The sequence below is a fragment of the Erythrolamprus reginae genome, chromosome 3 (assembly GCF_031021105.1).
Source record: "Erythrolamprus reginae isolate rEryReg1 chromosome 3, rEryReg1.hap1, whole genome shotgun sequence".
NCBI lineage: Eukaryota > Metazoa > Chordata > Lepidosauria > Squamata > Dipsadidae > Erythrolamprus > Erythrolamprus reginae.
In genome coordinates this window covers 100,899,788-100,971,876 of record NC_091952.1, presented here as the reverse complement: position 1 = coordinate 100,971,876, position 72,089 = coordinate 100,899,788, and the positions used below count along the sequence as shown (strand labels likewise).

Below are 72,089 nucleotides of genomic sequence, written 5' to 3'. Positions count from 1 at the left end.
TTCTCTCAACATACTTTCAAACAATACAGTGTGTCATCTAATTTTCCATGAATAAAATGCGGTATTTTGTTAGTAACTAATATCAATCATCAAAAGAGTTGCAAAAGTTTTTTTTCTAATTTTGTCATCTAGTTACATTTTCTTTTAATTAAATTCCCTCCTTAATGTTCCTTCAAAAAAGTACGACACCAATTATATTTCTAACTTATTAACCATTATGCCAAAGTGCTTCCTTCTTTCTTTATACATTTTCTATAAAGCAATAAAACCTTGTATAGCCAATCAGATGTTAACAAAAGAAAATTAAAAACAAAACATAAACATATATGAATTTCAGACTTCTTCCCCCCTCTAAATAGCAACTTTACCTAATCCCAAATTTAAAAATTATTTCAACCCATCTAACATTTAGCCAATTAATACTTATCTGCATTTCTTACTTAATTATTAATCTTAAATTTCAGTCAATTTGAAAAAAGGAAAAAAAAGGAAAAAATTCTAAATATTCTCTATTTTCAATCAATTAAAAATCATTAACATCATTAATCTCCCCAACCATTCAAAATTCAATTCCATTTATGCATTAATCCAAATCAGTATCACCTACTACGTTATGCCGGGCTTCACGTTACAAGCCCCCAATTAAGTCCAAAGTAGAAATTCAAACACACACGTTTGTAAAGTAAACAAAGTTGGTTTATCAAGATACTGTCCAAAACACACTTTTAATCAGCCAAAGTGCTCTCCCACACACCACAAGCCTTGAATGCTGTGAAAAATATAAAACAAAAGCAAAGCAGATAAAAAGCAGCTGTGAAGACATCACAACCACCCCTCTTCAAGAGTCCTCATGCTTAACTGTGAATTGTTCCACAAAGTCCTTGTAAATCCTGAAGCCGTTCACAAGTCTTTGTAAATTTCTGAAGTAAACCACAAGTCTCTTTCTCTCAAAACGGATAAACTCCCACGCAGAGAGGCAACAACACTGGCAATTTATCAGCAGCCCCATTAGCCTAATTGCCCCAGCCACAGGTGTTCTCCCTTATTTCCTATAATACTTGCGCATTTGTTCCTTCCTTGACATCAACCTGCATCTGCGAACATCTATGAATGCCTCCCCTTCTGAATCTAACAATGATAATGATGATGATGATGATAGTTCACTAATGGGGTAATTAGCTAATGGGCTGCCTATAACTACCTCCTCCGTTGATCCTACTTCACTTCCAGAATCGTCCCATGACACAGACGCTTCACCGTCGGAAGCTGTTGGCAGTAAAACCGGCCTCTGATAATGTGAGGATTCTCCCACGTCAACCCCCACAGTCCTTGGAGTAGGAGCTGGCCCAGAGCCAGCCACAACACTACATATCTTATTATAATCAATACTTCTAACTTTATTAAAACAGATCAGCAATTCCTAAATTCATATATCTAAATATAAAAAATAATTAAAGTCCGGCCTTCTAAAACCATCCCAATTTCTCATGCGGCCCCATGGCAAAATTAATTGCCCACCCCTGGCCTTGACTATAAATTTAGCAGTTCTAGAAACTACATATATATATTTGCACCCTGAAGAAAGTAAGCTAATTGTTTATTACAGTCCCAATGTGTAATTTTGTCAAGTAGGGACTGTAAATACTGAGGTCTTACTGAGGAGTATAATTTACAGTTGAGTAGGACGTGCGCAATATCTTCTATTTCTGGTGCGCTGCAGATGCGTGTTCTCTCAAAATATGGTACTTAGTGGAATCATCCGTAATTAACCATAGAATCTATCTGCTCAAATCTTGCTCTAGTGAGAGCTGTTCTATGGTATTGGGTCAAACCCATTGTCAGTTTATTAGATATGTAGGATTATGGCTTTCTAGATTTTTTATTGTAATATGAAGATTTATATGTTATATTTTACATATAACTTACTCCACTACTAGATATTATATGAAAATTGTTTTTGGGAACAATTAGCTAAATAGATTTGTAAGATTAAAATAAGGCGTGAATTTAAATGAACAACGATTAATGTATAGGTTATCGTAATGTTTTAATATTGGATGGAGAAAAGCTATATTTTAAGAGGTTTATAAATATATAAGATATTAGTGTACAGTATATGTTTGAAGAGTTCTTTTGTGAAAGAAAGAGATATAAGAGCTTCCACTGAATGACTACAAAGTAGAAAAAAATTGTATATATCTGATAATAAGCTTGATTTTGTGTTGCAAATTATTTTTATTTTATGCTGGTCTTTATTAGTGCCCAATTCAGCAGATACATAACAATTTCCTAATACAGGTAGGTCTCATTGAGGTTAATGAGTTCCATGAAGTGGTGAATGTTATTCAAATTCACACTGTTCATAGTAGTATTTCTATGGAAAATAGGGAAATTGGTTTCAGATTGAGAAAAATAAAAAATGAAAACTTTTTAAACATAATACAAATCTAATAAATAAATAATAATTTTATATGAATATTAACAAAATGCTAAAATAATATATAAATAATATACTTAAAATTTAAAATTCTGGTTAACAAAATCACAGAATAGTTATAGAAAACAAAGTAAACAAAATCTACTATAGATTCAGGTATTCCAACATATTTTATTTTAATCTTTCTATACCATATTCATGTCGTTCATGTGCATTTAGACATACTGTAGTAAAGAAGACATGCCACCTCTTAGATTATATCTTTTAACATGATCATTTGTTCTCCTTTTGAGGTTCTTTTTCAGATTCAATGCAGAATTTGGAAGAATTAAAGCACAGAAAACAAGGTATTTATTAATGTTGGGCTCTGTCATATGTATGTTATTTGGTTTAATATTTAATATTTATATTAATTATGTGTTTAGGTTTATGATCTGCCATTATAAATGATAGCAGATATATAGTTCTGATTGAGAATACTATGTCTGTCATTAGGTTAGAAATACAGTGGTACCTCATTTTACGAACGCCTCTTCATGCGAACTTTTCAGGATACGAACCCGGTGTTTAAGATTTGTTTGCCTCTTCTTAAGAACCATCTTCACCTTACGAACCCAAGCCCGGGCTCTCTTACTGCGTGTGCACTCTCTTACTGCCGCAGGGATTCCCCTACCTTGTGACTGCCACCGCCAGGATTTCCCATTTGCTTTCCAGCAGCTGGGCGAGATGCCTCCTCCTCCTCCTCCTCCAGAGCTCGCGGGAAAGAAAGTGGGGAAAGAAAGAGTCCCGTTTTCAAGAGGGGAGAAAGAGAGAAATGAGTCCCGTTTTCCAAAGAGAAAGAGAGGCAAATGGGTAGGAGAGGGGAAAGAAGAGTCCCATTTTCAAGAGGGGAGAAAGAGAGAAAGGAGTCCCATTTTCCAAAGAGAGAAAGAAAGGCAAATGGAGAGGAAGAAGGACAGAGAGAGTCCCCTTTTCAAGAGGGGAGAAATGAGTCCCGTTTTCCAAAGAAAGAAAGAGAGGCAAGTGGGTAGGAGAGGGGAAAGAGTTCCTATCTATCTATCCATCCATCCATCCATCCATCCATCCATCCATCCATCCATCCATCCATCCATCCATCCATCCATCCTCTTGAAAATGGGACTCTCTCTGTCCTCCTTCCTCTCCATTTGCCTTTCTTTCTCTCTTGGAAAATGGGACTCGATTCTCTCTTTCTCCCCTCTTGAAAACGGGACTCTTTCCTTCCTCTCTCCTACCAGTTGCCTCTCTTTCTCTCTTTGGAAAACGGGACTCATTTCTCTCTTTCTCCCCTCTTGAAAATGGGACTCTCTCTGTCCTCCTTCTTCTCTATTTGCCTTTCTTTCTCTCTCAGAAAGCCTAGGTAGCCGAGTGTGGCTCCATCTCTCCAGTTGTTCTTTGTATTCCCTCCCGCTGCCGCCTTTTGCTGGTCCATGCTGAGAAACTGGAATTTACCTCACGAGCCTCGCTTGGTTGCCTTTCAGTCCTTCCCTCCCCACCTCCACCTCGGCCGTTAAATTTTTCATCCTCCCTCAGGTGCTAGACCCTATTTAGCAAGGTGAAGCTGGTGCACAGGTGGGGAGGGGAGAACTGTGGTTTTGTCTCTCTTTCTCTCTCTCACACACACACACACCCCTCTCTCTTTCCCTTCCTCTCTTTCTCCCCATTTCTTTTTCCCCCCTCTCACCCTCTCTCTTGCCCTCATAGGATCCTTCCAGGGGCTTAGTTCTGCTTTACACCTGAGTACGAATAGAGCCGCCAAACAAGCCAACGCAGTGGTAGAGCAGCATTTGAGATGCTATGTCTAATGGGGCAGATCTCCTGCCCTTTGGTGAGGTTGCATAAAGTAGCCATGGGGAAGGGGGGATTTGTCCCCGTGCCAGAATACCCTCAGGAACCCTTTTCCTCAATGAGTTTAACAGAATGGGTGCGTTATTGCAGAGTATGTGAAGAAATGTAAACTGAGTGCTAGCCAAAGCAAAGGAGACTCAGAAAGTGCAGGCAGACAAGAGACAGTCACCCCAGAGACAGTTTCACATTGTAGACAAAGTATATCTCTCCACAAAGGACCTGAAGTCGAAGCGGCCCTGCCGAAATCTGGGTTCAAAAATTATAGGGCCTTTTCCCATAGTAGTGACAATCTTAAAGCCAATGACAATGGAATTAAAGCTGCCACACCTACTGGGAAAAGTGCACCTGGTGTTCCACTGCAGTTTGCTTAATCCGCTGGTGGGGTCAGAACTGTGGCCAGTTGCCGTGATAGTGCCAGGTCCAATCATATTGGAAGGGGAAACACATTACCAGGTTAAAAAGATCCTAGATTCCAGGTTATACAAAGGCAAGCACCAATAACTAGTTCAATGGAAGGGATATCCAAGGTCAGATGCTAGATGGGTGAAACAGCAGAATATGAAGACAGACTGATGGATCAATATGTTTTGTGAGAAATACCCACAGAAACCAAAGGACCTTTAATGGCTTTCATTAATGTATGTGTGTGTTTGTTGTTTTCCAGGTGCTTCTCACTTTCTAGGAGGATCCAACTGTCAACAGATCAGGCCTGCCACAGCCATTTCGCAGTTTACCCCACTGTGTGGGGAGGAGGAGGTCTGGAATATCAGACCAGAGAACAGCAGATCATCCCGTGAGAACCGAGGTCATCTCAACAGGTGCTGACCAGAGATTGAGGGGTTGCCAAAGAGGGAGGGCATTATTTATTCCTTAATTATACTGAAACCACAGGAAATAATTAGAGCTGGTTTTGTTTTCATTCATGCCAAAATGATGTACTCAATAAAACAGTTCTTTGAGAAAGTTGCAAATTTTGGAGTATTGAATTGGTTTAGTTCCTTAGTTGGAACCGTTTCGGCCGACCAGGAAGGACGTCTTCGTGACGTCAAAGCTCTGCCCATGGAATTCCCTATTGGGATTCCCCACCTCCATTTCAGCCTCCAGATCGGCCGAAAACACCGCTGCCGATTGCAAAACCGGCGCTCCGCCAGGCACCGCCGCCCGGCTGTAATCTTCTGAAACAGCCAGGTGCTTCTCCGCGGCCTCCGGAACCTGAACCCAAACCCGAACTTTTGCTGAACTTCCGGATTCGACGTTCGAGAGAACGCCGAGAAGCCCCCTGGCTGTTTCAGAAGGTGACAGCCGGGCGGCAGCGCTTCTCGGCGGCCTCCCGAACCCAAACCTGAAAAGTTCGGGTTCGGGAGAACGCCGAGAAGCCCCCTGGCTGTTTCAGAAGGTGACAGCTGGGCGGCAGCGCTTCTCGGTGGCCTCCCGAACCCAAACCCGAAAAGTTCGGGTTCGGGAGAACGCCGAGAAGCCCCCCGGCTGTTTTAAAAGGTGACAGCCGGGCGGCAGCGCCCAGCAGAACGCCTTTTTGTGACCTGCAGTGGGTTCGTAAGTCGAAAAAAGTTCGTATGAAGAGGCAAAAAATTTCCGAACCCCCGGTTCGTATCTCAAAATGTTCATATCACAGGGGGTTTGTATCACGAGGTACCACTGTATTTTGAAAAATTCTGCTTAGCAAAATGTATTAAAAGGAAAAGGGGGCAAGAGACTAATCCTTACTTTTAATCTACTTCTAACCTTCCCCTTAAAAATCCAATCCTGTCATTGTTAAGGTTTGATGATGTTTTTGAATGCCAGATCAGTATTTGTTAAGATCTTCCATAGGAATGACTTAATTGCAGATGAGGTGGTCTGGTGTCAATAACTAAGATCTGAGTGAAAGTTCCCCTTTTAGGAATTGTGATCTGGGGTGAAGAGAACTGGTTGCTGTGGGATGTGTGGCCAGGGGTAGGTGGGATGGCAGCTATCATTTCGGTATCCTTGGGGGATTTCAGAGGCTTTCACAGGTAACTGGATGTCAGATTATCTGATTGAAGATGGGTTTTAAAAAGCAGTTGGGTTTATTGCTGCTGTACCTGCCTCCATACTATATAGCCATGATGGTGAACCTATGGCATGCATAAGGGGCGTACATAAGTGCACTGGTGTACCTTTCGTCCCCTGTCCAATTGTCTTTCCTTTCTCTCACATATCATATAGTATATTCTCTTTCTTTCATATATCCTCTCCTCTGAGTTCACTTTTACCCTTATATATATTACTATGTGTCTATTTTTCTTCCTATGTATTTGTGTATTGGATAAATGAATAAATAAATAAAAATAAATAAATGTCACAGATGACCCAGAGAGCCATATCTGAGGACACACGTGTTGCCGTATGTCCGTCATTATGCACAGCAGGCTTTCCTGAAACCTTGGGTCCATTTTTTGCCATCCACAGGTTCCGGAAGCTTTCCTGAAGCCTGGAGTAAGAGAAAACAATCTCTCCCCACCCTCTGGAAGGCCAAAAATCAGTTGGAATCTGTTTTTTGCTATCCACAGGTTCTGGAGGCTTCAGTAAGCACTATGCGCATAAGGAAAGCACAGTGGGGGTTGTGCGCACCTGCACAGAGGAGTACATTGCATTATGGGAGAAAACAACCTCTCCCCACCTTCTGGAACAGACCTGGGCAAGATACGGCCTGGGGGCTGGATGTGGCCCGCCCGCTGTCTGTGACCGGCCCGTGGAGGTCAGTCCAACCTGTGCGCGCGCATATGCGTGCAGGCAAAAACCAAAAGCCACATGGTGGAGTCGGACGGCTTCGCCACCTGCACGAAGAAGCAAAAGGCGAAAAAATGGCAATCGCATCATGCCTATTGCTTGGCTGACGGCGCTGCCTACACTGGAACTCTCACCTCACCCTCTCCACCTTTCCCTTAAGTTGACATAACCTTCTTTGGGAATTCGCGGCGGAGCCTCTCCCACCCCCAGTGGGGGTAAATTAGGTTGGGGAGCAGGGAGACAATTGGAAGACTGTGAATAGAGGGAAGGAAGGAGGAAGGGAAGTAAGGAATGAAGGAAGGAGAGAAGGGAAGGAGGGAAGGAAGGGAGAAAAGAAGGAAGGAAGGAGAAATGGAGGAAGGGAGGGAAGGAGGAAGGAAAGAAGGAGAAATGGAGGAAGGAAGGAAGGAAGGAAGGAAGGAAGGAAGGAAGGAAGGAAGGAGAAATTGTATTACTCTGGAAATATAAAATATAAAACTGTTAAATTTGAATATCTCCCTTCTTCATCAAAGAAAATCTAGGATCTGAAGGAGTATGATATGAAATATGTCCAGGCCAATCCGCTAAAGCGAATTGAAGATCCTCTGAAACTTTAAAAAGTGCATCCCAGGTATTCAAAGGACAAGGAACTATAAATGAAAGTGGTTCAATACCTGCTAAAAGCTTGCACCTGCGATGGCCTTTGAAAATGAGATTTGCAAAAAGAGTATACTTTTGGGTAATACTTGTCCTTGGGGTGTGGGACAAGTGAAGCCATTCTAAAAATCGCAATGGAGGGCCGATTTGAGACAAAACAGCAGTTGGTAGGGTAGCAGTGTTCAAAATAATTAAGACAGTTGGCTCATTCTCTTGCATACAATCTACCCATACTTGCTGAAGAGCTGTATCAACAATTTCAAGGGTGTCCTTTTGCTGCTGGTTCAAAGGGATCCTGTCTCCCGGAGCCTTGCCGCCGGAAAAAGCAGAAAAAAGAGGAGTTAATTGAGCTGATGTTAAACCCAAATACGTGTGCGCCCAGTTGAGGGCGCCCAAGTACTGTTGTAACTTAACTAGGGTGGTTGTGTCCGGTAAAAAAAGGTGTGGCAAGTAAGGAGCAGCTCTGGCTGCCAAGAGCCTATGACCCAAATATAAATAGGGCTCCTTGATCTGAATTTTTTCAGGGGAGACATGAAGTCCTGCAATTCCTAGGAGAGAAGAGAATCTAAGAACTGCTGGACGGTACCCAGTGGACCTGGTGTGGCCACAAGGATATCGTCCATATAATGGTAAATTAAGAGCTGTTTATGTTGCAATCTGAAAGGTCGTAAAACGGCATTGACATAATACTGGCACATGGTGGGACTATTAATCATGCCTTGTGGCAAAACTTTCCACTAATATCGAGAAGAAAGTTTGGAATTGTTTAATGGTAAGACTGTAAAAGCAAATAATTGTCAGTCCTTCTTCTGTAATGGGATGGGAAAAAAGGCATCCTTTGAATCAATTAACATAAGATCCCAGTCTCGGGGAATAAGATTGGGGTTTGGCAGGTTGCATTGAAGCACACCCATAGGCTGTAAAATTCTATTAATGGCCCGTAGATCGTGCAAGAATCTCCATTTTCCTGACTTCTTTTTAATTACAAAAACAGGAGTATTATAAGGACTCACAGAGGGTTCGATATGACCCATTTGCAATTGTTCTTCCACTAGTGCAGTAAGGGCAGTTAACTTTTCCATGGGAAGAGGCCATTGATCCACCCACACCAGGGAGGAGTCAAGCAGGGTGAGTGAGAGAGGGGGAGGCATTATTGCAAAACCAAGCGTCCGCCCAATTGTGAAATCAGATATCTCCCCCACAAGTTAACGTGAAGGGGTAGGACTAAAGGCTTGATGTGCGCAGTAACAGAGCACTCAGAGGAAGTGACAGTAAGCCAATCCTTACTAACCTGAGCATTCTGAACACCCCCCACACCTCGGACAGCGGGCGAGAAAATGACGGGCCACTGGGATGGCCATTCAGACTGTTGAATTATGGAGACATTCGCCCCAGTGTCCAGAATTCCTGAAAAAGAATGTGGGAATTTGAAATGTGAGTGTCAACAGTAAGGCAATCCATTTGAGCAGCACCAATGCGAGTGATTCTATGGAAGTCCTGAGGTTCCCTTTCTAAAGGGACTGGGATTGCTTGTGCAACAAGTTCACCCTTTTCCACTGTTAAAGGCGTGTCCAGAAGACAAATAAGGGCAACAGAGGCAAAGTCTGTCAGAATGAGGGAAATTAAAGTCCGTTTGAACCTTAAATCATTCTGGAGGTGATGGATTGAGAGAGCAGACATTTGTTGTCAAAGCAAGATTTCTTTTTATTATAAAAGTAGAAAATTAAATATGTCATGAGAGACAAATAAAAAATACATCTTCACATTATGGCTGCTAACACCCTGCCTTCTTTCTACAATTCCATTAAGAGCCGGGGAGTAAGGTGCTGGCGCTTGATGATGGATTCCATTTTTCCTCATACATCCTTGGAATTGCTGGGACATGATCACTTTGTATTCTTCTGATGCGGACACCATGTTGTTAGTACCTCTGTAGCAAAGTCTTTAAAGATCTGAAAACTCTCAGATTTTTGTTCCATTAGGAATACATACCCATATCTAGAATAACTATCAACAATAGTCAAGAAATACTTACAGTTCCTTTTAGTAAGCCGAAATGGACCGACAATGTCAGTATCAACCAAATCAAAAATGCGTGTAGACAAATGTGTGGCATGCTTAGCAATAGGTGCAGCTTTAGATTTAGAAGAGTTGCAAACAGAACAGTCTAAATGAATTTTGCAATTACTATCAACCTTAAAACCATTTACAAGTTCAGGCATCTTGGATAAGACTGGATAAGATGCATGGCCCAAACGACGGTGCCATTGGTGAACACACCTGGAATGAAAAGATTTGTTTGTTAATACAGGTTTAACATTTGCAACATCATGTGGAACCTCTTGAACCTCATTGGCTTTAGGAGCCTTTGTTTCTATAGTGACAACAGGTTTTCTCTCTGGACCTGTGCTTTTGCCCTTTGGAACTTTTATACTTACATCACGTTTTACATGAGGATTTGGCTTTAAGTAGTAAACACCTCTGATTGGAAAAGCAGTAGCAATGACTCTTCTGTTCTTGACAATGTAGCCTTCACTTAGTTTAAAAGTCACTTCGGAACCTATATCTTCATTTAGGCCAGTGATTTTCAACCTTTTTTTAGCTGCGGCACATTTTTTACATTTACAAAACCCTGGGGCACATTGAGTAGGGGGGGGGCTAAAAAAATTATCTCTCTTCCTCCCTTTCACTCTATTTCTCTCTCCCACTTTATCTCCCTTCCTTCCTCTTTTTTCCTCTCTCTCCATCCCTCTTTCTTTCTCTTCCTTCCTTCCTCTCTTTTTTGCTCTCTTTCTCTCTCCCTCCCTACCTCTCTCTCTTTCTTTCTCTCCCTTTCTCTCTCTTGCTTTCTTTCTCTTGTTCTCTTTCTCTCTCTCTCTTGCTTTCTTTCTCTCTCTCTTGTTCTCTTTCTCTCTCGCTCTTTCTCTCTTTTTTTCTTTCTCTTTCTTTCTATCTCACTTGCTTGCTTTCTCTCTCTGAGCTTCGCGGCACACCTGACCATGTCTCACGGCACACTAGTGTGCCACGGCACACTGGTTGAAAAACACTGATTTAGGCGATATGTGCTGAGTATATTGCTTGTAGCTTGTGGAATATATAGAACATGTGGAATCATCTGGTCTAATTCTTTTATGTAGACAGTTCCTTCTCCTTCAACTTTGCATAAGTGATTTGACACTGCATGTAATTCTTTAATATCAGTCTTATAAAATTTTATGAACAGTTCTTTTTGGTAGGTGATGTGAAAAGCTGCTCCGCTGTCTAATGTCCATAAATGTTGAATGTCGTACTGTGGACTCTTTTGTCAAACATTGTTCAGGATGAAAGAATTGATGTAAGGACATGGCTCACCTCTAGAACCTCGTTGAGATGATCTGTAGTTGCTGGAGCTTCTGCTTCTGGAACCCCTAGGATCTGTTCCTCTGAGCTGAGCAGGATATTGGGAGCTTTGAGAATCACCAGATTGAGAGCGTTGAAAATCACCAGATTGAGAGCGATGAAAATCTGTTCTTCTAGGCTGATTGTGCCGTGAATATCTTGGAGTGTAGCCCCTTTGTTGGTAGCTGTGACTCATTGTAGGTTTGTAACCAGGTGCTGTAGTTTTGAGTCTACTTTGCATAATCACTTCTTCTTCTGTTAACAGCTTACATACTCTGGACGTAGTTCTTTGAGCTAAAGGTATGTTATTATACTTTGTAATAGCATCTTTCCATTCATAATTTAAAGACGTGATTATTGCGGTTGTCATCTGTATGTCGTCTATTTGATAGCCTCTCTCTATCAGATCCTTTTGCATTGCTAGAAGTTTAGATAAGTGTGGAGCAATTTAGATTTAAAAGAGATTACTAACCGACCTCTGCTGCCATGTCAGAATGAGGGGAATTAAAGTCCGTCTGAACCTTAAATCATTCTGGAGGTGATGGATTGAGAGAGCAGACATTTGTTGTCAGAGCAAGATTTCTTTTTATCATAAAAGTAGAAAATTAAATATGTCATGAGAGACAAATAAAAAATACATCTTCACATTATGGCTGCTAACACAGGACTGACTTAATTAAAATGGAGAGGAGGATAAAGACGAATGTGAGCTATAATGACGTGGCAGGATTTTACATCATAGTAGGAGGAGCTAATAAAACACACACGCAGTTAACTATTTAATTACTGAATGTCTCTGAATGTCTTTGGGGCTGTCAATATTCAGCGTGACAAGGTCTGCGGCATCTCTCAGAAAGGGAGAGGCTATGACTCCACGGGTAATAAATTCTTTCCTGGGGTATAAAATCAATGGCAATGGGGGGGCAGACCAGATGGATCATCCTCACCTGCTTCCGGAAAATAAAAATCAGGCTCTGGTTCAAGAGGTAAAAAATAAGTAAGGCCAGGGGTCATCATAGACACAGTTTCAGAAGCATAGAGACCAAAAGAAAGAAGCATACGCCCAAAATCAAAAATTTCAGCCTTTGGTGCAGGGCTAGCTGAATGCCCCCACTCTAGTTTTCCTGGTCCTGGGGCTGAGGTTGAGGCTGTACTTTACATTGATTTGCCCAATGATACCGTTTCTTGAATTTGGGACAAAGAGTGCGTGGTTTGGCTGTGCTAGGGTTAAAGCGTTGCTTTTGGGCGGCCCCCCCTCCTAGGGCCTGTACTGGTTTTTGAAATGACCATATTTACTGCAATTATAACAGTTGCCAGATCGTGGATTGGGGTTAAACCTTTGCAATGCCATGTACAGTAATACCTCGTCTTACGAACCTAATTGGTTCCGGAAGGAGGTTCGTAAGGCGAAATGTTCGTAACACGAAACAATGTTTCCCATTGGAAACAATGTAAAAGCGATTAATGTGTGCAAGGGGAAAAAAAATCCCCAAATGGTGCTCCGCTGGGCGCCGCTGCCCAGCTGTCACCTTTTAAAAGAACCGTTGTACATACCTGAACGGTCTTCTCAATGCTCTGGAAGGAGTCCAACATGGGTTAAAATCCAATCCTATTGGTAGAGACTGAGTTAATTTAAATAATTAGCAGGCACCGCCCCCTAGTAGCCCCCAAGAGCTCAGTTTTAAAAACGAAGACAATGTAAGAACAACAAGAATTTATTGAACATTAATAACATATAACTTTAAACAACCCAAATACTCCGGCGACCTGGCCAAAAACCATGCCGGGTGGGTTTGGACTCTCCTTCCAGAGCATTGAGAAGACCGTTCAGGTATGTACAACGGTTCTTCTCCAGTGCTACTGGAAGGAGAGTCCATCATGGGATATACCAAAGATCAAATCCCTTGGGTGGGAAAAGGCTGCGTCAAGGTCGTTGGAGTGGTACACACTCGCTGCAAGACACGTCTGCCAAACGAAGCCTCCGCCGAAGCTAGGGAGTTTAGTTTATAGTGGCGGATAAAGGTAGAAGGAGAAGCCCAAGTCGCTGCTCGGCAAATGTCCTCGATGGATGGTTGAGTCGCCCAAGCTGCCGATGCAGCTGCACTTCTGGTAGAATGTGCTGTCACCCCTGCCGGAGGTGACAAGGATCGTGCTTTATAAGCCTCCTCGATGCAATCTCTAAGCCAGCGACTGAGAGACTGAGATGAAACACCCAGTCCCATCTTATTCTGGGCAAAAGAGACAAATAGTGTCTCGGTCTTTCTGAAAGGTGCTGTCCTCCTAATGTAGAGCTTCAAGGCTCTCCTGACATCAATCTTGTGCCACCTGAGCTCCGAAGGATGTTGGCCGTGCGTATAAAAGTCTGGGAGCACAAGTTCTTGTTTCCTGTGAAACCCAGAATTCACTTTTGGAATGAAAGAGGGATCCAACCTCAACACAACCCTATCTGGATGAAAGATACATAAATCCTGTCTAATAGACAGGGCGGATAGTTCAGAAACTCGTCGGGCCGACATAATCGCCACTAGAAATAAGGTTTTAATCGAGATCAATCGGAATGGAATAGATCTCATGGGCTCAAAGGGAGGTCCGGTAAGCGCCCGCAGGACCAGAGAAAGATCCCATGTCGGGAATCTCCGTATTGGAGGGGAGTGCGTATTAATGGCACCTTTAATGAAGTCCCTTATCCACGGATGTTGAGCCAGAGAACGGGTTTCTGACAATCGAAGGATAGTTGAAAGAGCGGCTACCTGCCTCTTCAGTGTGTTAGGAGCTAGTCCTCGTTCAATGCCCGATTGTAGGAATTCCAACACTGAAATTATGGACGCCTCCTTAGGATCAGCATGATGGTCCGAACAGAATCTACAAAAAGCTGCCCACGTTGCTTGGTACACTCTCGTTGTTGAGGGACGACGGGCAGCCTGCATTGTGCTAATGACTTTATCTGGTAGCAACTGCTGTTTCAGTCTATCCCTCTCACATGCCAGACGGCTAGTTGGAACCACTGAGGGTCCGGATGTTGAATGGACCCCTGGCTGAGGGAAATGTCTTGATCTGGAATCCTCCAAGGGGAGGTCACTGATAGGGCCGTCAGGTCTGCAAACCATGGGCGTTGAGGCCAGTGAGGCGCCACCACAATCACTTCTGCCCGTTCCTGAATTATTTTGTCCAACACTCTTTGCAAGAGGCATGTTGGAGGAAAGGCATACAGCAGACCTTGAGGCCAGGGTGACAAAAGAGCATTGACCCCTTCTGCCCCCAGAGTCGGAAAACGGGAGTAAAATCTCCCCAATTGTGTATTGACGTTGGTTGCAAAGAGATCCACCACTGGAGACCCGACGCGGCGAACTACTTGTTGGAATAGGCCAGGGTCCAGTCTCCATTCCGAGGGATCCAAGGCCGATCTGCTCAACCAGTCCGCCTGAATGTTGCTGGTCCCCGCGATGTGTTCTGCGGTCAATGAGGCCAACCTGTGTTCGGCCCAGTTGAACAATTCCGTAGTCAAGGTCATGAGTCGGCGAGACTTTGTTCCTCCCTGATGGTTTAGGTGAGCCCTGGTAGCCACGTTGTCGGTCAATACTAGGACATGTCTGCCCTGGACCAAGTGTGCAAAGGTTTGTAGGGCCAGGAAAACTGCCTTGAGTTCGAGGTAATTGATATTTACAGGGCTCAAGTCTTCTGGTGTCCAAAGTCCCTGGGCCAAATGAGAACCCATGTGAGCCCCCCAGCCTGACAGACTCGCATCTGTGGTGAGAATAAGGCGGTCCTGGTCGCGAAAAAGTGAACCCTGAAGTAAGGCTGGGGAGGTCCACCATTGCAGTGATTCCCTGACCACTCGTGGAATCCTTACTCGTCTGTGCGAGTGACTCACTCTGGCCCTCTGCGAAGGAAGGAGAAACCATTGAAGGGCCCTGATATGGTGCCAAGCCCAAGGCACAATTCCTATGGACGACACCAAAGTCCCTAACACCTTTGAAAGTAGGGCCAGAGATACTCGATCCTGGTGTTGGATGTTGGAAACCAACGACCAAATGTTTGCTATCCTGTCTTGGGATAAGGTTACGATACCTTCGGTTGTATTTATGATAGATCCCAGATGGAGTAGCTTGGTTGTGGGGAGAAGATGACTTTTCTCCTCGTTTATGGTGAAGCCATGGAATTCTAAAGTTTGTCTCGTCAAAGCTAGATCCTCTAGCGCTTTGGTGTGGGACCTGGACAGGATGATAATATCGTCCAGGTATGCCAGTAGTCTGATGGATTGAGACCTCAGATGGGCTGTCAAGATGTCGAGCAGTTTGGTAAATGTCAGAGGAGCCGATGATAGGCCGAACGGCATGGCTCGTTATTGATAATGAGATCCATTTAGGTAAAAGCGGAGAAATCTGCGATGAGCTGGAAGAATTGGTATATGCAAATAAGCCTCTTTTAAGTCTAGCGATGTCATAAGATCCTGATGGCGGATAGAGGCCAGAATGGTTTGGAGGGAATGCATCCTGAACCTTCGGTACTTGATATAAGTATTTAGATGTTTCAGGTTCAGGATCATTCTGAAACCTCCCGATGACTTTGGCACCAGGAATACTCTTGAGTAGAAACCTGTACCTTCCTCTAGTATTGGCACCTTTTCTATCGCTTGAATATCTAAAAGATGAGTGATCTCTTGACACAATTGAATTTTCCTCTGTGGATCTCGCAGAAGTGGGCACTGGATAAATCTTGCTGGTGGGGGCTGGAGGAACTCCAAGCGCAGCCCTTGAGATACAGTGGCCAACGCCCATCTGTCGGAGGACGTGGTCCACCAGGAGGCACTGAAGTTTTGGAGTTTGCTTCCTAAGGGTTGGGGTGCAAAGTCATTTGGTACGCTTGAAGCCCCTCTGACCGCCTCTAAAGGAGCGCCTCTGTTGAAATCCTCTTTGCCTATCCTGAGAGAACGCACGGTCTCCTCTGAACGTATTCTGGTGGTATTGGTTCTGAGGATAGGGTCTTGTGTTCTGACCTGCGTTGGAAGAGGTGTCCCACCGAAAGGACTGTCTGCGCGCATAAGGGCCTGCCCGGCGCTCCTGGCGTCTGTAAGCCTTGGGAAGTGACTTTCTTTTGTCCTTGTCCTCAATGAGAACTGGCTCTAAGGCTTCCCCAAAAAGCTTATCTCCCTGAAAGGACGATGAGGCCAGATTCCACTTTGATTTTAAATCAGCCGGCCAGTTCCTCAGCCAGAGGAGACGCCTGGAGGAGAATGTGGTTGCCATACTCCGGGCAGAAAACTTGGCCGCGTGGAGGGTGGCATCAGCTGAAAATTCTGCCGCTGCCAGAAGTTTACCTAGGTCTTGCCGAAGGCGGCCGTCCTCTGGTCCTAGTCGGGCTTGCATTTCCTGCAACCACACTATCGATGCCCTGTTGAAAAATGATGCAGCAGCCGCCGCTCGAAACCCCCAGCTCGCCATCTGGTGCGTTTTACGCAAGAGGACCTCAGCCTTTCTGTCCTCTGGTTTAAGGCTGTCACCCATCTCGGAAGGAACTAAAGCCTTGGAAATCAGCTGCATTACTGGCTGATCTATGGGAGGAAATTCTAAAAGCTTTTCCACCTCCTCATCGAAGGTGTAAAATTTCCTCTCCATGGCTGAGGGGCCTTAAGCAGCTGCCGGGTATTGCCAGGGGCGCTTCACGCTTTGACAGAAAATTTCCGAGGAAGGAATGTGGTCTGACTCGGGTTGAGGCGCCTTAAATAACACCACAGAAGGTTTGGCCTCGCCAGTGGTCTCATCAGGTTTGGTAGGCCCAGGTAAGTCTACTGCCTGCTTGGCTTTATGGAGTAGAACTCTAAAAACTGATGCTTTGAACAACCCCGCAGTAACAGGCTGTTCAGGGGCCGTTTCATCATCAGATAAATCATATTCCTTTTCAATTTCCTCAAAGGGAGATTCTTCAGTCCAAGACCCCAAACCCGAGGGGGGCGGAGCAGACCACAAGTTCCTAGATTGTAATGGGCGAGTTGGTTGACTATGTTGATTCACCCCAGCTGCCATTCCTTGCGAATAGGTGTTTGTGATAATGTCCTGCAGCATGGGGAACATTTGTTGCCAGGCCTCTGGCTGTACACGAAGCCCTACCACTGTAGGCGTGAAAGTTGCTGTTGGGCCTTGCATGCTCTTCACTGAGTGAGATGTAGAGCCTGGCCTAGGTATGCTGAGGCCTGGAGAAGGAAGAACCTGAGGCATGGATGATGTCTGCCTGTCTGGAGACCAATCCCTCTCAGATAAGGCCTCTGAAGGTCTGGAGATGAACTGAGGAATTGAGGGTTGTCTGACCAAGCCCAAATGCTGCAAGGACAGTGAAGGGATGGGTGGGGGAACATGAAGAGCTGCCTCCAGCTTCTGTTCCAAGGCCTTGATACGCCTTTCCGCCTCTTTAAGGGAAGAAGAGGGGGCGTGAAATGTCTTGGCCTTATTTATTTATTTATTTATTTTTTATTTATTAATAGAGTTGAAAGGGACCGTTAGGTCATCGAGTCCAACCCCCTGCCTGAGCAGGAAACCCTACAGAACCCCAGCCAAATGGAAGTCCAATCTCCTCTTGTAGGTGTCCAGAGTTGGGGAGTTCACCACCTCCCCTGGCAGGCAGTTCCATTGGTTGATCGCTCTGACCGTCAAGAAGTTCTTCCTTATTTCCAGGTTGAATCTCTCCTTGGTCAGCTTCCAACCACTGTTCCTCGTCCGGCCCTCTGGTGCCCTGGGGAATAAAGAGACCCCCTCCTCACTGTGGCAACCCCTCAAGTATCTGTAAACTGCTATCATGTCCCCTCTAGACCTTCTTTTTTCTAGGCTGTCCATGCCCAGTTCTCTCAATCTCTTTTCGTAAGTCTTGGTTTCGAGTCCCCTAATAATTTTGGTTGCTCTTTTTTGCACTTTCTCCAGAGTTTCGATGTCTTTTTTGTAGTGAGGTGACCAAAATTGGATGCAGTACTCCAGGTGGGGTCTGACCAGGGCATAGTACTTCCCTGGTCTTGGAGCGTATTCCTCTGTTGATGCAGCTTAGGATTGAGTTGGCTTTTTTGGCTGCTGCTGCACATTGCTGACTCATGTTTAGTTGATTGTCCACCAAGACTCCAAGATCTCTTTCGCAGTCACTACTGCTGAGTGGGATATCTCCCAGGCTGTATCTATGTCTAGGGTTCTTTTGCCGAGGTGGAGGACTCTGCATTTGTCGGTGTTGAACCTCATTTTGTTGGTATGGGCCCACTGTGATAGTCTGTCTAGGTCTTCTTGTACTCTGAGCCTGTCCTCAAGGCTGTTGGCTACCCCCGCCAGCTTAGTGTCATCTGCAAATTTTATTAGTTCCCCTTTTATTCCCTCGTCCAGGTCGTTGATGAAGATGTTAAAGAGTACAGGACCCAGGACAGAGCCCTGTGGTACTCCACTGTCTACTTTTTTCCATGTGGATTTGGTGCCGTTGAGGACAACTCGTTGGGTGCGGTTGGTCAGCCAACTGTTTATCCATCTACATGTGTAGTAGTCTACTCCATTTTTTTCTAGTTTGTGGATTAGGAGATTGTGGTCGACTTTATCGAAAGCCTTACTGAAGTCCAAGCATATGAGGTCCACTGAGTTGCGTTGGTCAACTGACTTGGTTATGGTGTTGAAAAATGATATGAGATTGGTTTGGCATGATTTGTTTCTGATGAATCCGTGCTGGCTATTGGATATGACCTTGTTTGTTTCTAGGAAGTGGGTAAGTTGTTTTTTGATTATTTTCTCCAGTATTTTTCCAGGTATAGAGGTCAGACTGATTGGTCTGTAGTTACCTGGGTCGGTCTTTTTGCCTTTTTTGTGGATGGGGACTACGTCAGCTCGCTTCCAGTCTTCCGGTAGGTCTCCAGTGATCCAGGATATTTGGTAGATGAGGAGGAGTGGTTCCGCTATGGTGTCTGCCAATTCTTTTAGGACTTTGGGGTGAAGTCCGTCTGGCCCTGGTGATTTGTATTCGTTGAGTTCCCTCAGGTAGTCCCTCACTGTGCTTTTGTCTATGTTGAGTTTGGTTCTGGGGCAGTTTGTTGCAGTTAAATTGCAGATTGGTTGGAGGGAGGTTCCCTTTTGTGTGAAGACTGATGCAAAGTAGGCGTTGAGTAGCTGTGCTTGGTCATTGCTGTCTGTGATTTCTCTACCCTCTTCGTTTTTTAGTGTGACGATTGTTTCTTTGATTTTCTTCTTATTGTTGATGTGTTGGAAGAATCTTTTTTTGTTGTCTTTGACTTCCGCTGCAAGGTGTTGTTCATATTGTGCCTTTGCTGTTTTTATTTTTTGTTTGCAGGAATTGGCTGTTTGCTGATATTCCGCTTTGGTTATGAGTCCTTCTTTCCATTGTTTGTACTTAGCTTTTTTTCCTTTTATGTCATCTGCGAGGGCTTTGTTTAGCCATGCAGGTTTAGTTTTGCTTTTCCTGTTTTTCCTTTTCATGGGGATTGCGTTGTTTTGGGCGTCTATGATGCTGTTTTTTAGGATCGCCCAGGCTTCCTGAGTGGTTTTTCCTTCTAAGAGTTCGTTCCAGGGGCATTGTTCAAGGTTCACTCTGAGCTTGTTAAAGTCCACTTTTCTGAAGTCTGGGACTGTGGTGGTGTTGGGTATAGTAGCTAGTGATTGCACTATGTTGAATTTGAGGATGACGTGGTCGCTCTCTCCCAGTTTCCCTTCTTCTTCTGTTCCCTCTATTGTTTCTTCCCTGTTTGTTAGTATTAGGTCTAATATAGCATTCCCACTGGTTCCTGTTTCAACTTTTTGGGTTAGAAAGTTGTCAGCTAGACTGGAAAGAAATTTGGCAGACTTTCCGCTTGGTGCTGAGTTAGTTTTCCAGTTGATGTCTGGGTAGTTGAAGTCCCCCATTATTGTCGTGCTGTGTTTGTTGCATATGTCTGTTAGTTGGCATGTGAAGAGGTCGTCCATTGTGTCTGTTTGATTGGGTGGTCTGTAGTATACTCCAATTGTGGTGTTGCTCTTTTTTTCTTTTATGATTTCTAGGGGGTTATCATCTTTGGTTGGATGTAGTTCTGTGGCAGTGTAGTGGTCTTTGATGTATAGTGCAACACCTCCTCCTTTCTTGTTTGACCTGTTCTTCTTGAAGAGGTTGTAACCCATTATCTGTGTGTTCCAGGCGTGCGTTTCGTCCCACCAGGTTTCTGTGATTCCAATTAGATCGTATTGGCCCTTGTGTATTAATAATTCCAGTTCATCCTGTTTGTTTCCGAAGCTTTGTGCGTTTGTGTACAGGCATTTTAGATGTTTCTGTTTGTTTGCAGGTAGAAATTTTTTATTCTCAGGTTTGTTTGTAGGCTTGTCCCGTTCCCCTTCCTTGTTTTGTTCAGTGTTTTGTCATATAGTTTGGTCACCCTCCCCTCTCAGAGCTAGTTTAAAGCCCTCCTGATGAGTTGAGCTAGTCGGTTGCCTAGGAGGTTCTTCCCCGCTCTAGTGAGGTGTAGCCCGTCGCTTGCTAGAAGCCCTTCTTGGAGATAGTGCAGGCCATGGTCGAGGAAGCCAAAGTTCTTATGGCGACACCATCCTTTAAGCCAGTGATTTATCTGCGGGATTTTGCGTTCTCTGGCGGGGTGTCGTCCTCTAGTGGGGAGGATGGAAGAAAAAACAACCTGAGCACCTGTTTTTCTGATTGTGTTGCCCAAGTGGTCATAGTCTTTCATAATTTGGTTCATGTCTTTCCCTGTGTCGTTGATTCCCGCATGAATCACCAATAGTGGGTAGTAGTCCGTGGGTTTGAGTATTTTGGTGAGGTTTTCAGTTATGTCAGAGATTTTAGCTCCAGGGAGGCAGCACACCTCTCTAGATTGGTTGTCTGGTCTGCAGATGGGAGGCTCAGTTCCCCTGAGGATTGAGTCTCCAATTACCAGTACTCTCCTTTTCTTTTTGGCTGGCTTGGGGTAAGGGAGGTTAGCTTCTGTTGTTGAGGCTTTTGGTGGAGTTGTGTTGTGCTTGGTTCTTGGTGGTTCTTTGTCAGATGTTTGCAGGTTTTCTTGTTCCGAGAGTACTAAATATTTGTTGCTTGTAGGCAGTGGGGTTGGGAGGAGGAGGGTTGGAGTTGGTGGAGGCTTGTTTTTTCGTCTTAGGGTGATGTGTGTCCAGCTATTTACTGCTTCTGGGGCGTGGATTCGGCTTAGCTCCTCTGGGGTGTTGGTTTTGTTGGGAGTCTGATGGATTTTCTCATTGTGGTGTTGGTGCTTCAGGGTTGTTAGGTTTTTCTCTAGGTTTTCGATTTTTTCCTCAAGTAGCTGGATGAGTTTGCATTTGTTGCAGGTAAAGTTTGGGAGGTTTGAGGGGAGGAGTGAGTACATGGAGCACAAACTGCAGCACACCATGGATTCAGTTCCGTCTTCATCTATGCTTGTTCGTCTTCATCTATGCTTGTTCCGTCTTCATTCTATGCTTGACTTCTGTGTGCATGGTTGGTGTATCTTCTCTCTCTCTCTCTGTGTTGTTCTTTATGTGTGTGGTAGGTTGCAGGGTGGGTGCGGGAGAGTGCAGAGGTGACATGTCTGCTCTTGTTGCTGGGTTGGTGATTTCCTCTGCTTCCCTGGTCAGCAAACCCGGTGTTCTTTTGCCTTGCGGTGAGCTTTTAGCTTCTTCCCAGCATGCACCAGGAGTATGCAAATTACCCCCTGAAGCTCAGATTCCTGGGTGGTGAGTTCCTCTGCTTCCCTGGTCAGCAAACCCAGTGTTCTTTTGCCTCGCGGTGAGCTTTTAGCTTCTTCCCAGCATGCACCAGGAGTATGCAAATTACCCCCTGAAGCTCAGATTCCTTATCTTTGGCCTTGGCCTTGACCTTTTCCTTGGAACTTGCAGCAGGAGAAGACACCGCCTCCGGAGCGGCGTGATCTTCCATTCTACTCACAGATTTATTGATCAACCAACAGAATAAGCCAGCAACCGTTCTCTCCTCTCATTCGGCTCAAATAGTTGCTGTCAAAATAGGGGCTTGCGCAAACGCAGAATAGCCCAACGTTCATTCGCGCCCATTTGGGCGGAGAGGAACTTTCCCGCCTTTAAATGACAGCAGTGCAAAGAGACCGCCTAAAAATGGCGTCGCCCTGAGGCGTTAGCCATTCGCCCACTTTACTTCTCCACAGTGAGGACAAGCCGCTTGCTTCTTCCAGCCCTTGGAATCCGGCTCGCAAGGCAACGCTGACAGGAAGGCAAAAAGTGGCGAAATCAGCGGCGGCGGCGAAATCGGCGGCGGCGGCACGGCCGCCAAACAGCTGAGAGGCGCTAGCAACTTGCCAGCGGCTTCTCGCCACGGTTCTCAGCGCTCATCGAGCCTCCCAGTGGGGGGGACGGACCCCCCCACCTTCGGCTCGCAGCCGGGTATGGCCTCGGAGGCCAGGGCCCCCAGGCTGTGTTGCTCCTCGATCAGCATGGTACCCTCTGAGGGAAGAGGCTCCCAAGATCTCAATGGGGTGGTGCCCGCGGAGGGCAGAGACCCCTCTGAAGAATTTTCATAACCTGTAGCAAAGACAAAAAGAGAAAAAAATTAAACATACACAATTTATTACTTTAAACACATTTTAAACCATTTAAAACACATTTTAAACTCAGTAGACAAAAACTACAGTCTCTACATTTGGACTGAGTCTTTAAAACTGAGCTCTTGGGGGCTACTAGAGGCGGTGCCTGCTAATTATTTAAATTAACTCAGTCTCTACCAATAGGATTGGATTTTAACCCATGTTGGACTCTCCTTCCAGTAGCACTGGAGAACAGCCATTATTTTTACAATATTTTCTTCTTTATTTTCCTGTATGTTCTGGAACCTCAGAAACAAAGCAGTATTTTCAAGTTCCATGCTAAGTAAAGCTTCTTCCATATTTTTAATAGTTGTCAACCTGTTAGTTTCTGTTTCTTGCATTTTTGCCTCCATCTTTTCACTCTTCTCTTCTATTTCTTTCATTTTTTGCTCATTCTTTGATAATGTTAATTGAATAGACTCTATTTTCCCATCCATTTTGACTACTCTATCCTCTACTCTTTTAATATTACCCCTCATATCTTCCATGTTTTCTGTCATCTTTTCGTAACTTTGATTGATTGATTGCTGCATCCTTACCATGGATTGGAATGTAGTCGCTGAAGACATCAACATTTTACTACATTCTAATCCAAAACTGGCAAAAAGCCAGTTTTAAATTAAATATTTTAATTTAAGTATAACAAGAATATAACTCCAATTAACCATATACTTCTATTATATTTATTTAAACTATTTCAAAAAAGAGTTGCTATGTGTCAGGTTTGTCTATTAATATCTCTGCCTCTCTAATATTGAATAGTTAATGTAATTAAAATTTAAAGATCTAACAATAATAACAAGCAAGCAATCTATCACTATAGTAAGTAATAAAGCAAATCAATCAATGACAGTTCATTTACAAAGCAATGTTAAATAAAGTAGCCAATAAATAGTTAAGTAATTTTGATTAATTAGGTTTGATCAGTACTGTATTTATATTAACTCTATATTTAATAGGGAGTCAATTTTAAATGAATATCAGAAGAGGAAACAGAGAAATAGGAATTAGGATATACCTAGACAGTTTTATATTGATTATTAAATAAGATCAGTTTTGAACTCTTAATGTTATTAATAGAATAGAATAGAATAGAATAGAATAGAATAGAATTTTTATTGGCCAAGTGTGATTGGACACACAAGGAATTTGTCTTGATGCATATGCTCTCAACGTACATAAAATAAAATATACATTTGTTAAGAATCATGTGATACAACAATTAATGATTGTCACAGGGGTCAAATAAGCAATGAAGAAGCAATATTAATAAAAATCTTAGGATATACGCAACAAGTTACAGTCATACAGTCAACATGGGAGGAAATGGGTGATAGGAATAATGAGAAAAACTAGTAGAATAGAATAGAGTAGAATAGTAGAATAGAAGTTATAGTCATACAGTCAACATGGGAGGAAATGGGTGATAGGAATAATGAGAAAAACTAGTAGAATAGAAGTGCAGATTTAGTAGAAAGTCTGACAGTTTTGAGGGAATTATTTGTTTAGTAGAGTGATGGCGTTCGGGAAAAAACTGTTCTTGTGTCTAGTTGTCTTGGTGTGCAGTACTCTGTAGCGACATTTTGAGGGTAGGAGTTGAAACAATTTGTGTCCAGGATGCGAGGGGTCAGTAAATATTTTACCCGCCCTCTTTTTGGCTCGTGCAGTATACAGGTCCTCAATGGAAGGCAGATTGGCAGCAATTGTTTTTTCTGCAATTCTGATTATCCTCTGAAGTCTGTGTCGGTCCTGTTGGGTTGCAGCACCAAACCAGACAGTTATAGAGGTGCAGATGACAGACTCAATGATTCCTCTGTAGAACTGAATCAGCAGCTCCTTGGGCAGTTTGAGCTTCCTGAGCTGGCGCAGAAAGAACATTCTTTGTTGTGCTTTTTTGATGATGTTTTTGATGTTAGGTGACCATTTTAGGTCTTGAGATATGATAGAACCTAGAAATTTGAAGGTCTCTACTGTTGATACTGTGTTGTCTAGTATTGTGAGAGGTGGAAGGGTGGAAGGGTTTCTCTTAAAGTCTACCACCATTTCTACGGTTTTGAGTGTGTTCAGTTCTACATTGTTCTGGTCACACCACAAGGATAGTTGTTAAACTTCCCGTCTGTATGCGGATTCATCATTGTCTCGAATGAGTCCGATCACTGTTGTATCATCTGCAAACTTCAGTAGTTTAACAGATGGATCGTATGAGATGCAGTCATTAGTGTATAGAGAATAGAGAAGTGGTGAGAGTACACAGCCTTGGGGGGCACCTGTGCTAATTGTACATATATCTGATGTGATTTTTCCTAGCTTCACCTGCTGCTTCCTGTCTGTTAGGAAGCTTGTGATCCACTTACAAGTGTGTTCAGGTACCGCTAGCTGATTTAGTTTGGTTAAGAGAATGTCCGGTACGATGGTATTGAATGCTGAACTGAAGTCCACAAAGAGGACCCTGGCGTAGGTCATTGGAGATTCAAGATGTTAAGTTAAGAAGTTAACTTAAGTTAAGTTAAGTTAGTTAAGAACCCAATTGTCTTCTAATTAATGTATCAGTCTGACCCAATCCTAAATTAATTCAACAATGTTCCTTATTGGTCATCAAGTTGCTTATAGTTCTAATCCGTTTATATCCAAATTAATAAACCCGCTGAGCTGGTGATACTCCCTTTATTTTCAGCGTGGGGCTTCCGGTTTGCCTAGTCACCTCTAAGTCTTCTAAGTTCTTTCAACTTGCACAAAACTTCATATACATTCAAAAAAACCACCGTGCCCTTTGCTATTCAAACAGCTCATCCGGAATGATTCCCAAGTAGGTCTAAATCTGGTATTAGGAGGAGGGAGTCTGTGGCTGGTCTCCTATCTCCGATTTCCGATCTCCAATCACCCATCCGCCACTTCAACTCTTTCTCCTCGCCCATCTTTCAAGTCCTCACTGTTCCTGATGAAATGCAATGACTGCTGCCTTGCCCCGATCAAATCAAATACAATCAAACAAATCCAACCAGACAGCATCAAGGGCTCCTCTCTCCAAGTCATTCTACTATTACCACCTCTTACTCCGAACCTTTCCACAAATCCGCAATCCCCATCGTTTTAGTCCCTTATTTGGCTTATTTTGGCTGTTATTTCTTGCTTCCCTTTTAAGTGTCAGGCAGCTGCATCAGCTGTGGTCCTGAGGGTATTTCTCGCTTTCTGGGGGATCACCACAGATACACGGGAAGTTCCTCTTTAAGTTGTGGAGGCTCTCCAAGCTGCAACCAAAAAAGGTCAAAAGCAGAGAACAGCCCTGGAGTTCACTGGAGGCTGCCCTGCCATGATGCGATGTCAAGTTGGAAGTAAAAAAAAAAATCAGGACTTTTAAAAAATGCTGCGGGATGTGGGACAAATTGTTAAAAATTGGGACTGTCCTGCCCAAAAGTGGGACATCTGGTCACCTTACCTAAAGGATCAGAGTAGAGGAATTAGAGGGCAAATATAATTTTAAAATTATGTGCTATTCTGGACACTGTCTCTCAAGTCTAGATTCCAATTTTGGAAATAAAAATGTCAAGGCTGTTCTGCATTCTCACCTATTACTTTGTCTTCTAGTTTCCATTACTGATTTTGCGATGGAAAACAATTTGTTGACAAAATTAAGAGAAAACATGAAACGTCTCCAAAAGGAGGTAAGAGAAAACATTTGTTCATACGCTGTCACAGTAAATGTGTGATGGAACATATAGAAATTTTAGGCAGGTAGCTAGGTAGGGATAGATAGATAGTATAGAGAGAGAGAGAGGGAGAGAGAGACAGACAGTCAATCAGACAGACAGATAGATAGAAAGAACAGTAGGTAGTTGGAGAAACACAGATAGACAGACAGAATATGAATTGTGATTTCTGTTTATCCTCAGTTGACCGTTTAGGTTTTTGTTTTGACCTTTGAAATACATAGTTAGCTTGCATTAGCAACCCAAGAAAGCCAGTTTGGTATCGTGGTTAAGGCATCACTCTGCGCACCCAGAGACCGACATTCCTTGCCCCACTTTAGGCACAAAGCCAAGTGGGTGACCCTGACCCAGTCACCTTTTCTTACCCCTAGAAAGGAGGCAACACCAAACCACTTCTGAAAAATCTTGTTAGGAAAACAGCAGGAACTCATCCAACCGAGAAGAAACTGGACTTTCCTTTTTGTTTGTTTGGGGTTTTTTTTGAAAAATTTTAGACCGTAATCCAAGAAGTTTCTTCAGTTTTGGAAGAATAGTAAAATGTTATTTTTTTCAGTAGTGTGAATTTCCAGGCATGTGTCAAAGATTAGATGGCAGAGATATAGTTGGTACCCCAGATTTGAAGAGGAAACAATGTTTAATATCATTTAGAATTGTTGATAGAAAAATTAGTGTCTTTAATCACTGTCAGTTTGCTTTTAAAAAATAGGGTATTTTGCATCCGGAAGAAGAAAGTTCGAGACTTCCTCTTCTGGCACAAAGACATGCTGAGGTATATAATGTGTAGCTCACCTTAGAATATAATTAGGAGAAAAATGAAAATAAATGATTTTTTCACAATTGGTAATGGTTAATAATGCATGTGCAGCATATTTTATGTAGTATATATGTTCGCTGTATATTTCTATTGCATATATGAAATCCATACACACATCTATACAGACTAGTTTATTTGTAATTTCTGTAAAAGAATGGCAATTATCAGAGCTGATGCTAATTCTTGGTCGGTTCCTTCTTTGCTACATTAGCTAGTTTCTTTGGCCACATACAAAACCAATAGTAGTGAAATAAAATTTAGATGATTCACAATTGTTTTGAACCACTGTGTTTTACATTTCCTAAAGAAATTAACTAAGACTACTTTTTTTTGTAGCCCAGCATAAAGTTGCGTTCCCATCAGGTAAGCAATCTAGTACATAAGGAACCTGTTGAGTGTGCATGACCGAGACATAGTTCATATCATAAAAAGAGGGGGGAAAGCCCAGTGTGACTGATTGGGTAGTGAGGGGTAGCAAGTGGGCTGCTACGGAAATATATTCCTGACTTATGATCTATTTTGGCTTCTCTAGATTGTTCAGACAAAAGTGCAAAGTTCAGATGCTGATTTGAAGAGAGTGAAGGAGCAGAATTATATGTAAGTCTTCACATAGTTCATCAAATCTTTGCACAATCCTCTTAAGTTCACCCTGTCTGTATGACATTAATAATTTCATAAGGTATTTTTAATGTGTATTTAATAAAAAATGAATAAAAAGGTTGATAATTCAAGTTAAAAAAAACCCTGGGGGCTAATTTCTCTCTGGTCTTCATTATTTGCAGCATGACAATGAAAATTTCTAAACTCCTGAATGAAAAACAAGAAGAAAAAAAAATTAACGAACTTGTAAAGGAAAATAAGAAACTTTGCCAAGAAAAAAATGAAATTTGTGAAGACTTTGAAGAAAAGTTGAGGAGGTGAGAAAATTTTGGATAGCAACCCTGACTTTCTCGTCGTTTCTTCAATATTTCAATTAGTTTTTATTTTAAACAAGTTTTACAATTTGAGTAAAAAACCTAAGGCGGCTAACTTCACTCTGCTCTTGATATTTTACAGGAAAATTACTTCAGAGAAAGAAGACGAGATTCAAAAAATTATAAAAGAAAATGAAAGTCTCAGCACAAAAATTAAAAAAGATGCCATGGAGAAATTAGAGCTCCTCCACAAAATTAATGAGTTGAAAGAAGAACTGTATAGGTGAGAAATGTTTATTTTTATTTTATTTATTTTATTTATTGGATTTATATGCCGCCCTTCTCCAAGGACTCGAGGTGGCTTAGAACATATAAAAACAAATACAATACAAATACAATAGCAAATCCAATTAAATTAAAACTATAGAGACAATCTAAAACCCCAATTATGTTAAAAATCAGTCATACCCATTCAAACAACAGCCATACAAACATTTGGTCGGCCAGGGGGACTGAGATCTAACTGCCCCAAGCCTGGTGGCATAAATGAAGTGGGGGGCGGCAGAGCAAATCTCCAGGGGGAGCTGATTCAGAAGCCCCCACAGAAAAGGCTCTTCACCTACGCACCACCAAACGACATTGTCTACTTGATGGGACCTGGAGAAGGCCAACTCTGTGGGACCTCACCAATTGCTGGGATTGATGCGGCAGAAGGTGGTCCCACAAGTACCGCCAAGTACCGATGCCATGTATGGCTTTATAGGTCATTACCAACACTTTGAATTGTGTCCAGAAACCAATCACCAACCAATGCAATCCACGTAGTGTTGGAGAAAGATGGGCATGTCTAGGAATGCCCATGACCATTTGCACGGCCACATTTTGCACAATTTTAATTTTCCAAACACTCTTCAAAGGTAGCCCCATGTAGAGAGCATTGCAGTAGTTGAATCTCAAGGTGATAAAGGCATGAGCGACTGTGAGCATGAGCGACTGTGACTGTGCCACAGCTGAAAGATGATGGTTCCTTCCCCCCAGAGTAATGGACCAGCAGATGGAAGTGTTCTCTGAAAGCCCCCTGGGTCCATCGCACCTGGGAAGGAATCACCTAATCAGTTCCATCTCCCTGCAGAGGAGGATTGAAGCCTTTAAATCAAGCCGTAGCAGAAAATGATCTGACTATGACAAAGGCAACATATTTAAGACCCTTAATTTCAGATCATTGCTCAACTGCTCTGTGGGGAATACCATGTCAGGAGTATGCCCCCCTCATGAGTTGCACCCTAAATTACTTCGGTCAGGTCCATGGTTGCCATGGTAGCCATAAACTCCTGCACCAATCCAGAGGATTCTCTGAGCAACAGGTTAATGTCCACCAAGACAATAAGCTTGGGGAACTCCACTGCCAAGCCCAGCTACCTCCTCGAGTAGCGCAGGTAGGGCTGTTGACACGCAGCTGGGAGGCAGGTACATGAGCAACAAGCCCACCTGAACCCCTAGGTCCAACTTCACAAAGAGGGACTCACAACCCGTAATCTCAGGAGCAGCGAGCCTGCATAGGCTGAAGGTCTTTTTCGCTATAATAGCCACTCATCCCACCTTCCCTGGGGTCGTGGCTGGTGCCACACCTGCAACCTAGCTGGGCACATTTCAGAGAGAGGGACTCTTCCTTCTGGGCCCAGCCAGATCTCAGTAACACATGTCAGGTCAGCCTCCTCATCTAGGAGTAAATCCTGGATGAGGGGAGCTTTATTTACAACTGACCTGGCATTGAATATCAACAGCCTGAGCCTAATGTCCGAGATTCGCTTGTCGCCAGTACCCCGAGCTAAGCTCATGGGGCCGGAACAAGGGATCGCTTTCAAGCAGCGAGCTCTTGTTCCCCGAGAGCAGCCTACCCCATGTCTCCCAACATATCTGCCTCTCCCCAGCAAAACCGGGATATTCCGGCCCTGTGCCACCCTAGATATGGGCTCCTCCACTCCTCCCGCCTCTATATTGCAAGAGGGCTAATATCTCTCTGGTCCTTATATTTTACAGGAAAACAGCAGTAATGGAAGAAATTACAATAGAAAAAGTACAAATGAAAATTGAAATGGAAAAAATCACATTCCAAAAAATGGATACAATTGATAAAAATGAGGAGCTCTGCCGAGAACATTACAAATTGCAGTGGAGGTGAGAAATTTTTAGATAGCCACCAGAAACTACAGAGGAAAGGCTTATGATCTATTTTGGCTTCTCTAGATTGTTCAGACAAAAGCGCAAATATCAGATGCTGATTTGAAGAGAGTGAGGGAGCAGAGATATATGTAAGTCTTCACATAGTTAATCAAATCTTTGCACAATCCTCTTAAGTTCACCCTGTCTGTATGACATTCATAATTTCATAAGGTATTTTTAATGTGTATTTAATAAAAATTGAATAAAAAGGTTGATAATTCAAGTTAAAAAAAACCCTGGGGGCTAATTTCTTTCTGGTCTTCATTATTTGCAGGAAGACAAAGGACATTTCTAAACTGCTGACTGAAAAAAATGAATTAGAAATAAAAATTAATGAACTTCTTAAGGAAAATAAGAAACTTTGCCAAGAAAAAAATGAAATTTGTGAAGAGAAAGAAGACGAGATTCAAAAAATAATAAAAGAAAATGAAAGTCTCAGCACAAAAATTAAAAAAGATGCCATCAAGAAAGTAGAGCTCCTCCAAGAAATTAATGAGTTGAAAGAAGAACTGCATAGGTGAGAAATGTTAATGCTAATATCTAATATCTCTCTGGTCCTTATATTTTACAGGAAAATGGCAGTAATAGAAAAAATTACAACAGAAAAAGAAGAAATGAAAATTGAAATTGAAAAAACCACATTCCAAAAAATTGAAAATATTGATAAAAATGAGGAGCTCTGCCGAGAACATTACAAATTGCAGTGGAGGTGAGAAATTTTTAGATAGCCACCAGAAACTACAGAGGAAAGGCTCGTAAGTCTTCACATAGTTCATCAAATCTTTGTACAATCCTATTAAGTTCACCCTGTCTGTATGACATTCATAATTTCATAAGGTATTTTTAATGTGTATTTAATAAAAATTGAATAAAAAGGTTGATAATTCAAGTTAAAAAAAACCCTGGGGCTAATTTCTCTCTGGTTTTCATTATTTGCAGGAAGACAATGGAAATTTCAAAACTCCTGAATGAAAAACAAGAATTAGAAATAAAAATTAACGAACTTGTAAAGGAAAATAAGCAACTTTGCAAAGAAAAAAATGAAATTTCTGAGAAGATTGAAGAACAGTTGAGGAGGTGTTTTTGTATGCGTTGAGGAATGTAGACGCTCCGCTGAACGCTGAACGCTCCTCAAATGAAAAAAATAAACATTGGATTTTAAACCCCATTGAACCTCTTGGAGTCTCAAATAAACTGGACTAAGTAAAAAGCTAAAACTTTGGAACCTGGAAATACCTTGGGCTTATCGGGGGAGAGCAGAAACAACGGGAAAACAGCCTGCTTTCCATTCGGAACTGTGAGTAAACAATAAGTTAATTGGGGGAGGGAAATGGCGGAGGCAGTTGGGGCAGAACTGACAGAGAGAATGGACGCTTTGATTAAAACTTTTGTTATGGTCGGTCAGCAGCTAAAAGAAATGCAAGATGTGGTGGCTAAGACTGAGACCGAGCTGCAAAAAGTGAAAATAGAACAGCAAGAAGTGAAAATAGAACAGCAAGCCCAGGGTATTAGGGTTTTAAAGATAGAAGAAGGAAGGGAACAGGACCGCCAACGTATAAATATGCTGGAAGACAGATTAAGAAGAGCAAAGTTACGTCTGAGAGGATTTAAAGCAGATTTTGCCGATGGCAGAAATATGATCCAAAATATTCAGCAATGGTATAAGGAGTATAAGATTGAAATTCAGGATCATCAAATAGAACGTGCACATTGGGTTTTCGGAGCGCGAAGAGACGGGAATCAACGAGACATCGTAATTAAATTCCTCTCAGAAAAAGCAGCTGAAACAGTCTACAAAGAGTTAAGGAAAATTACTAACCTTACTTTTAAAGGAGCCTCGATCCGGGTTTTGAAGGATTTGTCGGTGCAAATTTTGCAAGCTAGGAGCCAGATTTTCTAATGACATTAATTAAAATGATGCATTTTGGAGATAAATTTAATAATTTTATAGAAACTATATATTCAGGCCAACAGCTAATATAATAATAAATGGAGATAAGACAGATATAATTAATATTGAAAAAGGAGTTAGACAAGGTTGTCCAATCTCTCCGCTACTATATATTTTGTACATTGAAATCTTATTGAACTTTGTGACAACAAATCCAGATATTAGAGGTTTGAAAATTAAGGAGCAACATTATAAGACACAAGCCTTTGCCGATGACCTAGTCTATATCATACCATTAAATTCGGGATTGGAATTGTTAAGGGAAATGGAAAAATTTGGAAAAGTAGCGAGGCTCAAAATCAACAAGGATAAAACAAAGATGTTAACTAAAAACTTGTCCAAGAAACATATAGAGGAATTAGAGGAAAGGATAGAAATTAAATCAGTTTAAAAAGTTAAGTATCTGGGGATTTGGCTTACAGCCAAATGTACTTCGATAAAAAAAGACAACTACCCAAAATTTTTAAAGGATATCCAGAAAGATTTAACGAAATGTTCTAAATTACAAATATCCCTGTTAGGGATCTCAGTAATTAAGATGAATGTACTTCCAAAGGTACTTTACCTATTCCTTGATGACTTCAACCCACCTCACATTTCCCAGGAAAAAAAAACAAGGAATATAAAATCTTACTGGAGAAGATTTGTCCAATGTCAGCTAAGTTATGGCATGCGCTGCACTCTTTTGGACTACTTTCAACGGATCTTCACTGTTGATAATTTTGTTTGCTTGGAATCAAATCAGCTGTATGTATAAATTGATACAGAGAAACATGTGTATCTGGCATTGAAAAGCCAAATTGAAAGCTGGACATTTTGAAGGTGAAAAGGAATCAACCAAAATCAGGATTGCTTCCCTGACTGCAACATTGCTAGCATAACAGTACAGCCTTTGTGGAAGGGAAGTGCTGCCTTATGAGGAGAGTTCTCAGACTTCCATGGCCATCTCACAGTTATAAGCCGTGGTCTGGTCTTGCCATGACCCTGGAATTTGGGTGCCAAACTTTAATTAAAAAGTTGAAATTGGATTTCAACTGGATTTCAATTGAAGGGCCATGAAATTGCCCTTTCAGCTCTGAGCTTTGCAGTTGAAATCCAATTTCAACTTTTTAATTAAAGTTTGGCACCCAAATTCCAGGGTCATGGCAAGACCAGACCACGGCTTATCCAGGGCCACAGAATATCTCTGTTGCTTGAACTGGAGTTCCCAGCAACTATAGAATGATCTTTGGACTTGATATTTCCTCCATTTAATTTGCCTCCTACAGGTACTTAATAAAGCTTGAAATCTCCTTATGAACTGGTGTGTTTGTTTGGTTTTGATTCTCAAAAAGCCATTTATTTGGCAGCTGGCCATTGCCTGACACTTGCACACACATACACACACACACACATACACACACACACCACAGAAACATATCAGATTTATTTACTTTGAATAACAAGGTAAATTTACAAGTCTTCAGAGAGGGGTGGCATACAAATCTAATAAAATAATAATAATAATAATAATAATAATAATAATAATAATAATAATAATAATAATAATAATAATATTACAAACAAACCAAGGAGCCACCCACACACATTTATTGTTCAGAAGCAATTGTGCCAAGAGAACAAGATCACTGGTAAACCAGGCTGTCACCAGAAATCCATTGTATCCGTAAGGTACCTGGGATGGACCACCAAAATGGATCTGGCCTTGCATAGGCAGTCCAAAGCAGGCTGCAGCACTACCAAACCATCAAGCCACACCGTGCCAAGGATAGGAAGCTTTGCTTGCTTTCCTACGCAGTAACCTCCCCGGCTGAGCAAAGATGCTGGAGAGGAGCACAAGCCCCTTGCCACTTTGTCTGAAAGGGAAGAAGCCATGCTCTGCTCACCCCTCCTGAAATGGAGCACATCATCTCCATGCCAGGAGAAGCCTTCCTCCCAAGTCATTTTTCTAGAAAGCAGAATTCTGGGCTGGCTCCTGGTTCTACAGCCATGATAGCTAGTATTTGGGCACCAGCAAAGAAAGCCTTCCGTTCCTTTCATTCTAGGTTAAGCTGAAAGAAAAGAGCCCATAAGGGACCACATAACGCTATACTACACCTGCCAAATGACCTCACCTAATGGTCTCATCTACTTTTAGTATTAAAAGGAGCAGGAACAAACCCTGATCACTCAGACCATGCTATTCATGTGTTCACACAGTGCTTGGAAGCTTTGAATTTTGGATGAGGAGAATTTTGTGGGCGTGGCTTAATTTGTAGAAGTTGCTTGTCGGTCATATAACTGGGTGGGAGCGGCTTTGTGGTCATGTGACTGAGGTGGGATGGTTTGGTGATTATTTGACTGGGTGGTCATGTGACTGGGTCAGGGTGGCCAACTTGACATCACTAACATCAAGGGTTAGTTAGGGTTAGGGTGTCTGACCTCTCCTCGCCTCAATTTCCCTATTTACTATTACTCAGCATGCAAACTATTTTATTTAATCCTATGTATATATGCCATATGTAGACTTACATATTACATACAGGCACACAAAAATATACATTATCTACTATGTGTACTGTATGTGCATGAACACGTGCGCTCACACACACAAACACACCTCTTCTGAAACTATACATATTCAATCTCACTTATTGCGTTTGGAAAAAACATACTCAGAGTTCACGCTCTGCCACACATTTAATTCTGACTTCTGTACATTAAAACATTCCACATGCCTTCAGATTTACTTCCCTAGTTTGCACATCACTATTAGAGCCAAGAGATGTCATGGATTGAATAAAATGTGGCAAAACTCACTTAACAACGCTCAATTGGGCTCAATTGTGGTCATAAGTTAAGGGCTATCTCTGCCTTCCTCTGCATGGCAGCCTTGTCCTAGTAAACTCCTTCTTCTTTCTGGCAATTGTTCTCTCTGTTAGAGGCACCAAAATAATCCAGACAGTGTAAGCTTTCCTGCTGCAGCAGGGGGTTGGACTAGATGACCTCCTAGATGTCTTCCAGCCCTAAATTGCTGTGTTGTTTCAAAGTGTCTTCTGAAACAATGTCTAGAACCACAGTTTGTGGTGCTTCCTTCCTCTTCTCTCTCTCTCTGTTTTCTCCCTTTCCCCCCTCCTCTTCCTTCCTTCCTTCCTTCCTTCCTTCCTTCCTCTATTTCTTTTTTCTCTTTTTCTCTTTTTTTGTCTCTCTTTCCCTTCATTCCTTTCTTTCCTCTTTGATGATTTCTTACTGAATCTGTGATGATTGTCCAGCTCCAGAATCTCCAACTACTTTCAGCAATTTTTGCCAATGTTTTTATTAAGACCTAAAAGAAGGGGAAAAGGTACAGAGATGTTATCTAGCTGCACAAAAATATAATAAAGAGAAAGAAATCAAAATGGTCCCATTTTATAAAATCAAACAAGATCTATTGATCTAAAGAAAATAATTTTAATAAAAATAAGTCACCCTGAATAAGAAGTGCAAGGTTAGAAACTGTACTGTTAAAAAAACCCAAAGAATTAGTGGGGATAATCACAATTGCTCACTATACAAAAGTATAACTAATACCAAAGTTATCTTATGCACCATTATTTTAAAGGTTCACTGGTATCTTTATTCCTCAACCCTCAGAAAGTTTAAAATAAATCAGTAATTGCTTTCACTTTTAACCATTTGCAATTCTGAAAAATGGGTATCTATCTATCTATCTATCTATCTATCTATCTATCTATCTATCTATCTATCTATCTATCTATGACATTGGGGGATCATGGGAATCCAGAGCAGCTTTCAAACCAGTGTAGGGTCACTAGGCTTATGAGAAAGTGCCTACAGTTTCACTAGATTCAACACTGATGTTCTATTAACCTGCTTTCTGTTCTCACAGCAGCCAATTTAATTTAATATTGAAGAAACCAAGCTGTCAGATGATGCATCTGTCACCCAGGCCTTTAGTCACCAACCTTTTACAACAACAGAAAATATTTATAGGACTCTCCTCTTCTAATCTGTATCTTCCAGAGTTTGGCAGGTCTTTGCACTGGGCTATGAATGAATGAAGTTCTGTCTCTGGAAAGCCTTCACGCTGGTAATGCTAAAAAAAAAAAAGTTGTTATGTAGTACAACTCCAGTGGATATTATATGGCTATGAAAAACACAATTTTTAAAGAGGGATGAGGAAAAATAGGAAAGGTCAGGTTTCTCCTGGTGAGTTAGAAGCTATTAAAAAGGAGAAAAGTGAGGTTCTTGCACCCTATTTCTCATCCACCTTCCCCCAAGTTTCCACAAGAGATTGGGAGATTAGGGTGGACTTGTAATCTGCATTTTATCGGTCTTTAAACTCTGGTAGAAATGACAGGGGAACACAACTTTGAGCCTCAGGATTCCAGGCAGACTCTAGGAGCCTTGGAGGAAATATTCAGATGTCTTCCAAATGATGCTGCCAAATTATACTTTTTCATATGAGAGAAAAGGAAAATTCTGAAATCAAAGAGCAAAGCCACCTTCTCCAACTCCTTGTGATTTACATGGATACATCCATTCAGTTTTATTGCCCAGGAATGGTAAGAAAGTGATGTGGTTTTGCCACCTTCCAGGATGGGTTTTCAACCTCCCACAGCACTAGATTTTTTTCAACTTCCAATATGAAAGCTAACCAGAGCCAAATCTGCTTTGTCAAATCGTACGTTAGCTACCTGAAGATGCGGACGGCTGCTAAGGCAGTAATAAAATAATAGAGAGGGAGCAAGGCCTTTGAAATATGGCACTGGAGAAGACTTCTGCGAGTCCCTTGGACTGCAAGGCGATTAAATCGGTCAGTCCTAGATATCAACCCTGACTGCCCTTTAAAAGGCCAGATGCTGCAGATAAAACTCAAATACTTTAGCCACCTAATGAGAAGGAAGGACTCACTGGAGAAGAGCCTAATGCTGGGAGAGATTGAGGGCAAAGGAATAAGGGGATGGTAGAGAATGAGGTGGCTGGATGGAGTCACTGAAGCAGTCAGCGTGATATTTAATGGACTTCAGGGGATGGTAGAGGACAGGAAGGCCTGAAGGAATGTTGTCCATGGGGCCACAATGGATTAGACACAACTTTGCATCAAAACCAACAAAAATCATAGGAATTGTGTTGAATTAAATATCCTTGTAATTCAATATAAACATAACATTAACTTAAAATCTTGTCTTGTTCCTGGGGTCTTCTCATGTCAGTATTGCAAGAAGAGTGCTTGAGGGCTTTTCATATTTTTTTTGTCTTTAGGGCCTACAGAGGACATTAGGAAGTTGGAGCACCCAAACTATCTTCTGAAGAGATTCCCTCATATTATAGGCAATGGGAAGGGAAAAACAACTGTTATCATAGTACATGTCCTCTTGCCCAAGGGAAATTAAGCATAGTAGTTCAGATTAAAGTAGAGTTGGGAAATTAAGCAATAGGTTATAGCCTTAAACTTCAGTCTTGGTTGTTCTAAAGAACTTGCTCAGTTCTTTAGAACCAGATAAACCATGCTAACAAAAAAAATTAAATACAAAAAACTTATCACTCAGCTATGGTATAAATGGAACAGATGGCCTGTGATTTGGATGCATTATGCGCAGGCCAAGCCCACCCCAGTTCCGCAAAGGGGGGAAACATTGCAATACATTATATGACGGTAACATGACTCTGTGAGTTTGACATAGACTGAATAAATGATGACACTGCATCATGATGTCATCATGCAAATGGCCCTTTTTTGCTTACTTGCAGTAAATATGAACTTATCAGAGCTCTATGTCATTTGTATGATGATGTCATGATGTTATGCTGAATTCTTGCAAAGGTGTAGAATATCTCTGTTTGCACAAGAGAATAATGAAATGAACAAAATCATTTGATATTCAGAAAACTATTTCAGAACTTTTGGAAATTCACATTTCAAAAATTAAACGTAACATCCTATAGTGATGTTTATGTACCTTCACTGTTTCATACGTGTCTGTAATTAAGGCAATGAAGAGACTCAGAACCATGTAGATAAAGAGGCTAATGAAAGAGTAGAGGTAGATCCGGCTGAACAGCCACACCAGGTAGCTTTTCTGTTGCATTTTTGCAAAAGTAGCAAACATGTCATCTCCATTTATCAAAGAGAAAAGACATTCAGAAACCATATTCAAGGTATGGAACTAGAAGAGAACAAATATTCAGGAACAAACAGACAAAAGAAAAGAAAATTATTTCCATTTTTTGCTCAAGTTGTTTAAAAAATAGTGGTCAAATACAGTAAACTGCAAATAAATGTTACATGTTTTACTCAATACCAGCCCTTGAAAATCTCTGGATATTACAATATTTTATTAATGTGCATCAATGCCTCAGATAATGCAGAATATATACCTATACGTGACAACTCCATATTCTGGTGATCATGTATAGTTACATAACTAAAGTGATAAACTGGCCCTTTCAGATATCTTGGCAGCGTGCTCATTTTGTTAACATTTGCCCAAGACCCTTCAGATACAAAACTAGATGACAAACATCCAACTCACAGTACCTTAGCATGATATGGGCCCAGCACAATCCAGCCACAGAAACAATAACCCAGATAGATCATAGCCGCACAGGAGCAAAATCGAATGACATTTGGCAATGCTGCACGGAGAGTCAAAATAAGCAGCTGAAAAACAAGGCCCAAGAAAAACCCAGAGATGCTCATTAGACTTTCCAAAGACATTCAGCATTGCCAGGTAATAACAGAAAAGAATACCAAGAGCATGAGTGTTCCAGAAGATCCTTACATTATATTTCTTAAAGAAGCTGAGGTAGCGGATCACTCCAAGCCACACAAGCATGGTGGAAGTTCCTAACAGGATACTGCAGACGTCATAGCTTGTCAGACTCTATATGAAGATTAAGATGATGTTCAATAAATTACACTAACGGAATTTCAGTTGGGGTGCCCATAAAAAAAGGACCTTTTATATTCATTTTAACTCTTGGGGATACCATATTTTCTTTTCTTTTGACACTGAGATGGGAGACATAAAGTTCTGCTAGATTAGGAGACCGTTCTTGGGAGGTGAGTAAACCTTATTCCATTAAAAAGAAATGGGCTAAAAATGTCAGGGCTGTTTCCTGGTGGACAAAGAGCACAAATGCATTGCACAGCAAATTAATAGACTTTTGATGATATGCACAGATACTGCTCATTTCTAATTTCTAATGATATTACCATGGATAGGTAAAATATACAGCTAGAAAAATGCCTTCTCTGGAGCAGCAGTTTTCTCAATGTGACCATTTTCCCCAGTCGAAGACTCAAGTGAACTATAAAAATAACAAAATTCAGGTTGGTCAATAAGATTTCAATTGGGACTTCCAAAACTGGAACACAGGTCATCTAATCAGCATTCAAGTCACTTACCTTAGCTTGTATCTCCATCTTTAATGTAGAACCAACTATGGTAAGAAGGTCACTAACGATGATCATGATATACCATCCATTGACAAATTCCACTAGATCAGAGAAAGATACTTCTTTCTTATAGTGATGTTGGAAAAAAGTCACAAATTCCTAGGATACGTGAGAGGGCAAGAAAAGAGAAATTGCTATTGAAAAGCTGCAATTAAATTTATTAAGAGATACTGACAAACATAAGCTTACCCTTTGTAGATAAATTCCTTTAATTACAGATCGTGTGCAGAGAATCAGTGATGCAAGACATGTCAGTATGACAAAACCATCAAAGATCATCATATAATGGGTATTCTTCTGTACTGGGAAAAAAAAGATTGATTTACTTGTCTATACATAATAGTTAACCTGATACTCTCATAGAACACATACTCATTTGTGTCTGAGGGAAAATTTTCTTTGTGAAATTGCCTTGAGAGAGTGCTAATAATGGAGAAGAGGCCTCCATCTTACTTCATTTTTCAATACAGGGAGAGGTGGATAATTAAAGGATTCAAAGCCATCAAAAAGAATGAATGCTTCACACTTTTGATAGTCTAAAGAGGACCCCTCCTCCCTCAAGTTATGTAGTTATTTGCATTTGGGGCAAATTTCCCATTGTGGGGAATTCCCTTCTAATATACTGTAAATCAGAAGTGAAATTCAGCAGGTTCTGACAGATTCTGGAGAACCAGTAGCGGAAATTTTGACTAATTAGGAGAACCGGCAAATACCATCTCTGGCTGGCCCCAGAGTGGGGTGGGAATGAAGATTTTGCAGTATCCTTCCTTGCCACGCCCACCAAACCTCACCCACCAAACTGGTAGGGAAAAATTTTGAATTTCGCCAGTAATGTAAATATTAACCATATAGAAAGAGACTTTTTTAAGGACTATAGGTGAAATGATGTAACACACATATTCAAATTGCGTGCTCAGTTGACAAACATACTTAAAAAAATATAGTTACTACAGAACATAGCAAATACTATATTTAACTTCATGCATCACTAGGCCTTCAATAAAACCTAATAAGCACTAAATAATTAATAACAAAAGTATGTTTTTTAAGCTTACTTGATCCAGAAACATGCCAGTCTTTACATTCCTTGATGGCAATATCATTGTCTAGGCTTATTTTAATTCTTCCACTATGAGCTTTGTTATCAAAGAGTATCTGTAGATATTGTGGAGAAAGAAAAGATGCTATTATTCTTATTTCTAAACACTCGTTAGTTCAGATAGAATCTGAATAGTTTATGCCTAATGCTTGGTAATAAAATCAAAATCTATATCTACCTACCTACCTACCTACCTACTTTCCATCCATCCATCTATTTATCTATCTACTATTCTTCTCAAAAAAGCCATAAAGTCTTATAGTTAGCTTGAAGTATAACTTTGAAGCAGTGATGGCATATAAAAAGCATGTTTTGTAGAAAACAGAAAATGCTTGGAGTTAGTTTAGTTCTGTCAGTGTACCATTCTCCCCCAAATCTAAGCAGTTTAAAAATAAGGTGGAGAAATAGAATAAAGACTATATCTGAATAATCCTCGAACAAAACTTAACAAGAGAACATGACCCAATGTCTTCATCTTTTTAATATTGTTTCAGAAATATTGCTATTCTTATCACTATTTGGGTTTTATTGCACTTTTCCATCTGAGGAGTATTCAAGTTGATCGCCAGCCACAGTCAACCAAAAATAAATAGAAACAAATTTTAAAATTTACAATTACAATATAGTTACACACATAATAAAAGTATTAATATTACTGTTAATATTATTGTCAAAAAGCTAATACTATATAGAATTATGTTTTGAACTTAACTAAAAGAAGAGTAGGTGAGTTACCGCGAGAATTAATGTGAATTGTAGGACACACACACACACACAAAGAATAGCTGATTTACCAAATGGGTATTTGCAGCTGTGGGCAGGCAAATCTCTGGTAGCAATAAATCATTGGTGCCTGCCTCTTGATTAGCTTCAGCGTTATCATTTCACTTTATTCTCTACTTCTAAATTGCTAATGTATATACTGCAATAGTCCACTTTAAGAAGAAGCTGACACAATCTAGGCCCATTTCTCCCATCCCAAACCTGCCCTTCAGAAAATGACTAATTACAAGTCTTCATCAGTTCAATTTTTTTTACTTGCTTCCTAGTTTATCTGCACATAAACAACCAAGCTCAGAAAGTTCCAAGGACTCCACCTCTGTACTTACTGTTAGTGTGAAATCATAGCAGTCTGGGAGTTCGTGTTGTCGAACAGTCTGGAGATTAATGGTCTTCAGTTTGAACGTGAGTGTCAGAGTTACAAGTCTAGAACAGAGACCGGAGCTTTATTTCACCATTACCAAAAATGTTCAAGAATGCCAGCAACTTTTATTTCTCCTCACCTCTGGAAGTCCAAAGTAAAATTGAAAGGAGTCTTCCTCAGTGTCCCATTTTCCAGAGGTAGCATTGGCTCCACATAAAGACACTCTATGGGAAGACAGATGCTTTATGGCATATAGAAAATACTCAATATTTAATAAGACGAGGAAGACAGAAAATCAGTAATAAGGAATCTGGTCACTAGTAGTCTTATCTAAATAATACGAGATGTAAAATCTTTCTTCATACTTGCAAGAAAAAAGCAGCTATGTTTTTTCATTAATTTAATGCATATATTTACTGAACCTCTGCCTTATGGGAATTCTTATTTGATAAAAAATCCCTGAAAATATCTGCTTGTTAAAAATAAACCCAAAAAGGAAATTTTATACTTGATCCACAGATCAGTACCCTAATACCCTAATTTCTATGGTTACAGGCCCTTCTACTTATGACTGTAGAATGATGTTTCAATGCAGTTATGAATTACTTCCATCTGAATAAAATGAAGAAACAGTAATTCAGAAAGTTCTTGTACTGTAATTATTTGTATATGTTACACATTGGTTCATGTAATTGCATACATATATCAAGAAAAGACCCTCAATCTGTCAACAGTCCTTTAATATCTTTCATACCCTAGAGGTTTAAGCTAAGATATCCTTACAGAATTCAGCTTTTGGTACTGTTTGGAAATGTTGTGCACATATGTTTACTACATTAGTTCGCTAAGAGATTATTATTTATGTCACTATTTCCAAACTCCAAAAATAAGTCACAATGCTTCTGAATTCTCATAACAGACACTACCAATAATTCTATATGTTCAGTAATCAATATTCATGTTGAACAGTTAAGACTGTCCACTCAAATTTATTCACAAAGTTTCAGAGGCCAGTAGTCAGCCAATATATTTCGGTATTTGCCTAAAGCACATAAACATGAATGGCTCAGGCAAGTAAACTAACTGGATTTGTAAGTGCATTGTAAGGTGACATTTTCTTCAATACTTCAGGGCAAAAGTAAGAGCGCAAAATAATCCACACAGCAAACATTTATGTCATCCAACAGGTTACTAATGCTTTCTATCACATGTCTACAGTCTGAGGGCACTGCCTCACTTTTCCTAATAGTAAAGTTCACCATGAACCTGAATCACCAATTAGTGTTGGTGATGTTTGCAATGTTGAGTTGGCAAGACACTTTTGTGGATGAGGGACATCAATTGCTTCAATTTTGATTATACTACAGTATCTTGCAAGTAGATGCACCCTTAACTCTGTTCAATAATTACCAGTATGAAGAACCTGCTTCAGATACAATAAAGTCACTGGGCTATGAGTCAGCCATTTTTATCAGCAGGGTATCAGGCCACTTGGAAACTAAACCACGTACACCCTAAAGGTGCTTTTTCAAGAGGCACCTGGACTTTCTGGTTTTTCTTTCAAGATGTTCTGTTTCTCATCCATGAAGCTTCTTCAGCTCAGAGTTGAAGAAGCTTATTGTATGAGAAGCAAAACATCTTCAAAGAAAAACCAGAAAGTCCAGTTACTTCTTGAAAAAGCACCTTCAGGACAACCATAACCTGGATGACTGAGAATCTCCATAGATATAAACAATGTACATCTATATGGAATATACTAGGTCTGACTGAAGCTGACATCATTTGAGTGAAATGGGGCAAGGAATTAAATGAAGCACCACTACTGCAGTTTTCATGACTTAAACAAGACTCTAATGTACAAGTAGTCCTCACTTACTAATCACAGTTACTAAGTGATATAGTCATAAAGTGAAACATCCCATGACAGTTCCAGTGCAGTCATTAACCAAATCACCTCAGGTTGTTAAGCAAAATGGCATATGACTTTTGTGACTTCCTGCCATTTTCCACAATGATTCTGCTTGTTGGAAACAAGCTGAGAAGGTGACAATGGATGTTGCAATAGCTGCAAGTTCAGGGATTGGTCTTAAATATACCTTTTCACTGTTGTCGTAACTCTGAACTGTTACTGAATGAAGCAATTGCTAAGTGAGGACTATCTGCAGTAGTTGAATTTCTTCCTGTACAAATAAAACATCTGAAGTGTCTACCCATTGCTGGAGAGACGGAGTAACGACACGGACACCAGAGCTGGATTTAAATTGGGTCATTTTTATTAACATAAATTTGCATAATTTATTCAAATACTTTGCATAAATTAGCATAAACAACTATGACCCGGAAATGGACCTGCAGGGTCAAACAACTACTTCCGGGGCGGAAATGACGTTATGCCAACAAACATTCCTGGGCAACTCATGGGCGTATCTCGATGCAAGTCCAGGTGAGGGCCAGGCCGTCACCTGCGACCTTTTTCTGCCATGCTGTGCATGAGGGGGGTCCCACCGGCTAACCCGAATCGGGGAATTAAAGGTGCAGGACCCAAAGACAGGTTCCCCCCAGCTGCTCAGGCAGAAACTCCCTCCATGAGCTTGCGGAGAACCTGTCAATCATCCCCAAAGATGCCCAAGGGAGAACGCGCGGTTGCTAAACCACCCCAGTTTTCCGCCCCTAACCTGCCTACCCAAATGACCAAAGGTAAGCCAATTAACCTAATAAATGCAAGCACCCCCTAACCGCACATCCGTCACCTCAGTGTGGAATGGGCGAAAAAACAGCTCTGCTAAGAGGCAGAACTGCAAAAAATTCCCATTCGGCCCCCTAAGGGCGACCCCTAAGCACACTGCAAAATAGTGGAGGGCGGGCGGGTGTCTGCTCAGATCTGCAGTCCGGGCGAAGGGAGAGCCCCGGGCCTGCTCGCCCTTATATAGGGCAAGCAGGCCCCGCCCGGACCAATCAGGAGCCTGGCCAATCAGGCCCTGATCTCCCGAGCGAAGTCTCGCATCGCGAGACTTCGCCCGGGATCCAAGATGGCGGCCGCCATGAGGGACCGTGTCTCCCGGTCCCTCCAGCAAAGCCTGCCAGCCGGGTAAGTCCGGCGCTGCCCTTGCTGGAGAGACGGAGTAACGACACGGACACCAGAGCTGGATTTAAATTGGGTCATTTTTATTAACATAAATTTGCATAATTTATTCAAATACTTTGCATAAATTAGCATAAACAACTATGACCCGGAAATGGACCTGCAGGGTCAAACAACTACTTCCGGGGCGGAAATGACGTTATGCCAACAAACATTCCTGGGCAACTCATGGGCGTATCTCGATGCAAGTCCAGGTGAGGGCCAGGCCGTCACCTGCGACCTTTTTCTGCCATGCTGTGCATGAGGGGGGTCCCACCGGCTAACCCGAATCGGGGAATTAAAGGTGCAGGACCCAAAGACAGGTTCCCCCCAGCTGCTCAGGCAGAAACTCCCTCCATGAGCTTGCGGAGAACCTGTCAATCATCCCCAAAGATGCCCAAGGGAGAACGCGCGGTTGCTAAACCACCCCAGTTTTCCGCCCCTAACCTGCCACAGGAGTGGGGGTCAGATCTCTATCTTGGCCCCCCGACTCCCCCCTCTAGCTGCGCCAGCTCACGCAGAGACCGCTGCAGGTCCTGTAAGAAAATGGCGTTCCCCCGCTCAGACAGGTGAACGCCATCGGCCCGGTAAAGCCATGGCCGTTCTATTGTGATAAGGGGAAGGGGCACTACCACTCCACCTAATTCCCTAACTGTTTTACCCATAGCCCTATTCACCCGTCGCCTAGCCCGGTGAATGGCCCTAAGGGAAGAGGCGTCCCTCCACCCAAGCCTAGGTAAACTTTCTGACCACACCACTTGCGTGGTGGGCCATACCTCACGAAGCCCTCGCAGGTCTTCGCGTGCCTGGATGATCAGCGCCAGGCCTCCCAGTGTGCACTGGTCATTGCCACCTAAGTGCAATACCAGCCACCTGGGTGCGGCCACAGGACGCTGCCCACCCAAACCCACGACCAACAAAGATCCCCAGGGGATCGAAGACCGCACCACATACGTGGCGAGCCACACAGCGTGAAGCCACCGCAGGCTTCCGCAAGCCTGGTGGGTCCCCAACCGACCCCCAAGCCGTACCGGTCCTTGCTCCAATAGCAAGACCAGCGACCTGGGCGCAGCAACAGGATGCCGCCCCCCAGGACCAACTGGGCGCAGCAATGGGATGCCGCCCTCCCAGGACCAACTGGGCGCAGCAATGGGATGCCGCCCTCCCAGGACCAACTGGGCGCAGCAATGGGATGCCGCCCCCCAGGACCAACTGGGCGCAGCAATGGGATGCCGCCCTCCCAGCACCACCTGGGCGCAGCAATGGGATGCCGCCCTCCCAGGACCAACTGGGCGCAGCAATGGGATGCCGCCCTCCCAGCACACATCCAAGGCGCAGCAATGGAATGCCGCCCCTGGCGCCACCTGGGCGCAGCAATGGGATGCCGCCCTCCCAGGACCAACTGGGCGCAGCAATGGGATGCCGCCCCCCAGGACCAACTGGGCGCAGCAATGGGATGCCGCCCTCCCAGGACCAACTGGGCGCAGCAATGGGATGCCGCCCTCCCAGCACTACCTGGGCGCAGCAATGGGATGCCGCCCTCCCAGGACCAACTGGGCGCAGCAATGGGATGCCGCCCCCCAGGACCAACTGGGCGCAGCAATGGGATGCCGCCCTCCCAGGACCAACTGGGCGCAGCAATGGGATGCCGCCCTCCCAGCACCACCTGGGCGCAGCAATGGGATGCCGCCCTCCCAGGACCAACTGGGCGCAGCAATGGGATGCCGCCCCCCCAGGACCAACTGGGCGCAGCAATGGGATGCCGCCCTCCCAGCACCACCTGGGCGCAGCAATGGGATGCCGCCCCCCAGGACCAACTGGGCGCAGCAATGGGATGCCGCCCTCCCAGGACCAACTGGGCGCAGCAATGGGATGCCGCCCTCCCAGGACCAACTGGGCGCAGCAATGGGATGCCGCCCTCCCAGGACAAACTGGGCGCAGCAATGGGATGCCGCCCTCCCAGGACAAACTGGGCGCAGCAATGGGATGCCGCCCTCCCAGCACCACCTGGGCGCAGCAATGTGATGCCGCCCTCCCAGGACCAACTGGGCGCAGCAATGGGATGCCGCCCACCCAGCATAGCGGTAGAAACGCCCGTCCCCACCGCACGCCCCGTCTCCCCCGCCAGACAATAAGGACCCAGCCGCCACGACGGCCGGGTCCCCACCCCCGACGGTACCGTGTTGCTGAGTGGTCTCGGAGCGCTCATGACCCAAAGCAACACCGCCGGTCCGTCCCGGCGGGGTTGAATAGAAGGGGACCAAAAAGGGAGCCCTGACCTAAGACCTCACCCCGGACCCTCAACTGGCCGTTCGTAGCCTAAAACAGGCCGTCGACCGCCAGCGGTTGGCATCCCCGAATCCTCAGTATCGAGAACGCCGTCACCGCACTAGAGGCGGCGCCACTGCGGAACGAGCGTTCCCACAAGCGGCGGGATCCACGCGTGGCCTGCCAAACCCTGTACTCCAAAACCCACCCGACTAAGGCAATGAGATGGAAGGCCAAAAAGGACCTAGCAACCAGCGATAAGGCCCTGGCCAGCCGTCCCGCATCTTACTATGCGGAACTCACCATAAATCCACAAACCAGCCCCGCCTTAGACAAAAGGCGAGGCCGGCCACCTGGACCTCAAAGTCCTAACTGAAAGGCCACACTGCCCAAACTGGACACAAATATGGCCAGGTACACAACTGGGGCAGGCCAGCTATAGGGTTAACCCGTATCCTGCCTGAACTCCCCGAACTCTGCACCCGTCTGCTGGGAATCCCCCAGAGTGCCAGGCACCACGGAGAGGGCCATAGCCCAGCAGACCCTTACTCTCCTACGCCCGGGAGCCCCCCCCCCAGACTACAAAGGTGGCCGGGGAACGCATCTGACGACTCCCGAGCCCACGGGCCAGGGTCCAAAACCTGGACACTGACCACGGGACAAGGCATCAACGACCCCGTTATCCACCCCGGGGACATGCCTAGCCAAAAACAAACGCGTTTAGGGACAAGGACCTGTGCACACAACGGCGGACAAGCCGCAGGACCCTGTCGCTCGTAGAGGACAGGGCATTCACCACATGGACAACCGCTAGGTTGTCACCAAAAGTGCACGGTCTTGTCCCTGAACTGCTCCCCCCAAAGCCCTAAGGCCACTACTAAGGGGAAGAGCTCTAAAAACGTAAGGTCCTGAACCAACGAAGAGGCACTCCATTCCGGAGGCCATGCCTATTAAACCTGACCCAGAAAGCCCACCACACGCCGAGGTCAGCCCTGACCCCAGCGCAAAGGCGGGTACGATGATGGGGCAAACGGAGCCCCTTCATCGCATCATACAACCTCCTGGAAAAAGCCCTTCCAGGAACAACTACCCGACAGGCAAAATTAAGAATGCCTGCCAATTCCTGGAGCTGCCGTAGGGTCACCTTCCGGCAGCCCAGGACCTCATCAAGCTTCCGCTTAATCTTAACCAACTTCTCTAGGGGCAATCTAGCAGATTGCTCCTCCGAGTCCAATTCAATACCCAGGAAGGTAATCCTGGTGGCGGGGCCTTCGGTCTTCTCAGAGGCTAAAGGCACCCCTAATTGAGCACAAAGGGCTTCGAAGTCCCGCATCAAAGCAAAACATTGCTCCGAATGCGCAGGCCCCGCCAACAGGAAAACATCAAGGTAGTGAACGACCGTACCCAGACCACTTTGCCTCCTGAGCGCCCACTCCAAGAAGGTGCTAAAACTCTCAAAAAGAGAGCACGAGACAGAGCACCCCATGGGCAAAGCTCTGTCCACGTAATAGCCCCCCTCGAAATGGAAGCCCAACAGCTCAAAGTCGTCTGGGTGTATGGGGAGGAGCCGGAATGCCGACTCAATGTCGCATTTTCCCCTAAGGGCTCCAACCCCACACTTCCTAACCATGGTCACGGTCGCATCAAAGGATGCGTACCGCACCGAACCAAGTTCGTCAGGAATGAAATCATTCACTGACTCCCCCTTAGCAAAAGACAAGTGGTGAATCAACCTAAATTCACCACTCGCCTTTCAGGGGACCACCCCTAAAGGGGACCCCTCCCATGCAAGGGATCCTGAATCCCTGAAAGAAACCTAGCAAGAGAGCAGCCGCTCTCGAGCGAGGGTGGTAGTCCCCCAACCAACCCTCGAGCGTGCTTACATACCTGGGCAGGGCCCATTTTCCCCCAGTAGGTGGGGTTTGTACCCTGGACCCCCTCCCCTCGCAACCGTCCCCTTTTAGGGGCGGGCAAAAGGGGGCGGAGGCACTACAGCCTGCGTCGGCAGGGTCTGAACCCCCCGCCCCTGACACCAGGCCATAGCAAAAAGCTGCCCAGGGGCCCGTGCCCCCGCAGTAGGGGCCGGCGGGGGGCCAAACCTGATTACAGGTGCCCCCCCCCGAAAAACCCCCAAGAAAACCAGGACCGGGTGGCCACTGTAATCCCCCCAACAGGACCCACCGGGGGGGGGGCCTTCCTAGCTACCCTGGCCAAGGGCCTCATCACCTTCCTAGGCTACCAAACATTTAAATAATTAATGTTTGACTAGAACGGTGGTACTGAAGTTTGACTACGACTTTACTGAAAGAGTAGTAGATCCTTGGAACAAACTTCCAGCAGGCTTAATACTAGTCCCCAGAAACAGAATTTAACATGTTTGGATAAACATATATCCATCCTGAGATAAAATACAGTCAATATTATAAGGGCAGACTAGAGGGACCAATAGGTCTTTTCCTGCCCTCTGTGTGTCTATATAAATATATTAAATAATAGTAACCACAATTATCAATATCATTGTGTATGTTTTGTTTTACACCAGTTCTATTTTTGAACAGAAATGAAACCGGGGCCGCCCAGGCCCCAAAAGAGGGCAGCAAAATGGCCGCAGCCCACACGGGCAGCGCAGCAGCAGGAAGCTGCCGCCAAGGGCCTAACTGCCCTCCAACCGGGGCCCCGAATGGGGGGGGGACGCACACGCGAGCCCTCCGCCCGACCCCCACCGTTCCCAAGCTCCAATAGAGGGGCCAACAGCCGAAGACGGCACAGGCCCAGCCTCACCGCTGGACCCGAAGCCCCAACCGCTCCACGAGCCTCCGATGAGGCTCTCAAGATGGCGGCCGCAACACGCGGCCGCCTTTCCGAGCCTGAGGAGAGACCGCAGGCCTCGGAAGGGCTGCTCCAGCTGCTCACACGAGCTGCAGCCTCTTCAAGCCTCCGACGAGGCTTCCAAAAGCGGCGGCCGCCCACGCGGCTGCCGAAAGGACTCCCCGAGCAGACAACCATGTGTCTGCTCAGATCTGCAGTCCGGGCGAAGGGAGAGCCCCGGGCCTGCTCGCCCTTATATAGGGCAAGCAGGCCCCGCCCGGACCAATCAGGAGCCTGGCCAATCAGGCCCTGATCTCCCGAGCGAAGTCTCGCATCGCGAGACTTCGCCCGGGATCCAAGATGGCGGCCGCCATGAGGGACCGTGTCTCCCGGTCCCTCCAGCAAAGCCTGCCAGCCGGGTAAGTCCGGCGCTGCCCTTATATTGTAATGATACTGGAAATTACTATGTGTTTGCTTTTAAACACTATGACTTTGCTCAAGTTGTCTCTCTTTCTGACCTCCGCCCACCCCACTCTCATTCTCCTTTCTCTCTCACACACAGAAACAATCTATCTGATTTGAGTCGTTCAGTTTCAATTTCTGGGTCAATATCGAAAGTGTCATTTCCAGGGCTGATAATTCCTCTCTTGTAGAAGTACTGACATATTGCCATGGGCGTCTCTTTTGATCCTTTCTTTTCGTAGGCGTGATTTCCAACCGAATTAGCACGCAGTTGTAAGAACTAAGCGACAAGGTACAACCAGTTAATGGAGCTGCCTGGTAATTAAAACTGAACTAATTGGAGACGCAAGAGAATGTCTGCGATGGAACATCCTGCTTTTCAGATTTATTGATCTCATGAATAGAATTACAAAGACTAAGGTTCAAATAAAACTCGGTGAAATGGATTCAGTCATAGAAAACCTCATTTTTATGGGCCAATTGCCTGTGTTACCTTTATCTCATGAGGTTACTATGGAATTAAAAGGTCTGCATCTCTTGCCTCATTAGAGCCAATGCAAGCTCTATGGTATAGGAAACCAATGTGATTTTCCTTCCATTCATATCTGTTTACATATAATGACTTGGCTTTTTCAAGCTTAGTTTAGGTTCAGTGTACAATATTTTATAAAATACTAGCTGAAAACCCAGCGCTACACGGGTATTTATAGACCTCAAAGCATTTGTCTGACAGGGAGCCATTGAGAAGGGTCTTTTGCCCCCTACTCCCATGCCTATCACCCCTGCCCTCCCCTTCCCATGTGATCTTCTTTCCGCTCTTTCTACAATCTTGGCACTTTGCCCCAAATCCACCAGGGGGCATCGTCTGCCTCTAACAGGGAGTCATTGAGAGGGGCCTTTCTTCCCCCTACCCCCATGCCCATCACCCCTGCCCTGTCCCTCCCCCCTCCAACGCACTCCTCTTTCCCACCCTTTCTACAATCATGGCACTTTGGGCCACCTTCTGTCAAGAGAAGGGAATATCAAGTGCTTTCCCATTGGCCCAGTGGAGGGCAAATGTCATGGCTGGCTTTCTAGAGGAAGCTGTGACAGAAGTGAATCATAGACAATGTCCACTCTAGGACGCTGCACTCGCTCTCATTAATGGCCCAGATGTTTCAGAGTTATGCTGGAACACACACACACACTAAGGGGTACTAGGGTGTCTTACTCCCACAGTATTTGTTTCCAGAGGGTAAATCATCTGTGTACCAAGTTTGTTTAAAATTGCTTGAGTCATTCCAGACTTATGCTGGAACATACAGCCGATAGATGGATGGATGGATGGATGGATGGATGGATGGATGGATGGATGGATAGATAGATAGATAGATAGATAGATAGATAGATAGATAGATAGATAGATAGATAGATAGACTAATATTACCTGGTTTATTGAGAAAGAGATCTGGTCATAGACCTCTTTTTGCGTGTACACTGCATAGGTGTCATCCATGCTGTCCATATAGCCTTTCAGGAATAGATGCTTAAAGGATACCGTGTTTTCTTCTTTAAATGTAACCACCATTTGATTGCTTAAACCAAAAACTACAAGCTGAAAATATCAATAGAAAGGGAATTCTTCAGCTAAAATACTCAAAAAGTCCATTCTGACCACAAGTACATTAAATTTTTTAATTGATGGAGCATTCGTAGCTACCGTATCTTTCAGAGTATAAGACACACTGGAGTATAAGACGCACCTTAGTTTCGGGGGAGTAAAATAGAGGGGGGGAATCTACCTATCAGGTATTCATCTGGTTAGTGTTCTTAGTCAGTTCAGCTCGAACACATTATTTTATCCTTGGTTAGGGCTGAAAAAGCCTTTTTCAGAGGGGATAGGAATGAAAGCAAGCCTGCAAAGACTTAGGGCTGGAAAAAACCTTCTTCGGAGGGCATAGGAAGCAGAGAAGATTGTCAGCACCTTGCTAGGGCTGGGGAAAAAAACTTTGAAAAAGTAACATTCAAAGTATAAGTCACACCCAAATGTTCAGCCTCTTTTAGGGAGGAAAAGGGTGCCTCTTATCTGTATATTCCGAAAAATACAGTAGTTCTACCACCATTCCCTACTCATTCTCTTGGTAGTTTCATTTTACCCTGAGAGTGTGAAAGGTAAATAAATCAGGAATTGAACATATAGGAAAAAAGAGCTGGGTACCATCCCTCCGATTTACAACTTTTATTTTCATTCAGTGGTCAAAGACTCCTCCTATATTTATGTAACTATATTCTTGTTACACTTATAATTTAGCCCAGTTCAATATCATGACTATTTTATTCTTTTTGATCTTGGATCTGTTTTGCTGAATAAAAACATAATATAATATTAGTATAGTTCATATTGGACATTTTCATACTATATTCTGAACACACATATTTCCTTATAGTTGGTGAACAATGAGGATTTAATTAGTAGAAGGCTGAAGAGTGACATATATAATAATGAAATGAAACTGCAACTATAATCTTGATATTGTTCATTGTCTCTACTTGACTAATAGCCTATTCTGTTCATTACCCCAATCCAGCATCCATCAAATATTTGGATTAAAAGTTCTATAATTCCTAAACGAGATAGCTATGTTAGCTGGCACTTATGAAAGTTCTTTTGCAACACAGATGGAGAACATATGATGAAGATACATATATTATTAAATTTGTCAATACTAAATACTTGACAAAAATATTTTCTTCCAAAATATTCAGTGTGTAAGAACACAGGTCATTTCAATACTTACAGATGGTCCTTGATTTACAATCACAATTATGACCAACATTTCTGTTGCTAAGCAAGGCAATTATTACATGAGTTGTACCTGATTTTATTTTTAAAAATGGGGGGGGGGCATGGTTTTTAAATGAATCACTGCAGTAATTGATTGAATTATGCGGTTGCTAAATAAATCCAGCTTTCCCTATTGACTTTGCTTGTTGGAAGCCAACTGGGAAGATTGCAAATGCAGGTCACATGTTTCTAGGATGCTGCAACCATCATTAGTACATGCTGGCTGTCAAGCGCCCAAATTCTAATTATATGACCAAGCCCTTGTAACTTTAGACAGTTGCTAAACAAATGGTTATAAGTCGAGGACTGCCTGTATTAAGGTCTGAAAGTTTCAAATACCAACCGTACAGATGGTTCTAAAAACACAAGTCACTAAAGCAGCAGTAAATCAGAGGTTGTCACTCAACTGGTTATAATTTCTTGAATTTATATAGCAGTAGCTAAAAATGTGTAAGTAATAATTGTACTGCAGCTTTGTATCTCACCTGGATAGTGACCATAGCTATTTTCAGAATTTGTATGCCCAGCTTCCACGGTTTCCTTCCTCGGGCCCAGAATTTTTCACAGGGATTCATAAAGAAAAATTTAAGTTTTCTTCTTAACTGATCTTCCAGAAGCTGGCACATTGATGCATGATGTTTTACACTGTATAAATGTTCATCATCCTGAGTACTGCAGCTGCCTACAAGCACTTCAGGATTTTCCATTGCTGGAATAGAAAAAAACATTAGCAATATTGGAATGATTAACCAAAAATGCTATGCATGTATTTGTGAGCATATCTAAAACTCAAGGTGTGATTGTCTCCTTTAACAACAAGAGTTTCAACTCTAAACTACAAGTATTACAGCACCTTCCATGCCAACTTATAGCCCATTGATGTTATTTCATCAACTAATCACAGCAGTGAAAAAGATATTAACAGTGAAGAAAAATGAGTTCTCCCACAGTTCTCATGTTCCTAACATAGAAAGCACTATTTTTGGAACCAAACATAAGGAGGTTTTTCCCATAAACACATTATTTTGTTTATCAGTTTTCCTGTTAAGATTTTACAGGATATAGTTTCACGAGTTATTTCTCAAAAAAATCTTCGACATTTCTCCCATCCTCCCCCTCTCTTACGTGCACATTTATCCTTGGCTCTTGCTTGATTTCTGCACCATCATAAAATGGCTGAGAATCACGGCTTCTGAATGGTCTAGAAGTCCAATAATGAATAACTGGGTTCTTTAAGACATGTATATTATATGGAACTCCATTCTATGTCTTACCGTCATACAGATCACACTTTCAGAGAAAAGTCACAGAACAAACCAATTTTTAAATCCAATTCCTTGAGCTAAGAAACTTTAGCACATTGAGGGAGTTCCATAAACAACTTCCTGGGCTTTTTAGTATTAGGAACCCTAGAAATTACAATATATTCTGTTTGCTCTTAGAGTACAGATGTCATAGAATCTACTTAAACTTCCTTCTAATTCTATTGACCCCCTCACAGAAGGCATGTGAATTATTTAGTTCTGTATTTGCAACATTGGCCTTAATGTATTACAAATTGTTGTTAGAGGACAACAACAATGTTAAAAGCCGGTGTGGCTCCATTCCAAAATAAGTGTGCTCAGAGGCAGGTCTCTCATCTGAAAAATGGAGCTTTCTTCTATTCATGTCTGGGTAGAAAGACAATAGATAGGAAGTAGATCCACTGTGAGAATGAAGACAAGGTATTATCAACATCTTTAATACTGAAGATACCAGAAAACCAGGTTAACTAAATTCAAAGAATTTATTATTGAGAATTGTATGGTGCTCAAGAAATATAATTGCATTACTGGTATTGCTATGAAAAACACAAGAAGCAATATTTGGGGAACAGATTCCTACGCATACGAAGGACAAAGAAGTTAATCTGTAAAGCAGTAGCTCACTTCCCTTCTCTTTCCCTCCTCTTCCCTGGTCCAGGATCTATATTATATGTGGCAGATTCCTCAATTCATCTCTTTCTCTTTCAAAAAGCACCAACGCACAATTGATATATTAAGATAAATGGGAGGAAAATCATTGTTATCTCATTTGACACTGGCATTTAAACGGGAAGTAATTTTGTGCTCATTCTAAAGCAGTACAAAAATATTTTCATATACTGTATTAAATTATTTTGTGGGACCTATCATATTTGTGCAAGGTGACTGTCTATTCCACAGGATTATTAATGTCATATCGATCCTGTAATACTGCCAACCCAACAGGGATGCTCATAATCTCATAAGATACAGCAAAACCCATGCAAATCCAAATTATTTATATAAATGTTGCAGTCAACTTATCAAATATAATGCTAAACATTTTCTTTATTGATTTCAATTGCCAAATCAGAGCCAGAGGAAGTAACTATATGCACAGAGTTAATTAGTGAATATACAGTCCATTTTTGGTATCATCATTTGAAAGTAATACGCCGCCTCCGAACTGATTTAACTGTTGCTCATAAAATCATACATCACAATGTACTACTCCCTGTTGGCGACTACTTCACCTTTAACAACAACAACGCAAGAGCATGCAATAGATACAAACTAAATGTAAATTGCTCCAAACTAGACTGCAGAAAATACAATTTCAGCAATAGAGTGGCCTGGAATTCACTCTGTTGTTTCTTCCCCCAATCCCAAAATCTTCAACCTTACATTATCTACAATAGACCTCTGCCCATTTCTAAGAGGTCTGTAAGGGGTGTGCATAAGTGCACCTTTGTGCCTACCGTTCCTGTCCTAATGTCTCTTTATCTTTTCTATCTCTACTTTATACTTATATTATGTTAAACATACTACAATACAATACTATATTTGTATGATAAATAAAATAAAATAAAGAAAGAAAGAAATAAAATAATCAGAATTCAGAAAAATTTTCAAAGAACGGGAAGGCAATAATATACCGGTAATCAAATCCTTGAGTTGAATTTTATTCCTGATGACAACATAGGTAGATTCATAAAGTGGGGTTTTGTGGGGGGTGGGGGGGGTGGGTGGAGGGCTACAATCAGTGTGAAGGGCTACCAAACCTTTTACTACCACACTGTGGGCATTGTTTATGCAGGACGCCCTGCATTTCCTTTCATCATCTTTCAGTGCAAATTGGATGCTCTGGGGTGGAGCTCCATTTTTGCTACCCCACTGCATCCCCCCCGCCCCGGTCCGTGCAGTAGCCCACACCCGGCTACAATATGGAAATGGTCTTGCCATTGCATTCTAGGATTTTTTTTCAGCTAGTCTACACATGAGATCCTTCACAGACCAAGTGTTTCTAAGTGCTAAATACAAGTACGCCCTACTCCACTGTTCAACTAGACAAGATTTGTTGAAATTTTGATTTAGTTGGTCATACTTTTCAATTCAATACAATTAGTATATTTTTCATGTATTTATTAGATTTGTGTTTAGGAAGTTCAGAGTAGGTTTATAAATTAAATTAGAGTGGTAGATTTAGCTGGCCATCTATGGAGTGTCTCATAGAAGCAGAATCTAAATTTCTGACACTGTCTCAATACTAGCCACTGATGATTATTATATCATACCCTATAACTAAAATCCACTTCAAAAAACTGAACTGTTCCAAGCTAAAATTAAAAAGCCAGATGAATTTGAAAAAGGGGCTATGATTAACTTTCACCACTCAGTTGAAGTTAAAAATAAAGTTCTAGAAAGCTTTTGTTCATTCACTTAGATATGCAAGTACAGTATTTTAACTTTTTCCACAATTTTGAAAATTATTCAACTATCCTTTAAATAAAAAATAAGCCTCCAGAAAGATGTGGATTTTTTTTCTTTGTAGTTATTCAGCATCATCATGTTTATGGGAATGATAAATAGCCATGATTCATCTGCATAACCAATAACATAGTGTCATTCATTAAAATGATTTCAAAGAAAGGACATATAAAATTAACATTACCTCTATAATGTAACATAAGGCAACAATAATTCCATAGCAATTTTAATCTGAATGGAAGGAACATATTTTAGCATCATCCAGAGTTTTTTTTAATTTAAGAACTCTCTAAGTTGTCCAGTTGAAGAAACTTAACACCATTTACCTAAAAAGAAATCTACTGTACAAAGAAAGGGCATATAGATTTAATATTACCTCCACAATAAAACATACGACAGCAACACATTCATATAACTTTCATATAATTTATTTGAATGGGAAGGAAGGGATTTGATTATTATTATTAATATTTATTATTATTATTATTTATTAAATTTGTATGCCGCCCCTCTCTGCAGACTCCAGAAGACTTCCCCAAATCCAGAAGACTTCCAATTGAAGAAACTTTTTTAAATGTTCATTTATCTAAGGAGGAATCGAAAGCAATGCCCATCTATCTAAGAACTTAACCTTAATTAGAATAATGAATATTTCCATTAAGTCAACATAGGCTTCCACTGATGAATTAAATTAGTTTTTAACAGTCGATCACTTCTATACACATTGCTATCGGAGTGAAAGTATAATTTCTGAAGGAAAAAAGGATGCCACCTTCATGTTTAGATGGCATATGCATTTACGCCCAGAGTCCTTCAGGAGTTGGGCATCATATTATTTATTTCTTATTTATTAATTGGACTTTTATGCCACCCCTCCCCGAAGACTCAGGGTGGCTTACAACACATAATGAAACAATATATAACGTCCCAAATCCAGTTAATTTAAATTATAATCTTATTATAATTTATAATCGAGTCTGTGGAGAGGGGCGGCATACAAATCTAAATAATAAATAAATAAATTTTAAAAAAACAACCCAAACCATAAAAAGTCAGTCAGTCAGTCAAATCAATCAATCAACATGCAATTTTAGAAAAATCATTCCCTTCACATAGCAGCAAGTGGGAGGAGGCAAACTTAAGAGTTTGTCCCAAATAAAGCATCCCTTTTGAGAGAAATGAACAAACGTGATATTAAATAAATATTAAATTCTTCTTCTTATTATTTTAAAAATACTCAAAAAATCACCCAATCAAGAGGGAGAAGAGGTTTTTTAGTTCAGCAGAAAGGCTTAGAAAAATTCAATTCAGTTCAATACGTTGCTCTCTTCCTCCTTCCAGCCACAGCTCTCAGTCCTGGAATTTTACCGCTTCGTCCTTTATTGGTCCTTCGTCGAAAGATTATCGGGGCCACCACAAAAAAGCAAGCTTCGTCGCCGGGAAGGGTCTGCCTTAAAAACACGGTCAGACCCTCTCGATGGCCTAGTTCCATAATTCAGAGGCGGATCCCATCCGAAGCAGCCCCATTTTTTTCGCCTCTCTGTGCTCAGGAAGCCCCTTCCTCCCGCCATCCCAAGGAAGGACAGAAGCGGCCGCCGACCCCAGACTCACCTTCCCAAAAGAAAGGCCGCCCCTTGAACTCCTAGAGCCGGGCAGGGGAGGGCCTTTTTTTTAAAAAAACTCCTACTTCAGCCCTAGCAGGTGAAGCTGGTTCCTCGAAGCGAGCGAGGGAGCGAGCGCCGGGCTTGCCTTACATCGCCGCCGGGCAGAAGAGTCACCTGAGCCGCGCGGCAAAGGCGAAGCGACGCAAGAGGTCGGCGACTTCGGCCTGACTCTGCTACCACAAAGCCGCGTCTGGGGAGCATCCCCAGAAAAAGCCGGGCGATGAGCAGCCGGCGGAAAATTGCAGGCGGCAGAAGCTGCTCCTCTGCGCCGGCACCACGTGACCGAGGCCGGCTTCTGCCGCCCGACTCGTCAGCCGCCTCCTCCTCCTCCTCGCCCAAAGGCAAGGAGAAATCCGAGGCCAGTCAGCCGCCCCGCCCGGGCGCAAACCGCAGCAGGCCTGACGGGTTGTTTGGAGAGAAGGCGGCATCTGAGTTCCCTCGCCCCGATTCTCAGCTGCCTTTGTCTCTCTCGGGACCAAATCTCAACCAACAAATGCTCTGTCCTACACATTGGCAAATAGATCACCACATACAGGCTGAATAAACAAGACCTTGCAGACAACCCTCACTCGCTAAGGACCTTGGAATACTCATATTCCAAGGCTAATATGAAAGGCTAGTATGAAAATAAGGAACATAATATCAGTCTGTCAAATATAAATTGAGTGAGGATAGGAGCCACTCAGGAAATGGACAAAATAAATAAAATAAATAAATATTAAATGGCCTAAGTGTCAAAGCCCACTGCAAGGACATCGCCAAAAAGGCTTCAAGAGTTGTTAACCTAATCCTACATAGCTTCTGCTCCGGTAATCTCATACTAGCCAGGGGCATACAAAACTTTTGTCAGACCAATCCTTAAATACAGCTCATCTATCTGGAACCCGCATCACATTTTGGACATAAACACTCTAGAAAATGTCCAGAAATATGTCCATTCCTCTACTCACAACAGAATACCCTACACAACTAGATTTACAATCCTAGGTTTAGAAAGCTTAGATCGATGTCAGCTAAAACACGACCTAAGTATAGCCCATTAAATCATCTACTACAACGTCCTTCCTGTCAACAACTACTTCAGCTTCACACACAACAACACATGAGCACATAACAGATACAAACTTAAAGTAAACTGCACCAAACTTGACTGCAGGAAATATGACTTTCATAACCGAGTAGTTAATGTATGGAATTCACTACCTGACTCTAGTATCATCATCTAACCCCCAAAACTTTACCCTTAGACTATCCACTGTTGACTTCTGATTGTTAAGATATCAGTAAGGGGCGTGCATAAGTGCACCAGCATGCTTTCTGTCCCCTGTACTAATGTTTCCTCTCTTATTAGTATCATGTATATAAACATTGTTATATCTTTGTATACTACCAATATGTACTTGACAAAAACAAACAAATAATAGAATAGAATAGAAAAGAATAGAATAATAGAGCTCCACAAGAAATGATAATTAGTTAAAAAAATTAAGCTATAGCAATATTTTAAGAATAAAAATTGAATTAATTGGTGGTTGGCCCAGGAGACAAAACTAGGGGATTAGGTGACATTAGAGTCATGTAACATATGCCAAGGTTGTACAAATTATAAACATAGCAATGAAACAAAAATAATAATTTGAGAAGTGGCACCGCTAGTATGAAAATAAGGAACATAATATCAGTTTGTCAAATATAAATTGAGTGAGGATAGGAGACACTCAGGGAACGGTATTAGAGGGAGGAAGAGGAAGTAGAAGGGGAAGTTAGAGGCGTGAAAAGAAGTAGAAAATATAGAGTGTTAATAGAGGATGAATGGAGGGAAGGAGAAAGGGGAGAGAAGGAGTAAGAAAGTAGGAAGGGGATGAAGGTTGAGAGAGAGGAGTGTTGGGTCAGACTGAAGAATAAGAGTTGAAAAGGGTGCAAAATAAGATATTGGTTTATGAAATATTGAAAATGTATATATATCTTATTGATATATTTTAAGGCGTATATGTTTTGTTATAAAATGGAATTTGTGAAGAGAAAAATAGAATAATAGAGCTGGAAGGGATCTTGGACGTCTTCTAGTCCAACCTCCTGCTTAGGCAGGAAAGCCAACACCACTTCAGACAAATAGTTATCAAATCTCTTATTTGAAACTTCCAGTGTTGGAGCATTTACAACCTCTGGAGGCAGGTTGTTCCATTGATTGTTTTAGGTATCAGGAAATTTCTCCTTAGTTCTAAGTTGCTTCTCTCCTTGATTAGTTTCCACCCATTGCTTCTTGTCCTACCGTCAGTGTTGAGTACTCTGTATATTTCTGTTACCGAGGAAACTATGTAAATAGGTTGCGCCTGATTGGTTAAGGCGCTGACAGCTCGTTTTGAGCGGGAAAAAAATTGTATAAATAGAGCCGGTTTTCCCCTTGCCAGCTGAGACGCGTTCCAGCTGATAGTCACTTCCTAAAGAGCTGAAAATAAAGAGAACCGTCTCGTTTACTTGCTGTCTCGAGTCACTTCACCTGGCGACGACAGAAGAACGAGCCTTCGCTTGCCGCTATGGATTCCTTGCCTGTCGAGAGAGCTCCGGAATTCTTCAACCCGGAGAAGACTACGTGGGACGCTTATCTCGCAAAATTCGACGTTTTCCTCGAGGCTGCTGGCATGAGAGACGCCGATGCCGATCGGAAGAGAGCGATTTTTTTGAACTACTGCGGCACCGAGATGTTCGATCTCGCCCAGACGTTGACCGACCCGACTCCGGCAAATTCCATCTCCTGGGACTCCCTGAAGACGAAGCTTTCCGACCACTTCAAACCTACGAAGCCAGCAATCGTCTATCGACACCAGTTCTCCAGAATGGGACAGCTTGAGGCAGAGTCTATTAACCAATACGCTACGCGCCTCAGAACCGTGCTGTCAAAATGCCGGTTTGAAAACCCGGAAGCATGCCTGATTGACGCCCTCATCTTTGGAATGAGAAATTCAACTGTAAGAAACAAGCTCCTGACCGAAGAGGAGCCTTCACTTCAAAATGTGATCAAGCTCGCCCAGACCGCTGAAGTTGCTGAGGCGGCTGCGAAAGAACTCAAGCACAACGATAAGCAGGAAGTCGTGGCTCACATCAATTCGCCTCCTCACAGAGCCCACTCTCCATCCGAAGTCAGCGCACCTCCACACCCCGAAGACGACTGTTTTCTAATCCGGCAAGACCACCTCCAAGCCACAAGACAGCCTCGTCAATTTCTTCCATGTTCTGGTTGCTGCGGAAACCATCCCCGCCATCAATGCCCCTTCCGGGACGCCGATTGCCGCCGTTGCGGCTGCCGTGGGCACATTGCCGAAGCATGCAGAGCCCCAACGCCAGAGGACACATTCTCCTCTCCAAGGGCTACCAGATTCAACAACCAACCGCGAGGAAACAGAGGATTCCGCTCTTTCGGCCGCAACAAGCACTCCAACTATAACCGCGACTACATAAGAGGTACACGGGACGTTCCAATTCATACGGTAACAACCAACAAAACAAAAATTAACATTTCTTTGCTTTTAAATTCTAAACCATGCCAGATGGAACTGGACACTGGTTCTCGTTATAGCATTATGCCTTGGACAAAGGTTAAACTTTATTTGCCTCATATTGGGAAACATGATTTAATGCATTCTGATTTAAGTATTAAGGATTTTCAAGGGGAATTAATTCCTGTTCTAGGTATTCTAAATGTACCAATTGTATACAAATGTTTTAAGGGTGAACTTCCACTGCTAGTGGTGTCAGGGCCAACACATTCCCTTTTAGGCTTAGAGTGGATGACTCCTTTGGGTATAGGAATTTCTGGCATCCACACAATTGCACATTCTGACATTCCTGATTTTGTCAAAGAATTTCCAAATGTATTTAGTCCAACTTTGGGTACCTATACAGGGCCACCTATATCTTTCTCACTTGACCCTAAGGTGCCTCCAATCCGTCTCAAAGCACGGAGAGTTCCTTTGCCTCTACTGCCTAAACTAGATATCGAATTAGACAAGCTCATCCATCAAGGTATTCTAGTTCCAATAGATCAAGCACCATGGGAAACCCCAATTGTCACTCCCCTCAAACCAGATGGCTCTTTGCGAGTCTGCGCAGATTACAAATCAACCCTGAATAGAGCGTTACAACATCATCCATACCCCATACCGGTAGTACAACACTTACTTCATTCCCTGGGGGAGGGGAAGGTATTTGCAAAGATTGACCTTGCCCAGGCATACCAGCAGCTCCCCGTAGACGAACCTACATCATTATTCCAAACTATTGTCACCCATAGGGGAGCTTTCCGATGCACCCGATTGCAATTTGGAGTCAGTGTAGCCCCGGGAATATTCCAGAGTTTGATGGAACGACTGCTCACAGGAATAGGAGGAACTATACCTTATTTTGATGACATTCTAATTTCAGGAAGGGATCAGACCCAATTAAATTCAAGGATAAGGCAAGTTCTAACTAGACTGCAGAACAAGGGCCTAAAAGTAAAACCCGGTAAATGCGTATGGGGAACCAGGAGTGTTAATTTTTTGGGTTACACAATTGATGGCGAAGGGATCCATCCCACTAGTGATAAAGTCAGGGCAATACAAGACGCTCCAGAGCCCAAAAGTAAGTCTGAATTACAAGCTTTTTTAGGATTACTTAATTTCTACTCTGTTTTTTTGAGGCAGAAGGCCACAGCAGCAGAACCCCTCCACCGGCTGCTTCAGAAGGAAGTTCCTTGGCAATGGGGGAAAATTGAAAGTGAAGCCTTTTCCCGAATAAAGAGTCTCTTAACGTCCAAAAGCGTAGTGGTACAGTACAGTTCATTACTTCCCCTACGTCTTACATGCGGTGCTTCCCCCTATGGGGTGGGTAGTGTACTGGCTCATGTGCTGCCTAACGGTACAGAGGCCCCTATCGCATTTTTCTCCAGAACGCTGTCCAGCACAGAAAGAAACTACAGTCAGCTGGACAAGGAGGCGTTAGCATTAGTCTCAGGGGTGAAAAAATTCCACAATTACCTTTTTGGTCGAAAATTTCAATTAGTAACCGATCACAAACCCTTGTTAGGCCTTCTAGCCCCAGACAGACCAACTCCACCTTTCATGTCCCCTCGCTTGCTAAGATGGGGAATTTTTTTGGCAGGATACCAATATGAGCTGATTCATAAAGGAGGGACAACCATTAACTATGCGGATGGCCTTAGCAGATGCCCCATTCCTGACTTAGTAGAAGACCCTGCCCCCTCTGCTGATGTCTTACTAATAGATGTAGCTGATAACCCCCTGACAACTGCCAAAGAAGTGGCAGAGCATACAGCTAAAGACCCCACTCTCATGAAGGTTGTTAATTGCGTTCTTAAGGGATGGAACCATGAAAACTTGGGGACAGATCTGTCTGAGTTCAAAAGTAAAAGGTTAGAACTATCCTATGTTAAGGGATGTCTATTATGGGGTGACCGGGTCGTGATTCCAGAGAGTCTAAAGTCTAAGGTTTTGTCTATGCTGCATGTGGGCCATCCAGGAATCGTGAGGATGAAGGGGCTAGCAAGGGGGCATTTCTGGTGGCCAGGACTAGATGCCCACATTGAGAGGTGGGTGTCAAAATGTGACCCTTGTCAGGAGTCAAGGCCAAGACCTCCAAAAACAACGCCTATGGACTGGGATCAACCCCAGGGCCCCTGGTCTAGGTTGCACATAGATTTCGCTGGCCCCATTGATTCGAAATATTTCCTAATTGTAGTAGATGCATATTCTAAGTGGGTCGAGATAATATTGATGCATAACATCACCACATGCTCAACTATTAAAGCCTTACGCCATCTTTTTGCAACGCATGGCTGCCCAGATGTTTTAGTTTCTGATAATGGGCCCCAACTGACAGCCAGACAGTTTGAACTTTTCCTAGATCAGTTAGGGGTAAGGCACGCCCTCATATCTCCTTTTTCGCCATGGGCGAACGGATTGGCAGAGAGATATGTTCGGGTTGCTAAAGAAGCATTGAAAAGGGCTGGCCCTGGGGAGGTGCAAGAACACCTAGATGAATTCCTTTTGGCGCAACATATAACTCCCAATGCAAAAACCAACAGGAGCCCAGCAGAAATTCTTATGGGCAGGAAACTCAGGTCAACCTTGGATAGATTACACCCTGTGTTTTGTACAAAGAATTATATGACTGATAATGCTGAAAGACATATGTTTATAGGGCAATGTGTATTTGCAAGGAATTTTGATGGAGGCCTTAAGTGGCTTAAGGGCACAGTGTTGCAACAAAAAGCGCCAAAAACATATTTAATATCATTGAACGATGGCCGAGTATGGACTAGGCACATCGATCACTTAAGAAGGTGCCCAGAAACTGAGTCTAGTGTTAAAACACCGATTGTACACACAGACAAACCGACGGAGAACGACGCAACTCCAGCATTAATGGACTTAAATTTGGACTCACCCTTCCGAAGCCGCTCGGCCAGCATAATGGAGCCATCTTCGTCAGCAGAGGTCGGTAATGTGCCAGCCAGCTCAACTCTGGGGGCCGGAGTTCAACCTGGGCCTTTGGAAGCCAGAGGAGGTACTGACGAACCGACCTCCTTCCATGCCAACGACGAAGGACTAACTGAATTGCGCAGGTCCACAAGGAACACCCAAAGACCACACCGATTGGCTGAATATATCACATGGCTTTCTGAGTAATCTGTATGTTTTTTTTTTCTAGGAAGGGAGGGGTGTTGAGTACTCTGTATATTTCTGTTACCGAGGAAACTATGTAAATAGGTTGCGCCTGATTGGTTAAGGCGCTGACAGCTCGTTTTGAGCGGGAAAAAAATTGTATAAATAGAGCCGGTTTTCCCCTTGCCAGCTGAGACGCGTTCCAGCTGATAGTCACTTCCTAAAGAGCTGAAAATAAAGAGAACCGTCTCGTTTACTTGCTGTCTCGAGTCACTTCAGTCAGGGCTTTGGAGAATAGCTTGACTCTCTCCTTTGTGACAGCCTCTGAGATATTGGAACACTGCTATCATGTCACCCCTAGTCCTTTTCATCAGACTAGACATACCCAGCTCCAGCAACCATTCTTTGTATGTTTTAGCCTCCAGTCCCCTAATCATTTTGTTGCTCTTTTTTGCACTCTTTCTAGAGTCTCAACATTTTTTTAAAGTTGTGGCGACCAAAACTGAATGCAATATTCCAAGTGTGGCCTTACCAAGGCATTATAAAGTGGTATTAACACTTTGTATGATCTTGATTCTATCCCTCTCTTTATGCAGCCTAGATCCTATGTTGGGTTTTTTGCTCACTGTAGCGCTCTGCTGGTTCATATTTAAGTGATTGTCCACTAGGACTCCAAGATCCCTCTCACAGTTACTGCTGTTGAACAAGGTACCGCATATACTATATCTGTGCATTTTATTTTACTTGTCTAAATGTAGAACCTTACTTTTTTCATCTTTGAATTTCATTTAGTTAGATAATGTCCAAATTCAAATCTATCAAGATCCTTCTATATCTTAAGCTTATCTTCTGGAGTGTTGGCTATTCCTGCTAGCTTGGTGTTGTCCAAAAATTTGATGAGTTCTTCATCTAAAGGGGCGGCATATAAATCCAATAAACCTAACCTAACCTAACCTATACGCTTATCCACATCATTGATGAATATGTTGAAGAGTACTGGCCTTAAAACAGATCCATGGGGTACCCCACTGTATATGTCCCTCCATGTAGATGCAGTTCCATTGAGGACTACACGTTGAGTGTGGAGTACAGTGATACCTCATCTTACAAATGCCTCGTCATACAAACTTTTCGAGATACAAACCCGGGGTTTAAGATTTTTTTGCCTCTTCTTACAAACTATTTTCACCTTACAAACCCACTGCCGCCGCTGGGATGCCCCGCCTCTGGACTTCCGTTGCCAGCGAAGCACCCATTTTTGCGCTGCTGGGATTCACCTGAGGCTCCCCTCCATGGAAAACCCCACCTCAGGACTTCCGTGTTTTTGTGATGCTGCAAGGAATCCCAGCAGGGGAATCCCAGCAGCGCAAAAATGGGCACTTCACTGGCAACGGAAGTCCAGAGGTGGGGTTTCACAGCGAGGGGATTCTCAGTGAAATCGCAGCATTGCAAAAACACAGAGGTCCGGAGGTGGGGTTTCCTATGGAGGGGAGCCTCAGGGGAATCCCAGCAGTGCAAAAACAGGCGCTTCGGCTGGCAAAAGGGGTGAATTTTGGGCTTGCACGCATTAATCGCTTTTCCATTGATTCCTATGGGAAACATTGTTTCATCTTACAAATTTTTCACCTTAAGAACCTCGTCCCGGAACCAATTAAGTTTGTAAGACAAGGTATCACTGTACTGGATTAAAGTGACTTGTCATTAAACATGCTGCTAACCCTGTTTGGCTAGCCTTACTAGTGCCCATCTGAAATTTGCCCCTGGTGTTTATGGGTTTTCTGCTGTATTGCTCAGTGTTGGTAGACTTACACAATCTACAACAAAGGAGTACACTTTCAAGCAACTAATGAACATGACATAAATCAATAAAAACAAAGCATAGGCGCCGTGTCATATTTAATAAAACAGTTAAGGTCATATAAAGCCTAGGTTTTTTTAGAGAAGCTGTACCCAATCTGGTGGCCTCCATGTGCACTGGACTTGTAACTCCAAGACACATCATACATGAAGGGAATTCTCCATTGTAGAAGCCTGTTCAAAAATATTGAGGACTTTCATCTTCCTGAAATGTCCAATGAGCCATTGAGGCTCTGAACTATTTTATGGATGAAACATCCCAAAAAGGCAGATCAGAGAAATGCAAGGTAAATAAGGCCAACCAACAGAGTTGACTTTTTCCTGTCCTGTCCTGGATTATAATTCCCATACTCAAATGAAAATACAAATTATAAAAGTGGAATTCTTCAGGCAAAATAGATGGCTTTTGGGACTATTTAACTTGCTCATATTGCATTTTAGGAATTGAATATTTGACTCATCGTGCACACAAAGTTCCATATAATTCCAATAAATTTTATTTTATTTCAGATCTTTGGAGCTAGACTTCACAATGGTTATTGAATGATAATGAAAGACATATTATATTATATATATAATATGTCTTTCATTATCATTCAATAACCATGGCTATCTACCATGGAAGCCATAGTATATCCGAATTTAATAGACCCTACCAAGACCATAAAATATAAAGATATTTTACATCCAAATGGAGAACTTAAAACTAAACAAGAATTGGAAATACAAAATTATAGGATGGACGAGTGGACATATATACAAATAAAATCAAGATATAATAAGGATAAACAAATACCAGGTATAGCAAATTCCACCCAAACTCTAGACAAGATCTTAACAGGAAACGCTGAAAAACAGATAACCAAACTATACCAGATTTTACTAGAACACGAGAAAGAAAAAGAGATGATTAAAAATCCAATGGTAGCCTGGGAGAAAAACCTACAAAGAAAAATCCATATAGCAGAATGGGAGAAAACATGGAATACAATAACCAAAATCACCCTATCATCAGCCTATAAAGAAAACTATTACAAACTATTTTACAGGTGGTATCTACCACCGGCAAGACTTGCCAAAATTTATCCAGCACTACAAAATGTATGTTGGAAATGCAATAAAGAAAAAGGAACTTTCTTCCATATGTGGTGGTCCTGCCCTAAAATCCAAAAAATTTGGGAAACAATTTACAAATGGTTAAAGGAAATCACGAAGGAGGAAATAGAGTACTCACCGGAGGGGATGCTCCTCGGAATTTGGAAAAAATCTTACTCGAAACAAACCCTTTTTTTAGTGACTCACATAAATACAGCTACAAGAATTGCAATTGCGCAAACTTGGAAGAACAAACAGACCCCCAATATAAATTTAATAATAGAAAAAATATATACATGTGCAGAAATGGATAAATTGACAAACCTACTTAAGGGAAACAGAATCAACGAAACTAAAAGCATGTGGAACAATTGGCACGAGTGGATTCAAAGGAAAAGATTTGTATAACCTTATACAAAATAGCAGTACAAACCTTAAAAAAAAAAATGAAAATACCATTTGAATGTTTTTACCCTGTTTTGCATTGCATAGTATTAAGTTAATACTATCCATATAACAACTGTAACAGGTAAAAAAGTTGGATAAGACCTGTAAACTGTATAAACAAATTGTGATATATGTATCTATAAAACAATAAAAAGATTTGCAAAAAAAAAGAAAAAAAAAGAAAGACATATTATATTATAATTACTATTATTTTCTTTGGATTATCACATTAAACCAAACCAATATCTGTGCCAAAGAGCTTATAAACGTTCAATCTTGAATCTTGGCAGAGTTAAAAATTGTACAAAGATTCACTTCAAATAAATCCAATAACTCATCAACAATTTGACCCAGAACTGGGCATATCATCTGCTCGGATTAGGATTGATTGATAGATGTGTTCAGTGAAGGGCTACCAAAATTTTTACTACCACAATATGGGCATTGCTTCTGCAGGACACCCTGCATTTTCTTTCAACATCTTTCAGTGCAAATTGGGTGCTCTGAGGTGGAGCTCCATTTTCACTACCCCACTGTGTCCCTCCTCTCCCCGTCCGGGCAATAGCCCACCCCTGGATGTGTTGCCCATCTACTTCCACTCTGTTGTGCAATCAATTGTGCAGACTGGGGGCGCTGTTAGATTTGCTATAGCTTCTGGATGTTCAAATGATAGCATTGTCTATTTTATATAGCAGATAACTCAACATAATCTTACACTTGAAAACTATAGTTATTGCAAGGCCTGTGAATCAAAGCCATATATTGTGAACTGTCGTTTTTCCATTTTTTTCTAAATCCAATTGAGAATTCTAGTTCTTACCTATACAATTATAAATATTTTATGACTAGAATTTCTGAAAAACTGTTTCCACACATTTGAATCTGAATGTAATTTGAAGCCCAGTTGCATATATCAATTACTAAACTGGCTAAATTGGGCTTAGTGGAAAACACCTTGTTGAAATTTCCTTCTCAGAGATGATAGATAATTAATGATAGGCAGCCCAGTTACTTCTTGGCTACATAAATTTGATCGATCAATCAATAAAATAAATCAGCATTCTCCAAAAGGACTCTTGTATCTTGGCACTTTAATTTCTCAATTCCCAGCATCAATTTCTGACAATGTGTAATTTAGCCTAGATTATTTGAAGTGCTAAATGAACAGAAAAGCAATTTTTATAACAGCTCAAACATTACAAAAGAGTTTAGAAAACAGCTTCATTAGCATCACAAATCATCTTGTTAATAAGGGCTATGAATTTTAAGTATGGCTACTAAATGCCGTAAGAAAAGTATCCTGAAATTTACTGATGTTATACAGAGGCTACATGTTGCAGTGTTAAGAAATTATAAAGAGAATTTGCCAATCTTGATTGATAATTTATCAGTGATCTCTTGTGGCTGTACTATGTTGCATAACAATTTGTGAGTCTAATGAAATCTTGTTTTAGCACTGAGAAAGATCTACTGTACTGTACTATCTTTGACTGTATCACTACAGGTGAAGCCAAAATAGAGCCAAAGTGTATTTAAGTTATTAAAGTGATTAGATCGGTTTAAAGGAAAAAGACAGCCATGTATCTGAAGAGATTTCCCCCCCAAAAAAATAATTATTAAAAAACCTATTATAAAGTTTTTTTATAATTCTTTTTATTATAAATTATAATTTTTTTAAAAAAAACACCAAAAAACTTTTAAAGTTTTTTATCCTATATCCTATATCGAGGGCTGGCAACAGAACAGAGGGAAATGATTACTGGAAAGCAACATCGGTACATTCATTTCGCACTTAACAGCCAGTGATCCGAATCTTACATGGATTCAGGATCCAACAAAAGCAAATAAGCACAGTTCGCTCTTACACACCGACCGTTCATCGGCATGCTAAAGGCAAAAGCATGCTGGAACCTGTAGTTCGCTCTATGCTTTTGGCTCCGTTCTGCAAGAGGGGGAGGGCTAAGCATAAAACAGTGTCAAACAGCTGAATGAACCCTGAGACTCGCTGGTAGTATTTTTGCAGCATTGCTGGCTTTTTGTCAATGGGACCCTAGGGCAGTGTTTCCCAACCTTGGCACCTTGAAGATATTTGGACTTCAACTCCCAGAAGGAAGGAAGGAATTCTGGGAGTTGAAGTCCAGCTGTCTTCAAGTTGCCAAGGTTGGGAAACACTGCCCTAGGGCATATAAACTGCTCAAAAAATAAATAAATAAAGGGAACGCTCAAATAACACATCCTAGATCTGAATGAATGAAATATTCTCATTGAATATTTCATTTGCACAACTATTCCATTTGCACAACGGTATTTGAAATTGATTGTAAATCACTGTTGCTTCCTAAGTGGACAGTTTGATCTCACAGAAGTTTGATTTACTTGGAGTTATATTCTGTTATTTAAGTGTTCTCTTTATTTATTTATTTTTGAGCAGTGTATAAGAAGCTGAAACAAAAGACTTGGTTCACCTTGATCAGGACCATCCTAAGTCATTTTGCTACCTAAAGTAGAGCCTATTTGCTACCTAAAGTAGAGTCTATATTTCCTTCCTTTGCGGGAGGAAGGAAGGAAGGAAGGAAGGAAGGAAGGAAGGAAGGAAGGAAGGAAGGAAGGAAGGAAGGATCATGGCATTCTAAACCAGCTAACACTGTAGCTTATTAGGTAAGCCACCTCGAGTCTTTGGAGAGGGGCAGCATACAAATCTAATAAATTATTATTATTATTATTATTATTATTATTATTATTATTATTAAACTAATATTTCAAATTCCTGACTTAAAAGTGTTTCTTAACCATGGCAACTTCAAAGTAAATAAACTTCAATTCCCAGAATTCCCTAGCCAGTATATTCTGGGAACTGAAGACCATCAAGCTTAAAGTTGCAAATATTGAAAACCACTGGTTTAGTGTGATGTGTGAACCCAGGTGTTATCTGGCTCTGACGGAGTTGAATAAACTGACAATCAAGTAGCAATATTTAGCTGACTTGGGGCCTGGTGCGTATTTGGATGGTAGCCCACTGGAAAATCCCAGGGCTATATGTTTTTTCTAGGAGGTGGGAAAATATCTTGGAGAAGACAGGAACAAATCACTTCTCTATTACTGATGAGACCATTATATAGACATTTTCCTGGAATCATCAGGAATCAAATGTGACTCAAAGATGACTTTACATTTT

General features: G+C 42.4%; 1 protein-coding gene across 1 annotated transcript; it reads right to left on the bottom strand.

Annotated features, from left to right (window-relative positions):
* Positions 1 to 16,713: 16,713 nt before the first annotated feature.
* On the bottom strand, positions 16,714 to 54,126 carry LOC139165353 (mucolipin-3-like). The gene is made up of 14 exons (XM_070748546.1): positions 53,905 to 54,126; positions 52,022 to 52,189; positions 50,724 to 50,875; positions 42,076 to 42,162; positions 41,902 to 41,998; positions 40,749 to 40,848; positions 39,883 to 39,995; positions 39,643 to 39,792; positions 39,017 to 39,118; positions 38,773 to 38,895; positions 38,195 to 38,401; positions 36,177 to 36,327; positions 22,427 to 22,581; positions 16,714 to 17,487 (listed from the first exon to the last, which is right to left on the bottom strand). Exons 1-14 carry the CDS (start codon positions 54,124 to 54,126, stop codon positions 16,714 to 16,716), a joined length of 2,601 nt encoding a protein of 866 aa, XP_070604647.1.
* Positions 54,127 to 72,089: the final 17,963 nt, after the last annotated feature.

Coding starts and splice junctions, on each gene's coding strand:
- LOC139165353 (XM_070748546.1), bottom strand. CDS start 54,126: ATGGAAAATCCTGAAGTGCTTGTAGGCAGCTGCAGTACTCAGGATGAT. Junction 39,793..39,882: donor AAGGAATTTATCTACAAAGG/GTAAGCTTATGT, acceptor CACGTATCCTAG/GAATTTGTGACTTTTTTCCA. Junction 22,582..36,176: donor GTTGGTGACTAAAGGCCTGG/GTGACAGATGCA, acceptor TCTTTGCTACAG/GTTATGAAAATTCTTCAGAG.